A 71,805-nucleotide genomic window follows, 5' to 3' on the forward strand; every position below is an offset into this window, starting at 1 on the left:
AAATATTCTGTCAGCACTGGCGGGGGGAGGGGGGGGGGGGGGGTGTCAATCAGTTCAATCAAATCCTGGTTTTCCCATCCAACCTCAGTCTAGAAAGATGATGATATCACTACGGTGCCGGTACCACAGCTAAGGATGCATAATGTGAAATCATGCATCCATATTTTATTCATTTGGAAAATGTTACATCACGCATGGATAAAATTCAACAGCTGGTGGCAAATAGTGGGAAAAACGCGTTTAGAGTCGGATTAAATACGTCTGCGGGAGGGGGGGGGGGCTCTGTTGGATTTTTAGTAACCAATTGATTTACGAAAGGAAAATGACAGTCACAAAATAGAAAAGGAAGGGAGGGGGGAGACAGTCTGCGGAGACAAAAATGTGCTAAAAAAAATAAATATATGGTCCCGAGATGATCTTCCTCGATCACCGATCAGCCGCGGAGATGTGGGCTGGTGTCGAGCAGCCCGGGGGCGCGCAGCCCGGGGGCGCGCAGACGTGGTTTCTCTGTGATTCTGAGGCGGCCTTATCAGCGGCAGACAGTGATAACCATGTGAGCGCAGTGGAGCGGGCAGCGTGATGGAGCTGCATCCTCACGCCAGCGGCCATCGAGGGGGGGTAAAAAAAAAAAAAGAATCTGTCGCCACACCCATCAGAGAAAGCCTGACTCGATGGGAAAAACATCGCTTAATGTCGGTGAGGATGACATGAGCGGCAGATGAGTCACCACCCCCCAATAACGCATCCAGCTGGATGGCGGCGGCATTGATATGACGAAAAGCAACAAAAAAAAGACAGTGCGCGTGAATAACCACGGGCGATGATGGCGCGCACGTGGAGGCCAGTCCCGGAGAGGCGTTGAACGACGTGGACGCGTCTCCCCGTCAGTGCGCATGATACTGCGGCTCCACTACTATGTGCACGCTCCAACTCACCTTGAATCAGCGCACGGCGGCTCCTCCTGTCATTCGGATGCGGGGCCGTGCGGAGGGGAGCCAATACACGCCCCAAAGCCTCGGCCCAGCAGCCAATCAGCGGACAGAAGGGGCGGGCCCGTGGCTGGATTCCTCGCACTCCGTTTCACTATGCGCTCGTAAAACGGCTCCGTCTACTACGAGGACGCGGCGCTGCAGGTGCTCTGTGTCTGCGGGAGAGGGATGCGGATGGGAGGACGGGGGAGGGAAGGGATGAAGGGAAACGCCGCGGGGAAGGAAAACAGGATATGAAAAACAAGGGGGGGCTGTTTTTAAGAGCGCGTCAGGTGCAAGGTCGAATATGAGCGATTGGTCGATCGGGGCACTTTGCGTGGGGACAGCTGGTCGGCTCTAGTACTATGATTTGGTATGTGGCCGCTCTGATAGCAAGTGTGTTCAGCACCAGAGGAACGGCCGCCCAAGGTGAGTTGAAGTGCAACATATTCGGTTTCTGCTGTCCCCGTCCTGCATGATTTTTTTTATTTTATTTTTTTTATTTTATTTTGGGGGGGGGGGGGGGGTGTTAGGTCATTAACTGCAGGGTGATTTCATTCTAACAAATGGCTGCATATATATAATGTGTCACGTGGAAGGTCAGCCCTATGGCATATTGGGGAGACAGCGATGGTGTTAAAATGGGCTGAAACGTGAGACTTGGTGGTTCACCTGTCTGTGTCTCCGTCCATCGCGCCCGATCCCGATCCCGGCTCCACTGATACACCTCCGGGAGGTAAGGAGGCCTGTGCGAGGCTCATGTGTGTGCTTGATCAGCCAAACGAGCCCCGCTTCTGCTGAGTGGTGGTGGTGTGTGTGTGTGTGTGGGGGGGGGGGGGGGGGGGGGTGCATTGTATCACATGCACGAAGCTGTCTCATCCGAGTTCTCCAGAGAGGGGTGTGACCGTCTCAGCCCTCGAGATGGAACAGTAACTAAATAATGCATCGCCTCTGTTAGATCAAATACACTCTTGCTTTGATAGAGCCCGTCGCTCCATGCGTGGGATTCATATTTATGGTGAATTCCACAGTGGACGTGGTCACAGTGCTGTGTTCGATGCATCGAGTCATTACAGGCTGCAGGGCTCACCTGGTGCTGATCCAAGTGGATCACAAACGGCATTCCAGGTGCAACAAACAGCACAACATCCCCTCTCTTCCTATCTTTCCTCAGCACTCCGTATTTACTTAACCTTGCGTTCCCCCTCGCGTCCAGATGAGGGAGACATGTGCCAAGCTGTCGCCTGGTAAACGGTCTCAATGACCCCGCACTGTACCCAGCCAGAACCGGTCTCCTCAAAGGTCTGGCTCCTCCTGTGATGATGATGATGATGGTCAAAGTCCAAGCCAGGCACAATGGGACGACTTCCTTCAATAATGTAGCAAATACACGTTAGAGTTAGGGATAGAGACTCATCATCAAAGCTCTTATTATTATTTTTGAACATTTATGTGGCAAAATATATGCTGTTCAGCACTGAAGACATTATAATTAAAGATCACATATTATACTCTTTCCACAAGGTATCGCAGTTCCCAGACACTTATATGAAATATCTGTATAGCAAACAGATGCTGCAGGACAGCGTCCCTCTTTTCTGTCTCAGCTCTGTCAGAAAAGCCTACAACTAAGTTCATTGTGTGCATGCGCACAGCATCTTGTGCACGTTCGCCCTCTGTGACATCACAGGGGGCGAGATTTCTGCCAGACGCGTTCCAGTAGGTGATTACAGAACTATGCAAACGACGCAGGATTCACTTGATGGTTTATTTAACTGTTTTAGGGTTGGTAGTGACCCAAACGCACCAAAATAGTCGTGTTGAAACAGGGGAAAAATGAGTTTTTCATAATATGTCTCCTTTAAGAAATGAAGTCACAGTATGTTCAAAAATATTGTTGCTAAAGTATTGACAGTCCATGTTTTTCTAAAGAGAAGCTTGACATTTTGTGAAATTGAGCTTGTTTGATTTCTTGCCGAGAGTTAACTTGGGGAGATTAATACGAGTCTCGTATCTGTGTGTTCCACATGAAACTTCGACAAGCACATTAGCATAGCTTAGCATTAAAACTCAATATGCAATTCATCTTCATAAATCCACAGGGAAGAACTTCAACAGCCCACCAACACATTTGTTTAATCCATTCAAAACGGGCGTGTACAATAACCAGAACGTTTCTTTCAAAGAAAATGTGTGGATCAAAAAAAAAGCAAAATATGTTCTATATACATGTATATCATGCAATGCTAAATAATTGCCAGCTTCTTTTGAGCCGCATGTGCTAAGGTAACCTATCTAACAGATGAGAATCAATGCAGTTTCCCTCCTAAGCTTCAGCCGTCAGAAGCCAGTGATAAGCTTTGTCAGCTTGTGTAGTGCTTACCCTCTCCAGTGTCAGCTAATGTGATCCCATCCTGTTGGATTAGATATCACACTAACAAATGTTGGAAAGTATCTCAGCCTAATCTAACAATTATATAATGACAGAAAGGGGTTTCCAGTTTCAGATCGAGAGGTGATTGCAATTTGGCCTCATGCAGGAGAGACACTTCTGAGATCAGTAAATATGAATGGACACAAATCCCCCCAAAAAAGTCTCTAGTACATCCAGTTATTGTTAGTACAAGAGCTCTTGTGTTTGATTTAAAAGACGTTCTATGATTTAAGAAATGTAAGTGTAGACACACCTTATATATTGTGCATCTGAGGAATGACAAAATCAAACTGAAAATAAGTTGTACCGGCTGTATCAAGCACTGACAGCGTTGCCTGATAAAGGAAATGGATGCAGTAGGTCATTGAAATGACCTTCTCAATTTATAGCGCATTATTGGATAAAGAATAACGTAGTCTCTGGACACGATGGATAATGTGAGCAGCGTATTATCACTTTAGCAGGCCTCAGTTGCCATGACATTTCACCCCACGGTTATCGCATAAGATGATTAAAACCACACTGTTAAGAAAACGGAATATTTGAACAAAGCCAAAATGGCAGAGAAGATCTCTGCAAAAAAAGGTTTTAGAAGGTGTATTTGAGTATTTCATTTGATTCAGCTCATATGCAGAAGAGTTTTAATGACCTAAACCTAAACGTCAGCCATTAGAAAAATTGAGCTGTTTTAACTTGCTTTAAGAGGAGTCATCATAAAAACCTATTTCAGGTCATGTTTATATCAACTAAAACACGTCAGGCTCAGGCTTTGGGTCTTTTTTTGTTGAATTGTAACCGATTTAAAGGTATTTTCTAGGAGTCCTATATGAACTCATCTCTACAGCCCTCAAACTCATCCATCTGTTATTCAAATCAAAGCGAATTAGAAAATCCGATCGGCTGTTTGTAATGTGAACAACTGGGAACAATCGTTTGTGCTAACCAGACAGTCAGAGACGCTTTTCTTGTGCCAAGGCACCCATTGGGAAGCAACATATGGTTGGCGAGACTTTGGGTTCGTGCAACAAAGCCAAGGGTGGCTTGGCAACCAATCAGGGTGAAGCAGAGGCTCGCTGCTCGCAATAAGTCATTACCTGCCTTTAGCAAGCGTAAGGGAGAGGTGAGTTTGAAGGAGCGATGGCAGGCTGACTTCTGCGCTTGGTCGTTGTGTGTGGGTTTTTTTTTTTACCATTTGCTGAGCTGACTTTTGACCAGATGGCATCCATCTGTACTCCCCTTCTCGTGAGCCTGGAGAGCTCCCGTGCGAACCGTAGCACAGTTGTCATTAGACTTCCTCTGAAGGTGGTGCGTCTTCAGGCACGGAAACAGAGAAGCAGGTGTCAGAGCCTCCCAGCAGTGCTGAGGCATCGTCTCGCAACCGCTCCAACCGAGTCTGGAGTCCAGCTTCAGATTTTGCTTCTCTTTAGGCTTCTTTTTTTTGGGGGGGGGGGGCTGTTGGAGAGCCTGGGACAAATACCCTCGGTTTTATTTTCCGTGGGCCTGGGGAGGCCTGGTAGATTCATATTGCTGCAGCGTTAACATGTGAGCATTGCGTTACTGTTATAGTCAGTCAGGGTGGAGCTTCTTCAAAGTTTTACTTTAATATTTCATTATTACATCTACAGAACGCGTTGTGTTACATAATGTGCTGGAATTCTGAGCTCAACAGCCATTTTAGCAGCATTCTATGTCATTTCTCACCTTCTCACCGTTCTAACTATAAGTATGCATGCTTATCATATTTGCCTGACTGCTGCTACAATGTTCCTGCCAAGTTCTCCTGAAATAATTCTGTCTGATCACCTCATCTTTTTCCAGCAAACGGCACAACTTCTTCCCTCTTATGCCTTCTTTTTCACTCTCTCGATCACAATCATAAGAGGAAGTGGGCCTGCGCTCAATCTGTGGATGGCAGACTCTCGTTACTGGGCTTGTGCCAGCGCTGTCTGGTGATGCCCCGTCCCACTCCCTCGCCTCTCCCTCCCCTCACCTCTCCTCCCTCGGCTAGTTCGGTCCCAGCGGATCCTCCTTGCAAACAAAGCCTGCAGCATTCTGGGAAAGCCAGTTTTATTTTTTTTTAGATCATGTGGTTCTATTTGGACGGACTCCTCTCCCAGCCACTTTATCATCGTCTCTCTCTAAACGCTTGAACTGTTGCCCGTCATAATATGAGTAGGAAATAATATTGTGTTACTGTTACACTATAGGCAGTCCCAGTCATATGATCACATTTCACATATTCCCCTTTTATCCAGTTTTCAATTTGATCTTTTTATTCGTTGACATATCGGTACTATAAAAAAGCATGTACATTTAATCGCTCCAGTTTTCAAACGCTACAAGCAATTTTAAATCAAACATTGAATTCCAAAGTACATCTTCACCTCACGTAGCTGCTGCACGGTGTTTTCCTACCTAGCAAGAGAGGATAAAGTCTGATTTCTCCTGTTATCTGGCTTGCTGTGATTGAAAAGAGGAGGAAATAGAAATTCCCTCTCGGAGGAACTCACCTGGATTGTGAACCGTTCACCAGAACTTCAGAGTGGATGAGAGAAAATGTTCCCCTCAGAAGATCCGAGTGTGTTTTAGGATTCTGTGTTTTAGCACGGTCTCTAAGCAGATTGTCTTTATTGTAAATGTGTGACTAACAGGTCAAACCCATGAGCCCAAGGTGCCGTGGATACAGCATCGAGGAGCCAGTTTCAGTGTTGCTGTGAAATTCACTCGATTTTCATTTGCTTGGTCTCTTTTTTGCCTTCTTCACATACACACACACACGACTCCTGAATGGCCACAGTTATCCTTTGTTCTTACTTCTTGTCTGGTTTTGCCTTCTTTAATTTATATCAGCTCATACAGTACGATGTGTATTAATTGTAAACCCCTTTCCTCTGTCTTCTCTGTGTTTCTTGTATTTACCTTTGTGTCTTTGTTCTCTCCTTATTGACGAAGCTGCTTTAAAAACTTTAAGCTCTGCAAACTGGCAATTACTTCACACTGAAATAAGCAGAATTACAGCAAAGCTACCCTGGGGAGAAGAGTAGTTTGGTTGAAAGAACTTTGTAATAGAATTAATTAAACTGACAATTAACATGAGATATGAGCTGAGTTTACAGCAAAAAAGCAGAGTTCCTAAGTCAGTTTGTCTATGAGTATACCTACCAATCTATCTATCAATCTATCCGTCTGTCCGTCCTTCCCGCTCAATGCAATTCCAAGTAATGCATAAAAACATACAAAATAATATACCAAGAGATGAGGGATTGTTAAAAGCCAGAAATTAGAATACAGTAATCAATCAATCAATCAATCAAATCTTTATTTGCAGACACAATGGTCCAATTAAAAAGCACACATAACATTTACAACATATACAACGTTTACATAGTAAACACAGTAATCCTATAATAACATCAGGTACCAATGACACCAAATACCTGAGTTAAACTTCACAGCACTTATAAAACTATCATAAAACGCATGCATGAGTAAATTAATAATTAAGGCTAAATTAAGTGATACAAATAAAAGTAAGTATAAGAATCCTTCTAATTTATTGGAACTCTGAAATAAATAGCTCATTAAACCAGCTCTTAAAGCATGACTGACTGTTTGTTTCACAATTAAGGAGTATAGAAACTAAAAGTTGTTTCAGCCTCCACAGTTCTGATTCTGGGAACAGTAAGTAAACCCGTCCCAGAGGACCTGTGGGGTCTGGATACCATGTAACATAAAAGTAAACTAGAATGAACAATCAGAGATCGCAGACCCTCGCCTCCTGTGAGACAGTAAACAGGGCTTCCGGATCAGAGGGGCCAAACCTGCTCTAGCTTGCTTCTCCGGAACGGGACGAGATACAACTACAACTGTAACATATATGAAACTTGAATTAACTATGAGTGTGCTCACCAAATTTGAAGTCGCTAGCTCCAAAATTGAGGTCAGGATGGACTCCTGAAAAATGTCGATTTTAGAATGAAAATTAACTCTCAGATCTGGATTGTGATCCGGATCCGGCCGAAATTAGTCATGGTCACAGACCTTTAAGGAGTACTTATGTGTGATATTTTTCAGATCCATACCGCCATGCGTTTTGAAGAAATTAAGAAAACTGTCAGTATAATGTAATCTCTGCCGTCTTAGTGTTGGGGAGGAAACTGGTCGCAGTGTTCTGGATGAGTTGCAGCACCCTAATCGATTTTTCTGACCGCCTATAAAGGTATCCTAAAAATAACCTTGCTGACAATAGATTTTAGAGTGAATGTAGATAGTCAAGTAGAAATACTGGAATACATGGTTACGTGTCATCTGTATAACTATTGTAATATATTTCATAATAATCTGTGCAAGCAGTAGTTAATGTATTTTGAAAAGAAGTCAGCCAAATATGGACCCTTGGGGAATGCCACTTCTTTTATAATCATCAATAAACAAAGTAGTTTTCATTTCAATATAATTTGGTCCAATTCAACACCATGTCAGAACGTAACATCTACTTGTCCAGTTTGTCAAAGAATTTGACAACAAATGTGCAGATATTTTAAATCACATTGTGTCTGGAGGTTCAGCAAATTCATCAATAATATTCATGACTCTGGAACTGAAAGTGTACAAATGGTCATAAAGAAGGAACTTCAAGTAGCGCTTGTGTAGGTTTAAAACCATGGTTGAATAAAGTGTTTTGTCTGATGTGGCATTTTCTGATTTTCTCTATTTTAATTCTGCATTTGTCAGCAGACATGAAAACACTGTAATGACCTGAAAGAACAACACCATTTACTTCTACTTAACAAACATTGAGACCTTTCGAAATACACGTATACAGTATATAAAAAACTGCATTGAGCAATGAAAATCATCACTCATTTGCAAAATCATATCCATTCTACACATGAGGAAATTAATTTAGTTTAACTGTATGAAATATTGTGCTAGTGTTGCTCTGCACTACAAAATCCAAGTCCTGCTGCTTGCTCTTGAAGTGTGTCTTATTGAAGGTCTTGGTTCTATTTTTTCACAACATTGTAACGACTGTCATAACATTTTGTCAGGTCTACTTTACCACATTATTGCCCCCAAAATATCCTTGAGAGTCTATTTACTACACGAATCTATGATAATTCTGGAAAGAACAGTGTTGCGTGCATTTCGTGCGGGAGCCATTTTCAGCCAAAGCTACTTGAAAAATTCTCTGAGTTGAAATCTCTTGTGGAATTAACCCAGCGTGCCCCCACTGTTCTGCTGAGATGATTCAATTGCTGCTCTGCACAGCTGTTTATTGACCTCCAGCAGATGCTCCTTATTGGTTTATGGTTTGGCTACATCACGCTGTGTGTATCAGTAAACATTTTCTTTGGCTGCTTTGTTCGGTTACCATAGACCTCTACTATTTAAATACATTGCCAAAAATATATTAACATTTCTTATGAGTTATAAAATCCATTTTGTTTACAACATAAATTGATGCATGGTGGCCGGCATGTTTTTTTGCATGCGCAATGCATTCTGGGTTGATAACATCAAATGGTTGCAGCCCTAGCGACACACAGCGAACATAACAAATGGACTGTACTTATATTAATTGATTATTTCACTCGATTAGTCAAGTAATTGGATACAAATACATTCACATGTTTCAGAATATTATTAAGAGGTATAAAACAAACAAACAAACAAATGTTAATGCTTGCAATCATATTTATTTTTGACTGCACACCCATTAGCATTAAGATTACACATTAATTTCACAAGAAGGAAACAAGCTTTGCTTAAGTTCCAGGATGGTACACCGCAGTAGTTTATGGGTCATTTTAATATGCAACACTAATTACAATACGAATCCTCGAGGCAACAGAATTCGAAGCTTTTTCCTTATCGAATCATTCAATTTAATCGATGAATCGTTGCAGCACGAATATATTAATTCACTCACCAAAAATCCCAGTCATATAGCGGTCCGACATGCACTATCATGCAAAATGTCTTCTGGATCTAATCCGAAATGAGGAAAAAAGATTTAATTTTAACATTGAAAACCTCATTAATGGTTTCAAAAATCAGTTAAAAATAAAATAAAAAATAAAGCAGGAATTCAGAACCCCCCGGAACCTGGAACTCTCTTGCTGTGAGACAACAGCGCTACCTATTGTGTCACCGTGCTGCCCACATGCCAGACAGCCAACTGACTGCTAAACTTATATAAAGTTGTAATTTATAGACCACTGGCACCAGTGAATATGGCTGACAAATAGACAATGGGAGTTTAAGAAAGGAATGTTTTACAGTGCAATTAATCTTGAAAATAATCAGCAAGTGAATCAGTAATGAAAAATGGACTAACTCCTTGTCGCATTGCTTGTTTAACCTTTTCTAAACAATGAGGAATTATTCCTCCTCTAGTTTGCTATTGTACATGAAGAGGCACGTCGTGCGGACGATTTATTTGACAAGCGACTGAACTGTTACGCTTCAGGAATTCACGATCATAGCAGTAAATCCACTTTATGCCAAGGATAGATGCATAAAACATATTGGTCAGCTGGATTTATAAACTGCCAGATTGATGCACCGTGGCTCTTACTGAATACATTTCTACCTCGGGGGTATCGTCGAGTTTCATCCATGACTCTGCAACTTCAGCTCAGTTTGACTGACGTTTACACCGCAAAGCAATCTTGAATTGTATTGGTCTCTCAAGTGTATTGATCCCTTTCTATCTGCAGTATTGTTTCTTTGGAAGATCTTAAGCAATGCCTCTTGTAAAACATTTATGTCCTCTCCAGAGGATAAATATTTTCCTGTTTGCTCACTGAATCTCCATTAAGGGAATGAAAACGGCACAAGCAGAGACCATGCAAGCTTGTTCTGATTGCTCAGTCTTAAGGATCTTGTAAAGTCATTGGGAAATGACCAGCCCTTTGATGTATTATCTCAGGGCTTTAAACTTGACTCGTCATCAAATATGTGCTCTTGGTACTTCTCAAAACAATACCAGACAGAATCCTGAGTGTCTGAACTGCTGCAACCAGAACCTGCAGACAAAACTATGGCTTTCAGCAGCACGCAGTGGTTCGAGCCTGTACTTCAGGTCATGTGAATCTACTTACTCAAATCAAACAATATGCCCACTGTGATTTTTTTTTTTTTTTTTTTTAAATGGCTGTGAGCCAGATCACTGGCTCTTTTCTTCTGAAGAACATTGAGCATGTGGGCTGAACCCAAAAGCCAAAACAAGGACACTTAAAGCTTTACCAGGTGTTTTCCAGTGAATACCATCTTAACTACGGTATAACATTTGCTTTTGAATGTTAGTTAATAATAGGCATATTCTAGTGTCGTGAAGCTGAATAGGTGGTGTAGTGGGTAGCACACTTGACTCCCGTCCAGAAGGTCCCGGGTTTGAAATCAAGGCGTGCAGCAAACAGATTTTTTTTTAACAAGAATTTGAGGTTTGTTGTTTGGTCCTCCTGTATTGGATCAGCTGATTGAGCCAGTCGGCTTAAGACGCACGATCTCCAGTCGTTCTTCGCCTCTGCTCTTTGTGATAATGCTTGAGAGAGACTGATATTGGCTGTGAGAGGTATTGCGTGTGCGACACTGGATTTTGGTTCACGTGGCTGCCCATTCTAGTTCACTCGATTCATGTCACTGTGTGTAGTTAATGGTAAGAAGTAGTGATGGGTTCATTTCTCAAAGCTTCACGAAACCACTTACTGCACAAGTGTATAATGACAGGCAGCTGTATCTGAACCACATTATGTGTGATGCATTGAATGTCTGTTGGGAATGAATATGAATTACAAAAAATGTATGTCAAAAACATTTCGGTACATAAATTATCACATATGTGTATAATACATTTATCCATGTATTCTGTGAGCTTGAATTTTTCCAAAATGGTAATATAATATAGCAGGTTGCGCAATGTCTGTCTGAAACTATATAAACGCTATCCAAACTCCAGTATCCGAACTCTCCAAGCTCTATCCAAACTCTCAACTGACCGCAACTCTCCTTCAACAACCCACATTTTGAATGGAGCCTGATAATATTTGCAAAGACCATTATTATCCATCAACATTATTATTTTTGGTTGCAAATCTTTTCTGTGTTTGCAAATCCATTTTTGTTTGATTGCATGAAAAGAAACAAGTTTCTCTCCATAAATTTCCCCATTTTTAAAAAGTTTAATTTGATTAAAAGTGATCTGTTTAAGTCCAGAATCTGTGCTGTTTGAAAGGAATGAAGTGGATTAAATGACAGAATGATGCAGATTAAACTGGTAAACACAACCACAAAGTCATGCATATGGCCTTTAGAAAATATTTCAGTTTTAATTCCAGTGCATTCAGTTGTAGGAGAAGCAGAAAAGCATCCCGAATAACAATGAATGCTACGTCAGCCCATAATACCTGGATGTCCCAATCTTTTTGACCCTTTTGTAACAGCCCTGCTAATGAAAGTGTTAAGTTATTCAGATGGTGCTTCTCTGGAGTGATACATCAGCACGTCCCCTGATCCCTGAAGTGATTCCCCCCCCCGGGGCGAGGGTGCGTGGTCATGCTTGATCTGACAGTGGAGACGCAACCGGTTCAATAAAAGCGGGGGGTGGCAGGTGGAGGAAATCCATTCCCAAAGTGAGCATTTTGTAGAAGCAGGTCTGCCGACCTTCCAGTTATCTGACAGGCGAACACTCGCCAGCATGCCTGGACCCTTTGTGGCTGAACGCCAGGCCCTGGTAGCGCTCCTAGCAAAGCCTATCTGAGCAGCAGGCAGCTTTACAGGACAGTATGGCACCGCCGGCCAACGCTCGCCAACAGATGCAGGCGGCGGATGATGAAAGGCTGTTCTATGGAGGGATGAGGAAAGATCTCTGTGTTGTTTCTGCGGTGTAGTCCATGTAGCAATATGTAGTTTTAATTTGTCTATCCATCTATTTTTCCACTTTGCTGGTCAAGGGAGTGGCTGCAGCCTATCCCATTTTGCAATGGACGAGAGGCGGGGGGTGCACACCCCGAATGCGTCGCCAGCGCATCACAGAGTTTTAAATCATTTTGCCATTATTTACTTTTAATGTTTACACAGTAGTCTTGGTTGACTTTGCAGTTCTTCCGCTTGTCCTGCTGGAGTCGTGCATGGATTTGGACTTGTGTGTGTGTGTGTGTGTGTGTGTGTTGTTCTCTTGCACGTCATCCTGAGACAAGCCCTGCACGTTTACTAATGGGCCGCTTCTCTTGCCTGTCAGGTGCCCACGGAGTGAGAGAGGAGCCCCGGTTTGTGACGGCGCGTGCAGGTGAGAGCGTGATCCTGGGGTGTGACGCGTCCCCTCCCCTGGATGGCCAGCAGCCTTCCTATGTGGTGGAGTGGTTCAAGTTCGGAGTGCCTATTCCCTTCTTCATCAACTTCCGCTTCTACCCTCCACATGTGGATCCAGAATACACTGGTAAGATGTCTGCTTGTGGCCAAAATATGGCAAATTAATCCAGCAAATAAAATAATGCAGTTTGATTGATAGTTTTTATGGGACTGCTGCACTTCACCTTTCTGCATAAGAGCTACAAAGGTAGTGGCGATCACTGGTCTTCTTTAAGCTAACAGTATAGTCAAGCTGACACTTTATGAGTGCAGCACAAATGTGGGACCTTTAAAAAGCCAGCTTGTGCTAGTAGACAGCTAAATCAGGAAAGAAAATGTGGATTTAGCTGCATGGCCCAGGAGCTCCCGTGCCTCCCAGCAGTGGGTGGCTTAAACCGTGTTGCAGGGAAGGTAAGTGATTGTTATTACCATGTTTCGTTGCAAAGTGCTGGTCGGTACCATATCTAAAATGTCACGCCATACACCAATGCTTTTGTGTTATACTTTAGACGTCTGTGCAGAACACCGACTTGCTAATAAGACCACACCCTGGAACGGTGTTAGTGCAGACAGTGCAAAAAAAAAGTGGACAGTAAAGAGAGAGGCCGTTAATTCTGCACTCCCACATGATCTCTGTGCAACAAGGGCTAATCAGTTAGAAGCATCTTGGCATGAAACAGGACCTGGGTGGATGGATGGGTGGATGGATTAGCTTGGCACTGGAACCAGGGAGAACCAGCTGCATGCATGCACCTCTGAACCGCACTAATCTAACATCAGTACCTGTTCAGTCTGTGCTAATTAGTGAGCTTTAGTTATGCTGTAGCTTTTGTAATGTTTCCTCACAGCCAGGCTTGATTCGTCCTGGTTTTAGATTCATATTCATTATTCCGACATTGATTTTCTAATCAATACTGTAAAAGATAAAAGCTCCCATAAGCCCTATTCCTCTGAAAAACTACAGGAAAGGAAATAACCTTGTTGTAATGGAACAATCACATTCATAAACACTCGTCATTTTCTGCTGCTGTGTGTAATCTGTCTTATTTCCCTATAACAGAGAGTAGCGTGTCTCTGTGGTTAATACACTGCGTCTTTGTCAGCCCTTCATCTCAGTGGAAATAGCAGCCTCACATAAACCGGGCACATGCATATCCGCAATCATTCTGTAAACCATTAAATCATCATGTAATGTTACAGCGCTGAGAGACTGAAAGCATCACGGCATCATGAAACCAAAGGGAGGAGGTGGAGTCGTACTACAGGCTGCTGGGGCAGTTCACTGTTTACTGTCACCTCTCGACTAGCAGCAGGGGCCAAAGGAATGGTGCTTCCGACAGCACCACACTCCACTCTGCTCACTGGGGCTTTAGTGGGCCTCTGCGGTGTAGTGTCAAATCCACGGTGGGGGGGGTCGTGAGCAGATGCGGTGGGAATATGGCCAGTCTCATTGCACAGATTAAAGTTTGTTCTGGGGACTGCGTGTGCATGGTGAGAACATTACCACGATGCTGGACTGGACTTTATTTGGGATGAATCCATGAATTGTTTTCTCTCACTATGAATGAAATTCATAAAAAAGTCTCTAAATGTAAGATTATTCCATCGCACAGCTGCTGCTAAATCAGAGCAGATAATCCACGGATGCTGTACTCACTGTGAAGAGAATAGTTTGGTTGTGTGTGCAGTAACACAGATTGCAGCTTTTAACTCGAGTGAAGCCATCATTTTGTCCAGGCTTGTAATTCAGACGTGCAGCTCAGGATTTTTTTTTTAGTTCAGATCATTGTACTTGGTAAAAAGCTATTAGAGAACATCCTGTGTAGAAATACTATACAGCAGATATGTATGTGATGCATTACTGGCCTATGTCCTACACGATTCTATGGTGCTCTTCTTATCAGAGTAAGGTGTAAGCCATGATGTGGACCTGCAGAATAATGGAGGAACCAGGGCTTTTTATGGCTTTGCTATTTGCTTTATTCCTCTAGACTGTAGTAGCAGTAGCAGCTACAATATCTCCAACTTAGAAAAGGGAGGCCCAGGAGACCCAGGTTCAGATCTAAGATCAGACCTTCCTGCTGGCTCTCATGCACATTTTCCTTTTGGAATCAAGTGCTTTCTTTTTAGTTCTCAGTTAAACCATCCCTGATTTTGACCTACTTCCTGTCCATTTTTTCCCCCCTCTCACTTACTGTAGTTCTTCTCTCACTCTTTCTGTCCTCTTCCTCTTCACTCCCCCCTTTGCCGTTAGAAAATGACATCTGACTATCTGAAACAAAGCAAACAGGAGGTTGGATAGGTTGCATTTGATAGCAGTTTGTCAGTATCCTGCCTCGTAATGGGAATCACCGTGGTCAAAGCATGATCTGACTTGATGTCCAAACTGTGTTGCCATTAAATTCATAGTATTTATCACAGAATTGTTTCTAACTTTTAATGTATTATTATTTGCACCACTGAGAGATGAATAAGTTGATAAAATTGCCCACTTAATTTCCTTCCTTATTTCTTTGATTGCCAGATAACTGATTTTAATAACAATTTGTGCAGTGGAGGACCTTCATCCATCCATTAACAGCCACTTATCCACCTTGCTGGATCCTATCCCAGCTGACTATGGGTGAGAGGAGCGGTACACCCTGGATGAGATGCCAGCTTAGCAGGCAAAGCCTTAGTTTTAAAATAAAATAGTTTTACTTTTTAGTCACTTTGTTCGGAGTTAATTATATTAATGGTAATGTAATCAAAGCGTAGATATCCAGCTTTATGTTTACCTTCTTTAAGCACAGCTCTTTCAGGCTTGGAGTTGTCGCCATGTCTGCCAACTTTGTCCCTTTTAGTGTTTCTTCTTCAAAGCTGTCACATCTGACGTAGCGCGCGATGTGATCTGAGCAAGGCGTCGGCTCCGTTCACAGTCGACAGACGTCTGCGCTGTGTAAGTGGCGTGCTGCCCTGGAGGCCGGTGCTGATGTAGCTACGCTGCTGTTAACTCTGTTTACAGCAGCAGCCTCTCACTCTCTGACAAATGGAGACAGAGGTTGATCCCTTCACGCCAACGCCCACCCCCTCAGTCAGCACTTCAATGTCCAGGCAAAAATAGACCTGACTTTTCAAAGACAACTTACCTTTTTTTTTTAAACTGCAAGCCTGCAATCCCTGCTCTTCTCTCTTCCACTTTGCTGCATTGATTTTCTGCTCACACAAAAAAAAGTCCGTTTTCCCACCCCAACGACGGCAGCAAGCGAACGATTAGGGAATCTGTCTGTTGCATTTATACACGTTGCTGCTAGAGCAATTCATCCCACAATCAGCATCAGTGCAGCGACTGTCAATCTACAGTTAAAGGAACCAGAGCTACAGAACAGCTGCAGATAAAAGTCTGTAAAAAGGCCCCGTCTGAGGGACCGTTTCAGTCTGTCAGAGGCAGCCATGTGAGCAGCGGGCTGGTGGCTCCAAGACAGACGGCTTAGCAGCTGAAGATTTCGCCAGGCCTGGTTTTCTGAACTTCTCTCATCCCTTGTGATTTCCTCCTTTTAGAATTCCAATTTATCCACAGCCTTCGAGTGAAAAAAAAAAGCAGTGGAGATGTTTTATAAGTAATAGATTAATTCTATGAAGTAGAAGGCTGACCTTTTTTTTTTTATTCCACAGTCACACTAAATACTTAATTTTAATCCATCTGAAAACATGGCTGCCAGGTAGTTTTATGGATACAACTAATAAAGCTCGGTAGATGGTGGGTTCAGGACTATGTTTACCTGCTGGCTCGCAGAGACGAGATGAGGAGATGGATATACAGTTTTTTATAGAGTAATACCTTGACATACGGGTACAATTTGTTCCTAGACTGAGTTCATAACTCAAATCATTTGTATGTTAAATCAATTCTTCCCTTATAAAATAACTGAAAACAATTTAATCTGTTCTGGCCCTCTATAAACACCCAAATCAACACTAATAACAATGGAAAACAACGTTTTTAATTGACACACACACATATGAGAGAGACTAATTGAGTGTTGTTCTTTTTTTGTCCCCTCTGTCCCCAGGAAGAGCCACTCTTCATGGGAAGGCCTCCCTGCAGATTAACCCGGCGCGCTCTGAGGACCAGGGCTGGTATGAGTGCAGGGTCCTGATGCTGGAGCAACAGTACGACACCTTCCACAATGGCAGCTGGGTGCACCTCACAGTAAATGGTGAGCTGCCTGATCTGGAGCATAGATGCTAGAGCCTATGGAGATGAGAAAGCGCAATATGAAATCAACCATGCATCCAGAGGGCATTTTAGGTACTATGTCTCAGTCATCTCACGGTTAAAAGCACAAGCAGGCACAAGCTTCTTCTCTACATGGAGTTTGATCACATCATTTATTTCTCAAATGTTTTTTTAATTTCCGTTCAGCTATCTTTGCATGCATTCGGTTTATAATGACAGGTGCCTTTATGTACTCTGTCTTTAGCATCTTTTTTTTCCTTTTTCTCATCCATAATTTAGTTTTAAGGAATTTAGTGAATCATCAAGCCTTGATTCAAGATGATTGATTCATCATTTCTATTTTGTGGTTTCAGCCTCTGCTTTGTTCCCAATGATCTCTTACTTTCTAGGTCTTTGTAAATATATGTGGGCTAGTTGGACACGAGGAGACAATGCTGCTGCAAAATTATGTCATTTTTACCCCTTCTTGTCATTACAATTTTATATAAACAGTATATTTGAAAATATTACAATATTCTGACTGATTTTAATGTGACAACATTTCTTGCTTGGAGCACTTTAATATATAGACTCAAATTGATGATGTGATCTTGTCTTGTGCGGTTCATGTATTATTTGGTGCTAAAGAAAAATAAAGACACTAATTGTAAGTTTCCAGCCTAAAAACATCTCATCAGTTACTGATCCTGCGTAACAAAATGCAGAGTCCCTCCCTGATCTAGTTGTCTACCATTGATGGCTTCCTGCACAAATGAATAAGTGAAGGTTAGGCGCTCTTTTACTTTCAGATCATTCCTGCAACTCCTTGAAAAGGCCTTGAGTATAAAGGGATGAGTGGCCGGCTAGGGGCGGGGAATTGATTCTGTCCTGTTTAAGGTGGTTCCATCAGGGATTGACTGTGATAGTCTGAGACCTATAAAACTGATGACCGGGCAGAAAACAAATCTGCACCTTTGCATTTCCCAGGAATGTCCCGGTTGCTTAGAGAAACCTATGTGAGGTGCATCGTTGCAGAGAGAAAATCATGCCTATGTGTATTTAGCCCCTCTATCTGTTTTCAGAAAAGTGTTTTAAAAATATTATTTTTTAAAGAGAAATCAAGTATATTCTTTCTGCAACACAACTTTAATTTAATTCTCTGCAACTGGTTAATATCAGCAGGTGTTTTGTTCCTGGTTAATATCAGCAGGTGTTTAAGGAGAACAGTTCTCTTCTTCTTCTTCCTCATCCACCACACTTACATCAACTCTGCGTTTGCACATGAATGAGTGAGATCTCCGTCTGCTGGCTGAAGCCTCCGCTGCAGTGTGAATAGGTCAACCTCACCTGCACGCCTCTCGTGCTGCTTGTTAGAGCATCTGAGGGAATCGTGTGCGTTTTGTTGCGTATGCATGCCGCCCCTCTGTAGTCTTCTTAAAGTCAACTTCTTCATTCCTCCCTCCCTCCCTCACTGTTCTGCAGCCCTCCCCTCCTATCAGTCCTTGGAACCGAAGCTGAGCTCCTAGGGCTGCAGCAGAACTAATAATATCCCTGAATGTCATGTGTATTTTGCATATTAAGTGATGGCATTCTATGCAACCTCATGCCAGTCGACATTCAGAGATACAGAGAGCCTGGGAGGTGTAGTGGTACAGCCAGTCGTTTTCCTTGGGTGGCTATTTGAATATATAGACAGACGTTCATGGAAAACAAAAGCAGCAGTTGTTCCAGGGTCTAGATATCTAAAAAGGGAATTCCTATGAAGACTTTATACTACTGCTGTCCTCTAAATGGGTGTCTGTGAGGGAAGCAGGTGCCATTTTTGTCTGGCCTCCGCACAGACACCACAGGCACCCATTTCCTTTGGCTGTTGGTATTTGCATACATTACTCCTTTGAGTTCCTGTTTATTGGCCTTCATTTCCTGCCAAGCGGACAGGGGAATTTGTGCCCACTCAGTGGCAGGTGTCAGATGGCAAGGCCTCCTGCCCCAAAAAAAGACACTAAGGACACTCTCTCTCTGTGTGCCGCCGTCCCATCCTCTCCTCTCGCTCATCTGTTCTCTCCTGTCGTTCCCCTCTCTTCGCCCTTCATCTTTGGTGAGGTTCTATAGAGATCAAAAAAACACCAGTGGACATGCACTTTCACTCGTCTCTTTGTTAAACGTCTACACGAAGCACAATGGAACTCATCCTGCCATATGTGAAAAAGCTTATTTTGAAATGACAGCATAAAAAGAGACATACATTCAGCATGCATGTAATCAGTGTAATGTTCAGGTCATGACTTTTCTTTACCAAACTGTACATTTAAATTCAATGATGATAATTAGTTTTTCCTTTTTATATGTTTTGATTTTTTGTTGTGTTTTTCCATTTGTAAACTGATCTTCCCCATAGCATATATCCAAAATAACATGAACTGCCCATTTAACCAGTGGATGATCATGTACTGATGGTTTTGTACTGGTTGAGGAGGTCTTATGTCAGTCTCTGATGTGTTATGGTTCATTGAACCATAGGAAGGATGTGAGAAAACACTAAACATGTTTTTTTCCCTTCTTTTTTATATAAAGGCTTTATGGGTTATTCTAATCTGACCATAATAGAATTGTGGCTCAGTGAGGAAATGGTTAATGAACTGCACGTATATAGCGCTTTACAAAGCCTCGCATTCACCCATTCAAACACTGCGACTGCTTCCGTCAAAGGCACTGCCAGGCCCACTGGGAGCGATTAACCCACCGACACTTCGACATGTGGACAATCGGAGGCGAGATCCGAACCGCTGACCTATTGGTCATTGGACGTCGCGCTCTACCAACTGAGCCACAGCCGCACAGGAAGTCAGTGTCCTTTTATTAATTGCAATAAACATCAGTCTCCTGTTTTTCATCTCTCCTGAACAGTTTCTACTCAAACATGAGTTACACATTCGAGACTAATGAAGAACGCGTACTTTATGTAGTTTTATTCTCCCAGGAGCAGAGACAAGAAAAGACTAAATTGAGGGAATACAATGATGCAGATGCTCACAGTTGGAGAACAAATTACAGCGAATGCATCCAGGCCGTCTGTTGATCAGCTGTACGGTCTACAAAGGAAAGCGGCAGCAGAACAGGATCTTCAAATGTTTTTTATGATGCAAAGTTAGAGTAAGTATAGGGCGACACAGCGATGCTTCTTGGTGGAGTAACTCCCTGTCTTCCGAGCTGCAGTGACGCTTCCACCATGATGAGCTGTACCCGATGGTGTGAAACAGCTCCTAACATAGCAGCCGTTCTCGCCGCCATGTGTTCCACCTACTTCCTGTCAATCTATGATTGGTCCCCTGAGAAGGAGTTTGTGTTGTCAAAATGAAGGCGCCGGCACCACAATGTAAAGTCCCTAATTACAAGTGAACTTCAATGCTGAGAATTCCTAAATCAGCTAAATGCATATAGAGGATTAAAGGAAATTATATACTGATTGATATTTATTTATTGGCTTCCTTTATTTCCTTTATTAGGCCAGACAAGCCAACGTGGATTTGATGAGATGGTTTCGTCTATTCAAAGTTGCAATTAGCTTGTAACTAAAGTTGTCAGACAGATGTTTGCTGTTCTTAATGTGGCAGAACACAGAAATACTCCAGTAGAGTAGAAGCAAAATTAGAATTACACACATTGTTTGCTCAAGCAGACACAATTACCTGTGTAAAATAGCTACCGATAGCTATCTCGTGGATACTGTCTTTTTTGTGCAAAAGGTGAGCATCATGAAGTGTTTGTATAACAGTAAAGTTGGAATACCTAATTAAACGATTACTGCCATTCAATGATGTATTCAGTTGGAATGTCAATGTAGAACTTAAGCAGAGAAAAACAAAGTGGATCGTCATCATTTAGGTAGATAATCTTCAGGAAAGCATTTAATGGTGCAAAATAAAAAGGATCGACTCAATTGACAAGACCTTCGAAAATGCAAATATAAAGACATTTCTGTTAAAAATGTAGTGCGCAAGCAGAAAAATTAACTCTCAAGTTAAGGTACCTGTAAACTCCCCTTAAATACAGTAAGGTACAGTACCAAACCAGTCAGATCGCTGAGAACCAGACATCTCATTCTGCCGCTCAAGCCCACACTGAACTGCAGACGGTTTCCCCTTCATAAATAAAATCATGTCCAGCGATCCATTTAGTGTCGTAAACACACGATACGAGCGTGACATAAGCAAACCAGTCGTGCATGATGTCGGGGCCTCGATTAATCCACTGCAGGATACAATGCAGTGAGCGTCGGAGACGGAGAGGCCGGCGTGGACAGGCAGACGCCTAAATGTGCTAATGAGGTGATTTGTTTACTCCATGCCAGGTGCTTGTGTGCAGTCGGAAGCATGGCAGCACTCCCAGCGGCGAGCGGTGACCCACTTGTGTGGCGGGCCTTTAAACACACTGCCTCTATTTATAATCAAAATATCATGTTGAAACGCTGGAAGCAGCTGTCTGAGGAAGCTGCAGCAGATTGGCCTGCAGTAGATGGTGAAGAGCTCCCTCGTGGCTCCTGGCGAGGCTCAGAAGCATCAGGTGGAGGCGCAGTGATGTTGCTAAGTGGTTTCTTAAGCTTTTCTAGAGTCTGGCAGCTTCAGGAAAATGTGGCAACACCACTTTCTTTCTTTTTTTTTTCTCCAAGACTGTTCTTTTCCCAAGAGACCATCCTGCCTCATTTGTCAAACGCACAATTGTTCCATGCATTGTAGGAATGGGCCAGAACCATGGATTTGAAGAGTTGAAAAGTGCCAGTCAGCTGTTTTTTTTTGTCCCTTTGATCAAGGATGGTGCTGCAACAAAAGAACCCTCTGGGACTTTAAAAGCACTTTCCTCCTGCCCATCAGTTTGCAAATTTGTATTTTCAAAGTGTGGAGATTTATGAAAAACTTTACCAAATTCTGCCGAGGTGCCCTTGACCCCCCCCCCCCCCCCAACTGCTCCGGGTGCGCCGATCATGGCGGAGCCTTCACCCTATTCCCTCTCCTCTGACGTTGCTCATCACAGAGCTGCTATCATGGCTGCAAATACAAATGTGAACCCAGCCGTTCAAACTGAAGTGGACATTTCTGAGGACAGTGGAAATGACATGTGTCCAAATGTTTCGTTTTGCTCTCCTTCACAGCCCCGCCTTCCTTCACAGCGACGCCACCACAATATGTGGAAGCAAAGGAAGGGGGAAGCACTCTGCTTAGCTGCTCTGCCCAGGGAAATCCAAAACCAACCATCAGCTGGCTGCGGGAAGGGGAGGAGCTTGCAACCAACGCAAAATACTCGGTAAGAACGGCAGTGCTGGTTTTACAACCCTCAATATGTAAGATGCACTCTGCAAACCACTATGGAAACAGAATCTGATTTCAAATGAAAACAGTACAAGGACAATATATCTCGTGTTGTGCCTCATCACCGCTTCACTTTTTACTGATTCCTTCTTCCGTATCCGTGATCTTCAAAACACTTTTCCAAGACACTTCCATATCCAGTTGTCTGTGTCCGCATTTGAAGTGGAGAAAGGAAAAAGCCAAGGGGGCCAGGTTAGAGACCAAGCTTAAACTCAGTGCTTTGAACAGTGTGACCCATCAGGTCCTGGAACAATCTACAAAATCCACTCAATCAACCAGCCCTGTAACCAGTCACAGCCGAGCGTGAGGCATTAAACGCACCGACGACACCCGTGTAGTCCCTTGATGAAAAGACTGTTCATCTTGAATCACTTAGACAATGCTAAAAACAGCCGCTGGCATCACAGCTCACGTCTCTGAGCAGTTATTCTCTGACGATGCATCATTTGTGTTCCTGTGGATAAACTCCCAAAGTAGACGGACGACACGATTATTTCTGGCACCACCTCAGCGTGATGTAATGGCAGCGAAATGTCTCACTTACACTCACATACACAATCAGCTGTAAAGGTTCGCGGCGTTAGCTGCACAGAATACGAGACATTTAACACGCCGCTGCGTTACGGATGACTCACAGACACTGAGAGCATCGACGGATGATAATGCACAGAGACCTTTGCTACCACAAAGCGTCATCGCCACCTGCTCATCTAGTGAAACTGGAGCGAGCGCTTCAAATGCAACATCTTCACTGTCGTCATCGTCAGGAATCGTTCTCCCAAAAGAAGGAATCTGAAGTAGGGCAGGTCAAGGTAAGCAGCAAATGGAATCACAGCAGCTTATTATAAACAGTTCTGAAGGAACTCTTGGGCCAAGCAAGTGCAGGAACACTTCAGGAGCACTTTTAAACTGCTTAGAATAGTTTTTGGAATTCTTTGAAACATGGATGTTTTTTTTCTATGCATTGCCTTCATGTGCTGACTGAAGTGAAAGGAACAAGCAGAAGAGTAAACTGAAGGCTGCTTCCTCGTCCTCGTATCCCTTTTGCTCCACCATCTCTTCTTCCACTCTCCTCTTTGATCGCTCAGCCCTTCTTACATGATTAGATAGCATTGAGATGCATTGCTAATCTCCCTCTTCTCTCTATATGTCACACAAAAAATGAAAATCACCAGCCAGGATCAAAAGCCGTGTCTCGCCAGCTTTGCTGATTGACACCGATTTTAGAGCATTGCGTTTTCCTCATCCAGCTTCCTGCTTCCAGTCTATGTTCAAGTAAGGAGAAGTTCAAACTGGGGGGGGGGGGGGGGGGGGCTCCTTGTAGCAGTGGGAAGACAGCGGGGGGCTATATTTGTCCACCCACAAGCTCCGATCCATGGAGACGTCATGGAAAAAGGCAGGAATGTCACAGAGATGTTTTCAGAGGAGGAATCCTCCGCCTCCTCTCTTTACTGTTCTTTATTGCTTTGTTTATTTGCACGGGGGGGGGGGGGGGGGGGGGGAAGAACCATAAAACAAAGACACGGAACAAAACAGTTGTGAACAACATGCCTGAAGGCTGCGTGGGAGGACAAGGGTCTTCCCCAAAGTGCACTCAAATCAGAAGCGCAATAAAGCAAACAAGAATAGAGCAGCAGTGTCCTGCTGTCTCAGAGCCCGCCGTCAGTCTCTCTGGAGGTGTCTGTGAAGTGACGCTGAGATTCCGTCTTCATCTCGTCTCTCGCATTCTCGACGGCTTCTTCTTCTTCTTCTTCGGCTCATTTACTGCGGATGTGCAGCTCTGGCACAGAACGTATTGGATCGGACAGATGACCGTGACATATCAGAGCCTTTTGTGTTTCATGTCTTACGAGGCCACCGAGCTCATCGCTGCATGTCCCTGTAAGACTTGCATTCATTTGATCCGTTGCACATTCTATTGTGATTGATTTAGGTTGAGGTCCACTTTAAAGATGTCATTGTAGTAAAAAACTTAGCAAGCAAAGTTGAATCAATGGGAGTTGAGACCTTGCAAACCTACATAGATGAGAGGAGAAGAGAGCCTGAAAAAACGCAAACAAATTCAGTGTGACCAGCTCCGAGTGATGCAGCGATGGACTTGATAAGTGTTTGATCAACCCGTCCTCGTTTGACCGCCCCGGACAGACAAGCGTCTCGGTAGCTTGTGAGGGCTGGTCCATCGACATTTGATCTGTTCATGTCTAGTGGGCGTTTAGCAGCGAGCAAAAGACGACTTGCAGCGCTCCGCATCTCTGAAGGCTTTCCAAGTTCACAGTACTGACATGACGTCATAACTCACGCCTCGTATGGGCGGCAGAGGAAAACCAAAACCAAAACCCAATCTGAGTGCTGATTATTTGCCTTAAATGTGAAATGTCGCTCCGGGTTGGTCGACTAGTCTCATCTGTTGGCCTGTAAACCGTTTGAAAGACAGATGAATAGGAATAATTCTGCAGCCCCCCCCCCCCTCAGATGCATGAATGGTCAGACTACAGCTGTGTGTGACTTGAATGGACAGAGGCTCTCACAACATGTTGCATAATTTATGAGCGTGTTTCTTCACCTCTTATTAGTTCTCATCATTGGCTGCACACTGGGACACGCAGCAACTTCCACCTCGCCAAGGTCGCCAAGAGAGTCGGCCCTGCACATTATTAAAGCCACTCATGATGCATCTGATGCCGTTTATGAAGCAGACGTGTTTCTTACAACACAGAGGATGCTACATATCTATGCATCCCATCATGCAACGGTGGAATGTTATGAAGTATATTCATAAAAATACTGCGTTTGTGTACAAATTCGAGCCACTATTGTATGTCACTCTATATCTGCTCCTGATATAGATGTGTGACTGAAGTCAGCGCATGCTATCATGCCGTGCACGATCCTGCGGCATCCCCCTTCAGTCTGAAACCGTGTAATGTAATAGGTGCCGTGATAATTTCAGTCCGTGTGTCTTCCGTGTGATGAATGGGCATCCTGCCCCCCCCCCCCCCTCCTTACTTACATCACCTGCATTAGGCTCCAGCTCTAAGGACAAAACTTCATACATTTCGTCTGTTGGTTGAATCAGTATTGCTAATAAGTATTAAATGCAGGTGTGCAGAATTTAAAGAGCTACAACCCCAGAATAAAACTCACACACGCCAAAATAAAAAAAACTGTTTTACATTTAGGGGCGTAACCTCCCAGTTCAACCTTTCAATTAATTCACAAATTGATTATTTGAATGTAGCTGTTATAAAGAGTACTGAAAAATATCCGATACAGATTACCTGAGTTCCTCGGGGGGGGGGGGGGGGGGGTGTCTTCATGCCCTCTTTTTATCTGACCATCAGAACTGAATATTTTCTTTCAGCATGTATTTAAGACTCTGAAAGCAGTGAGGTTTGGATGCTTTTACAGTGCCACAGGGTTGACGTTCATCTGTTTGTCCTGCCTGCGACCACAGGTACATGACGGCAGCCTAACCATCCTCGGCATCACTAGAGATGACAGAGGCGCGTACACGTGTCGAGCCTACAGTGACCAGGGCGAGGTGCTCCACACGACCCGTCTGCTGGTTCAAGGTACTGTCTGCACCAATCCAACAGGACCTCTCCAGAGCATTTTCCTGTGTTGCTGACAAATATATCTGCCCCAGATCTTCGAATGGAAACTTGTTGCTTTTTTGGTCAAATGGCTGCGTTTACAACGCTAAAATGGCAAAACGTTCCTTCTGCTTGAAGGAAGTGACTGCGATGAAAAGCAGAGCCATGCACGCCTCTGCTGGGCTGATGTGTGTATGTAACACACCTTGTGAGTCAGTCAACAGCGCCGTCTGGGGCCCTCTCTGTGTGCGTTTGTGTGTGCGCTCTTCTGCAGAGGCATGCGTGCAAGACAGGCTCTGTCTAGGAGAACGTCACTGTCTGTCTCCGCTCCATTAACTCGGCTCTCTGCGAGACACAGATCAGATCGACGGATGTGATGCCAGCCTCCACTTTCTCTCAGTCTGCTGATGCTGCTGGCTGGAGGGAGGGAAGCGGGCTCCGTGTTTAACAAGAAAGCAAAGGCCTCTTGCTTTTGTGCTGGAGTTGGGTCTATTTTAATGGCTGACTTATGTTGGGGGCAAACGGAGCAGGGGAATTGCTCCTCTCTTTGTAGTCTAGTGAATATGCATGCACTCTCAATCCTAATACACATTAAAAAATCATTGCGTTGTAACCTAGTGAATAGTGTAGCCAGTCGTGCATGTGATGCCACTGCATTAAGGCTGCAGCCTCCAGTGGACCTGCTCATGCTACAGCACGCTGTCGTAGTGACAGGTCAGCTGTGGACATTCAGCTTCGGCTGACGGGGGCGCCTAAAATTGTGAAGCAGCTGAGAGATCGCTGCACTTAAAATTATGTGGGTTTGGGTTTGTGATCAAAGCCCAAGCCAAACCTCGTGTTAAATCATTTGATAGATTTCTAAATCACCTCAGAGATGCAGCCATAGCACATTAGCTGGCATTAAATATGCAGCAGGCTGATGAGACACAGTGTCTTTTATGTTAATTATAATAAATTGCAAGAATACATTTCAACATTATTCTTGAACATTTGTTTTCTGATTGTCGTAATAATATTTAAGTAAAGTCTCAGGAATTGGAATCACCCCATTCGATCTTCCCAGAGGTCGGAGTTCTATGTTTAAATTCCTTGTCTTGTCTGGTCAACAAACCCAAAGATCATCACTGAGGAACAGAAACACAGAAACGTCCGTGCTATTTTCAAGATGATAAAAGTGCTGCTTTTGACGTTTTGTCTTACAGGATGAATAAAATCAGCAAACAGTTGAAGTATAATTTTTTTTTTGGCACAATCAATTTCAAGTTATTTCTTAAATTTCATTATTGCTGATTTGTTAGGGATTTAATTTGCAGATTTATTGCATCATGTTTGACTGATTGAGCTATTTATCCCAACATAACATTTGTTGTGTGTGAAATGATTATAGGCTTGTGCTATAATAAAGTGTTATACTCACTGTAGATCAATGTGATGAGAGCATGTTGCTATTTTTATCCTCCGCTGTTTGCATAGTCAGGCTGCTGTTTGCGTCTCCGTTGCTGCGGCACAAACTTTATTATCTTCTATCATATTAACACCATAATGATGCTTTGCAATGCAAGAAACACCAAAGTAAAGGTTGAAGAGTGACTAAAATCTGGTGACCAAAGCAGAGGGCATGAGTAGAAGTAGCACGCAGATATCCTAGGAGTCCTAATTCTCACTGCGGTGATCGGTTTTTAATTGTTTTGTGAGACACCTACACACAAGGCCGTCAGCGGTCCCACCTGATGCTTGGAGCGGTGCACGCCGACGGGAGAAGAACCAGGGGGGGGCTTGTATCTGGATCCTCTCATAAAAGACAGCTTACCTTTCATGGCCTCTGCTGCTTTGGGAGCAAATAGAGTACTACAGGGGATGAGAAGTTTACAGTGTGAAGCACGCATAAGCTCCGCCTCTCCCCGCTGTTAAGGGCGTGATGCAGGAGCTGCCTGCTTTCCCTCATCGTACATCAGACGGCGGCGATTTATTGTAAACTAATGGGAATGCTCTTCCTCAAACCCGTGTCTTTAAGGATGTATGAGTTCGTACCTTTAATTTCCTGCTCGTCAAGTGATACCTCATGTTTAAAGTGTACTTTTTGTGTATTTCACCCAACTGGTTAAATTATGCATAAATTATAATTTATTTTTATATTATTATTATAATTAATGTTTTTTTTATTGTTTGTCAGATTTTCATTTTACATTATATAAATGTTTGTAACATTGTAAATATTTTAAACGAGAGCTAGATGAGGTCAGTCCAGTGATACAAAGTGAGGTGATGTGATGTGATATTGATAATACACACTATTGATAGTAAATGTGAGTCCAGGTTGAGGTGAATTCACAGATCGATCTTTCAAAAGTCTTATGTAAATATTTTATTCACTAGTTTGAAGCATCCCGTCTAAAAACAGGTGGTTTTCATAAAGTGTTCTATATTTTGCTCTAATAAAGATAAATAGAGATAAAAATGTAATTGAAGTTCAAATTTAATTAGTGGATAACTGGCGGTCAGCCTAAAGGATGTAAAAATAATTGATCAAATGACTCTAAAGAAGTCGCTCATTAAAGTTTTTATTTCACTATCTTTGTCGCAAAAAACATTTAATGCCTCTTCTTTCTTCCAAACAGAGACCAAAACTAGAGCTCAGTAAAGAGTGGCTGTTGGACGCTGTGTTTCTTTGTGCTGCTGTGTGTGACATTCATCCTGATGAAAGCATACTGTTGTTTCAGCCCTGAAATAGCAGACTGCTCTGTCACCAACACAAACCATGTGTTTGTGCTTCTCGCAGGGCCTCCCTACATCGTCTCTCCACCGGAAAACATCACTGTCAACATATCCCAGAATGCACTCTTCACCTGCCAAGCAGAGGCGTATCCTGGAAATCTGACCTACACCTGGTTCTGGGAGGAGGACAACGTCTACTTCAAGAAGTAAAGTTATGATCAGGTTCACCTCTGTGCTGTCGCTGCAACGGCTCCACCCAGTGTCAGCCGAGCAGGGGGGGGGGGGGGGGGCAGACTTTAAGGCCTTGTTTAGAGGCGCAGTCATTTCAAGCAGCCTCACGCAGGCCGCACAATGCTTATGTGATATGTATGACTCTCAGAGTGTGTGTGTGCTGGTGCCCTATCCCACTGAGGCCCCAGAGGCAGTAAACATGACCCTGGTGGGGGTCCGTCTGGACAGTGCCAGGCGAGTTAGTTCACTCCGATGACTCGACTCAGGCCTCGTGTCATCACATGCCTCTCATGCAGTGATGATCCCAAACATACCCAGGCCCTTTGTGGCTTTACAGCAGGCAAAGGGTGGGTGGATGGATGGATGGATGGATGGATGGGTGGATGGATGGGTGGGTGGATGGATGGGTGGATGGATGGATGGATGGATGGGTGGGTGGATGGATAGATGGATGGGTGGATGGGTGGGTGGGTGGATGGATGGATGGATAGATGGATGGATGGGTGGATGGATGGATGGATGGGTGGGTGGGTGGATGGATGGATGGATGGATGGATGGATGGATGGACGGATGGATGGATGGATGGGTGGGTGGGTGGACGGATGGGTGGATGGGTGGAATGATGGATGAATGATACACAATAAGGCAGAGGTCTGCTCATGAAATGATCTCATTTGATTTAATCAATTTTCCACCAATCCTTAATGATTTAGAGGAGAGTTAAAAGCCATTGATATGAACAACAGGTTGAAGCTATTCTGCGACGCTCTCTTTGATAATCCTTCAGCTGTAAATGTTACTCGTCCATCTATAAAGACCTATGCAGGGTTCATTGGGTTTTTATGTTCCAGTCAGATGAATCTTTATGGCCTGTATTAGATCTATCTCTGAATAAAATCTACTATTACTTTAATATATTGATAAAACTGGTCATTAATTTCTTCAAGCCCTACTTTATAAAGTGCAAGTATTTATTTTAGACATCCCTCGCCAGTGATAAAGCGCTGTTTGACTCTCTGCTGCTCTCTTATGGCACCTTGATGCACTTCATTTAAATCTCTCTCTCTCTTGCTCTCTCTCTTTCTCTCTCTCTCGCTCTCTCTCTCTCTCTCTGTTCTGTGTACTGTGTGTATATATATATGTGCTTGATCATTTGACATCTGTGATTTCCTGCAGTGATCTGAAGCTCCGAGTTCGCATTCTCATTGATGGCAGCCTGATCATCTTCCGGGTCAAGCCGGAGGACGACGGGAAATACACCTGCAGTCCGAGCAACAGCCTCGGCATCTCGCCTTCAGCCTCAGCCTACCTGACTGTTCAGTGTGAGTGTTTCTATGGCAACAAAGTGGAGGGGGAGATGGCACAGCGGCGTGGAGGCTGCTCGTCTGTGAGGCTGCTGCGTTCTTAAGCTGAAACGCAAACCTTGATGTCAAGGTCAGATGTGATGGTCAGGATGCAGAGAGTCTCTTTTCACATTCTGCGTGCTTTTAAGTGATATGATTATCTATTCATGTTTGCCTGCCGTGTGTAATTATCATCCGTTTCACGCTGTTTACGCAAGCCTACCTCTGCGCGCACACAAGAGCTCATGAATCTGCCTCTGCCTACATGAAACAACAAACTTCTCGCTCATCAGTTCGGACCGATGAGAGAGAAAAGAGCCGCTCCTGGCCATCTGACGTTTCCTCCTCGGCCCTTGAGCTAATTTGCTCCCAAGTTGCTGCTGGTCATTTGTTACTGCGCTGCGCTTTGTGTGGGAGCTGAAGGAGTCAGCTCTGCAAGCACAGCTTTCATCTCTGGCCTCAAATACAGCCGACCACGATTAATCCAGTGGCCAGGATGCTGCATGCAGAACGCACTGCAGGCCTTTATTTATTTATCAAGAACCTCATCCACATTCCCAGGTTATGAATACTTAAATTATATTTAAAGTTTTTTCTCCGGTCACTCATCATGAAAGTATGAATCAATAAATGTTATGGTGTAAATCTGCTAATTTAAATTAAAAACAGCAAGTCTCACATTGTGATGACGCTGGTTTCTGTGGTGTGTTGGCCTCTGCAAGCTGCAAAACAACAGTCTCAAAAATGTTTCTGTCAATGTTTTTTTTTCTTCTTCAAATTGATCTCTTAATATTCTCAAAAGAAAAACATCCTTTGCTTCGAGCCCTAAAAATGAGCAAACACATCCTGTTTGTGACAGTGATCGTTCCTGAGAAGTGCATTTGTTAATACATTCAGAGCAAACATTTGATTATATGATGCATTTGATCGATTTTATATCCTCCTTCACTATGACTGAGCTTTCCTCTGCTTCCAGACCCTGCTCGAGTGATCAGCATGCCACCGGTCATTTATGTTCCACGGAAACTGCCAGGCATCATCCGCTGCCCCGTGGACGCCAACCCACCTGCGACATCAGTGAAGTGGGAGAAAGACGGCTATCCTCTCAGGGTGGAGAAGGTTAGCCAGTTTGTGTTTGTGTTAGTTTCTTGCACGCTTTCACGTTTTCTGGTCACAAACAGGTAAAGTCAATGTTTCTAATATTTCATCAAAAAGATAAAGATGATAGAATAAAAGAAACATGTCCTTCTTTCTACTCCATTATGATCTGATTTGTCTTGTGACCGTTGGATGGGCCTGGCCCACAGGTCGGGAACCAGCTACAATGCTGCTTACATTAGCCTAACTGCATCACTAATATTGGAGTTAGCTGTAACATATCACTCACATGCGTCTATAGAATGAGTGCTTCTACTTTTGTTACTTCAAGTCCTGGCTTCAGTATTAAGTGGATCTTTTTATTATCTTAACATTACAGCATTGTTTATTTTACCTATGTTAAATGTTCTGTTTCCACTGCTGCACCTATGGCTGATTCAGAAACGTTTCGATTAGTGCTTTCATTTGCTTCTCGTTAATCTGAGAGGTATTTTTGTTTTCTCGTGTTTTTCCCCAAGTCAAGCATTTCCATTGCCCCCTTCTCCTGTAGTACCCTGGTTGGAGCCTGATGGCAGATGGAAGTATCCGTGTGGCGGAGGCTACAGAAGACTCCCTGGGCACATACACCTGCGTGCCTTACAACGCCCTGGGTACCATGGGCATGTCCCCCCCTGCCACTTTGGTGCTAAAGGTGCACCGCTGCTCGTGCTGAGTTCGTGATCTGCACATTATAACAGTAAATGATGTGATGATTGTCTGGCGTCCCTGCAGGATCCCCCTTACTTTAATGTGAGGCCTGGGGGGGAGTACCGCCAGGAGGCTGGGAGAGAGCTAGTTATCCCCTGTGCTGCTTCTGGAGACCCTGATATCCCAAGCATCACCTGGAGAAAGGTGCAGTAGTCAAACTCCTAGTCCTGTTTCCCTGGTCACCTGTGCTGAAACGTCTTAACCAAGCTGCTGTAACTTCTCCATTGAAGGTGGGCAAGCCAAGCAAGAGTAAGCACAACATCCTACCCAGTGGCAGCTTACAGTTCCTGTCCCTCGGCAAAGAGGACCACGGAGAATGGGAGTGCGTAGCCACCAATGTGGTCACAAGCATCACTGCCAGCACGCGCATCCTCGTCATCGGTACCAAAAACCGGGCCCCGTGCTCGCTGCGCCTCGACTCATTTTATTTCATCCAAATTTACCTTTCAGGATCATTTCGTTCCGCCAGACCTCAAGCCTCTCACTTCTGCCTAACTTCTCTTTCATCACTGTTCAAATGTAATTAGACTTAATCTACAAAAAAAAAAAAAAAAATCATTTATGATGGAATCTGTAGCTTCAGTGTGGATTCTTCTGATGTCTTGAATTAAGGAACCAGGGAGCTATTGTTGTTAGGTTTTACATAATATAATTATTATTAAATCAGCCCCAGTCACCCGTTACCCCGGCGTCTATGGAGCCCTCATACCCTCACACAGCTGGCTGAGTGCCGCCATGTGACCGGCCCTCAGCTGACAGGTGTCACAGGGTGGTGGAGACAGCTGTGCTTCTCAGACCGTGCTCATAGGTCTTACTTTAATGCCAGCGAGGCGTCACTGGCCTCGGGCCACACAGCACAGCTGTTATGTGGGTGGGCTGAGCGGAGCTGCAGACAGCGGTGCTACTCCTGAACTCGACCTGAGTCTGGTCACCACCTCATCCTGCATCACTTTATCCACCAAGAGCAGGTAGACACAAGATGCTGCACGCTCAGAATAAAGCTGGGATTAAAAGGACCAGTTATGTGAATAAAATCTATGCATTATTTTATCTTTTTTAAATCATGTTATGACTGTATGTTATATTAAACAACAATTGTAAGTAGTTTAATATCCGTTAAGTAAATTGGTGCTCATGCTCTTAAATGCTGTTCCCGTTCTCTGTCTCCTTAAACCACTTAGGCACCAGCCCACACGCTCCCGGCAATATCCATGTACTGCCCTCAACGACCTCTGCTAATGTGTCCTGGGAGCCAGGCTATGACGGAGGCTTCGAACAGACGTTCTCTGTGTGGTTCGGCCCAGTGTGAGTGCTCTCACTTAACTCTGAATCAATGGCATCAATCTGCAGATGTTCACCTCGGTTTATGTCTGTCAGTGTTGCCGAATTTACCAGCGCGAAAGCACAAATAAATAAGCAAATGACAGGAAGGCTTGAAATTAAGGGTTAGAAAATTATTGACCGGAAAGGTGGAAGCTGAAAGAATTAACCGGCAGCTGCACGAAAACAAAAAGCAGCATGCATGCACTCACGCAAGGGTTTTAAAAAATGTGCAGCAGTGATTTTTCTTTTTCTTTTTTTGTTTTATGTCACCTGAAACTAGTGACGGCATTTTGTTCCTTTTAATGATTACATTGATTTAATCAGCGACCAAAACGAACAGAAACAACAGCAACATCCCAAGCACCATAAATGCATCACAATCACTAATTACTAACCCCATCAGCGGTGATTACAGCACTAATTCGCTTCATGGACTGCAGCAGCAGGCGGATATATCGATTCTGGTTCTGGTTCTTTATGTGATCTGTTGTTTTCCCTCCTGCTTGCATAAGGCTGCTGTAGCTGAACTGTTGGACTTGTGAGTGTTCACCCCTCGGCTGGTGGACTGTCCTGCCTCCAACATGCCAATGACCAGCTGCCGGTGGCGTGATGACCGGTCATGTTGCCCTAACAGGCCTTACTGCACTTTTTAAGCAGGCTATCAACCATTTAAAACTAGAAAACAACAACATTGTCACTAAAATGAACAAAGACCGGACTCACATAAATCAGTCAAGCAGGGCCAAAGTTTTTATGTTGTTATTTATCACAATATAAATCTGACAAATTTCAAGATAAAGGTTTCTCAAACTGAGCCAAAATATTTTTTAAATTGTTTGCCTCCTTGTTCTGAGTTTGCTTTTCCATTGGTCATTTCCTTGTAGCATAAATAAAGATCATATGGATGCATTTCTAAAGTTGGATTTTAATTTGAAGCCATAACAAAATAATTTTAGTAACCTGACCTTTAACCTCCTAAGACGCGAAGTCTTGTATTTTTAATTTATCTTGGCTATTTGGGCTGAGTGGGACCTGAGGAGTGTAAAAACAAAGAATCATCTTTTATCGTGACGTAGTTTCGGAGAAAAGTTATGTCCACATATGAGGTTTAAAGAATCCAGGTACGGCGCAATACTGATTTATGTCCAAGCAACAGGACACTATTCAGTATTATTTAGGCTTACCCTTAATTCCTACCTATTTCTCTGTTTTTCTGCCTCATTCCTGTTATTAGGTCAAAGAGAACAGACTTTGGTCCTCATGACTGGCATTCCATGCCTGTTTCTGGTGCTCAGACCTGGCTGGTGGTGCCAGGCCTGGAGCCTGGGACAGAGTACCAGTTCAGTGTGTTGGCACAAAACAAACTGGGCACAGGTCCGTTCAGCGAAGTTGTGACAGTCCACACTGCGGGTGAGTTGCTGCTTCTTGACTTCGCTTACAGAGCCGCAGTGAATCTTTAGACTAAGATGAGAAGCGGTAAAGAAAGATGCTGCCCTCTGGTGATGTTTAAATTAATGTATAGGAAGGGCCCTTTTCATATGGAAGGAGGGACGTCAGCACGAGATGTTTCTTAATACAATCTCTCTAAATAGTGTTCTCTGAATGAACAAGTAAACGTATTTCCTGTGAGAGAGATACGCAGCATTAGTAAATGAAGAGTTCTTTCAGATTCTTCTGCGCTTTCATTGCTCAAGGACGCGTCGCCGTTTCAGGCATTGTGTGCTACTATGTGTGAATCGAAAGTGAATGAGGTGCCTGGTGTTTAAAATCGATGTTTCAGCAAAAGATGGCGCGAATAGAGAACGGTTTATTAGATTTTCCAACATATGATGAAACAGGAAGGCATGCACCGATCACAACCTCAGTCCGCCATCTTGTTCAGCGCCATCTAAAACAGCATCTGTCCGTGGGGTCTGACTCTGGCACCTGGTGAAACGCAGTAGGTCCTTGAACATGGACGCATCCCAAGTTGTGGAGAGCTCAAATCTGTAAACGCTTTTGAAAGCAGATTTACCAGGAGACTTGACGGCAGTTATTTCCGCACAATGATGACTATGTTACATTTTTCAGTGTTGGTCCAGATTCTGCTATGCATCACCGACAAACAATGCTTAACAAAGGATAAATGAGGCCTGCAAAGTTCTGACCTAATTCTCACACCCAGAGAGCAGCAATAGAGGAATGGTTGGGCTGGAAGTTAAACTGCATGTACACATTACGTGTATCATATAATGTTATTTCACAGTATATTTAAGTACATGTACAATAGCAGGTGCTACAAACCTGAACCTAAATCCTACTCAAAATGTTATTAACTATTCATTGACCAAATGACTCATTGAGCTGTTGAATTTTTTTCATTTTATTTCCAGTCATTGTCAGTGGAAGTATGTAAAATGCCTGATAGTCATTTATCAAAGGTTATCATATTAACTAAGGTATTAATTATCTGTTATTAAGCGTTTATAGAGCTGATACTTGATTTTTCAATACAGTAACAAGTAGCTGTTACGTAACGTTTTGAAGTGCTTACATGCTTATTATGCTTCCGTCATGTCTGAATGCATTTCCTCTTTGTTCGTTGTGTGGGCGCCATCTCTGGCCCGCAGGCTCTCCTCTTGGTACCCCAGAACCACTGGTGCTTCTTACTCCACCACGGTGCCTCACAGCCAATCGCACGCAGCACGGTGTCCTCCTCACGTGGCTCCCTCCAGCAAACCACTCCTCGCCCATCGACCGATACATCATGGAGTTTCGCCTGGGGGAGAGGTGGGAGGTTCTGGATGACTTGATCCCATCTACTGAAACCGAGCTCGTAGCTCGAGACCTTGTTCAGGTTAGATAAGTACACATTTTTATATTTTTCTGCTGTAATGAAATAATTTCCCAGATCTGAGATGAATAAAATATTTCTATTCTATTCTAAATAATATGATCAAAATAAAGCGATTCTTGTTTTCCAAAACAAATGTATCATATGTGATGTGATTTTAAATGACTGAAAGACTGCAATTGCAAAAGATTTATTATTTTAGCCTTTTAGATTTTTGATTTAATTGTAATAATCTTTGGGCTGCAGACTATAATTCTTCATATGAAATTGTAATAAGACCACAATTTCCAAACCCAATCACACAATAACGTACGACGCAGTGGAGTGGATGCAGAGAAGAGTGTTTGCTTCTCCTCTCTGGCAGGAGTCCTGGTATGAGTTTAGAGTGATGGCTGTCATGGATGACCTGATCAGTGAGAGCAGCAACGTAGTGGGAGTGTCCAGCACTGGTCAGTTTCCTGAAAAAGACGTTTTATATTTATAGAAGAACACACAGAAATGCTTTGCCTTCCTAAGGGATAGATTTGTCACTAAATTCTGTTTTCTACCTGTGCCCCAGCAGATCCCTTCCCCCCAGCAGAGTTGCCCGATGAAGGGCTGGCGCGGCCTGTGGTGGCGGGTGTTGTGGCGACTATATGTTTTCTGGCTGCAGCAGTACTTTTTAGCACTCTAGCAGCTTGCTTTGTCAATAAGCAACACCGACGCAAACTCAAGCGAAAGCCAGGTCAGTCTCTCACGCCCGAACATGGATGCATTATTGAATGGCTTTGAATGTGTGGGAAAAAACTATACGGAGATTAATAATGAATAAAGCAACTCACAACTACCATAAAGAGAATCAAAAATGACCAGAAAGAGAATTAGAGATTTTTGAATCTGGGGTTTTCAATGTTACTATTTAAAAAAAAATCCTGACCTCATTCTGGATCAAATAAATAAATGGTTTTAGTGAGTCAATTGAATGCATATTTTACAAGATATGATTTTTTTTATTTTTCATTTAAAGCATCCATTATAAGTAAATGGAAAAATCCAGATTGTTTTCTATCCAGGCAGGCTTCTAGATTGTTCTCAAAATGTAATGGGATTTAAGTTAGATGTTCAGCTTGTTTTCAAGATCCATCCAGCATTTTTTTCCTTGTAATCCTGCTAAAAAACAGACAAACCCTGCAAAAACATAACCTCCTTGGTAGAGATAATTGCAACAAATAGAAAAAAAAAAAATGCAGACAGGGGGGGAAGAGTGGAGACACACACCAAGAAACACAAATTTTTTTTACAATAACATACAAAAACAACCACAAAGGGAGACAAACGAAATGTGGAATCACTTGTCTTGGTGTAATTTCATTCTGGGCGTCTTCCTTGAGGGCAGGATGTTTCGTGCCCGTGCTTTCATAACTTATCCATGTGTGTAACTTCTTGTAGCGTTCAGTGGGGAAATGCTGAATCAAAGTGTTTTTGTCCTCACAGATCCTCCCTTGTCTGTGACACACTTCAGGAAAAGCATTGAGTCACCGTAAGTAAAGCCCAAACCAGAGCCGCTGCACTCTGCCTCTGGGCGGCCAGTGTGCGCGTTAATGCACTTCTCACTTCATCTCTACCCATGCACAGTCTGATGAGGCATGCTTTGTAACAACACGAGACAGTAAGGCCATCAAGCAGTTAAGTTGGTTTTAAAGCAGCTGGTAGCTGGTTGATAGAGAGATTGAATATTTATAAAAGTTTGCAAAATGAATAGGCATGTAGGGGACGCCCAAACAGATGATTCAACAAACTGCTTCTATGATGAGGCTAAACTATAGGTGTAGCAGAATACATAACTCAGCAGCCTCTAGTGGTTCATGGGCAGAAAGCACAGTTCCAAACGGCTAAATCAGCATTTTATATTTCTTTTTTTTACATATGTACCTTAAATTTGTGTATTCATTTTTGATCCATCGGTATTTTAAAACTTCAAACACTTTTGGCCTTCTGCATGATTCTCAGTGAAATAGTGGCGTCTGTGTTCAGCTTGTCAATAAAGTTGAAATCCCCTCAGTCAACATCAATAAAGTTGAAATGTCCACATTTAAAAGAAAACTAAGAAGAAGGATATAGAAAGAATAATTAACAAGGAAGGTTCATGAAATGCCACAACACAAGTAACATATGAAATCAAGACGCCAATGAAATGATTAAGCAGCACTATTAGGCTTATAAGAATAATCAAGTGGTAAAGTTTTCAATAATGTTAAAGTAGATGTTTTATATACTGCGTGTTTTAAATAAGATTGAGAAAAATTGAAGAGGGAAAGGCGTCCTAAAACACAAAGAAGAATAGTTGCGTGAAAAAGGAAGTTAAAAGACTGAGCCCTTTACCAAAAAAGGTAAAATGAGCTAAGACCATTGGAGGAGATGACAGCCAATGGAAGGAGACCCGAGCCAGAACGAGGAAAGAGTGTAAAAATAGAGGAAAGGGGGGGAAATAGTTATCAGTTCCATTATAGCACAAACAAGAATAACGGCAGTTTGATGTAAACAGTAAAGGGCCAAGGCTTTCTTGATTACGATGACCTTCGTAATCTCAAGGAAAATGATAACAATAAAGGTGACATGCTATTACAAGTCTTGCTCGTAGTCCCTGGACAATTGGCTGCATCCCCATTCCCCTGGCAGGTAATCTTTACTGGAACTGGAGATGTCAGCCACAGACAACCAAGGCTACTGGGAAAAGAGTGTGCTGCATCCAGCTGGAAGAAAACAATGAAACCTGCAAAGCATTGCTGTCCACTGAGATATTGTGGAATAATATGGAATTTATGTGACCCAATATCAGTGCAAGCTGTGGTGATACACCGTGATGACACATTTAATGTACAATACTCACGACATACGTGCATTTGTCTGTGTCTGTCTATAACTTTTTGTGTATTTGTGCCTTCATTTCTGTCTTCAACCAAGATCATTTGTGACACTAATCTGTGTCAATCCCATTCCAGAATAAATGTTTTTTCCCTGCAACTGGAGGCAAATTGTCAGATATGCTTCTTTAAAATGTCCGGGCAGGCAGAACAGGTAGTTCACACATAGTCCTTCCTGCAAGTGGCATAGTCAAAGATAAACCAGGCCCGTGTCGTTTTTCTCCCATCGCAGGCCTCCTCTCACCCCCTTGCCAGGGGTAGAGCCCTGCTGGGATGAGCCTGCCAGGAGCAGTTTCTTGCCCCCGCCTGCCAGCCCCCTGTGAGTGCCTGCACTGCACTGGCTTGGCTGCATGGTTAACACACTGCATACAAATCAACTGACAGCTAATTATTGTAGCGAAAGCCCACTGCTATTTGCATGTGCAGATCTTCATGCATCCTACAGGGTTTAAATTTCATTATCTCAGCTGCATGTACAGTTCCGGACTGTGTATATGCACTCTTTATAATGAATAGCCACTTGATGCATTAAGTGACTGAGGAAGTGTTGACTATGCTGCTCCTGGTGTGGCCAAATGAGGCCTGGTTAGAAGTAAACTGCTTCTCATATTGCCATTTGGTGCAGTACATGGACATTCGTCTCACTTCCCATCCAGAAGATGTCGAGTCAATAGATCTGTGACATGGTTGTCGTGATTGCGTCATCAGTTCTCCTCTCATTCTGTCATTCTGGCTTGGGTCATTAGCTACTGTCCTATCGGGGTGCTTCTGCTGCTGCTGCCTCCATAAACTAGTCATTGTCACAATGCAGTTATTTATGGCTGCCGCGATAGAGTGCATTCACTTTTTGTGTCATCTGTTTCGAGGAATGAAAATGCGTATATGTGCTTATCAAAGCATCCAGATATCTTTATTTTACTTGGAAAAACACTCAACAGACTTTACTGTATCACTTCTTGTGGCGTGTGTTTTATTAAGTCAGGACCGTTGTCTGGATTTCCCACCAGGTTATCATCGGGGAAGATTAGTCCAGAGAGCTCCCCTCCATCTCGACCCCGCTCTCTCTCTTCAGAGGGTTCCCACGGTCCCGGCCTCTACGTCAGAAAACTGCCCAGCCCTCAGAGAGAACGAGAGAAAGAGCTTTCCTTCTACAAGAAAACCAAGCGTGCCATAGCTAGCAAGAAATACAGTGTGTCCAAGTATGAGGCAGAGGTCACCACGCCTATTGAACTGATATGCCGTGGCCCTGATGGCCGTTTCGTCATGGAGACCAGTCCACCGCCCCGCCGTATCCATGGCTTCCCCTTCGCAGAGGAGTCCGACATGTACCCTGAGTTTCGGCAGTCGGATGAGGAGAATGATTTTGACCCTGGGCCTCTGCCGCCCATCATGCCCACCCTGCGGCCCCAGCTCTCTCCAACGTCCTCCAGCCTGGAGTCTACGCAGCCCCCAACCTACAGCCCTCGCCTACACAGGCCCATGGAAGGTATGAGCTTTGCAGAGGGCAGTGCACTTCACGCCTCAGGGCAGGCACCGTCCTCCCGCTACAGGGGCTTTCCCCAGGGCCCGTTCTATGGGTATCTAGGCAGTCGCGGTGAATCAGGGATTCCACCACCATTCTACATGCCTGACATCAGCCCGCGTAGCTCTGCTCTGTCCTCTCCCCCTGGCACCGGCGATGGGCCCTTCGGTTACCCCTCCATCCCAGAGGAGAGTGGAGAGACGGAGCTCCATCAGTACTCTACCTCTGGCCATTCTCTGTCTCACACACAGAGCCCTCCTCCTCGCTCACCTGAAAGCTGGCAGCCTCATGAGTTACCGTTCCTGGGTTTAGGGGGTCCAAGGTTTATATATCCACCTCACCAATCCTTACACCATCCCCAGGACCTCCCTGACCCCCCACCATACCCGCCACACTCTCTCCCCCCAAGTCGCCTGCAATTCCCTCCCCTAAAGGATCCATCAAGCCCTGGACTCCTGCAGCTGGAAGTCCCTGTGGCTCCCCCAGGCAGAGACAGGCTCCTGGGGCCTCCGGTTAGGCGTTTAGCTATGCAACAGGCCCAGAGTCTCGGCCAGCTCAGACACACGGCCCACGGTGTGGGTGTACCAGTGTTGCCTTACTCTGACCCGGCAGCCCGCGCAGGGAGCCCAAGCACAGCCCCCAGTAGTAGCCCTCAGTCCTGGCTCAGCCCGAGGGCAGGGCGCCGGGCAGACCCCAACCTACCCCCGCTAGTACTCCAGCCCTCCCGACTTTCTCCACTCTCCCAAAGCCCTCTCAGCACCCAGCCAGGTTCTCCAGATATTCTAGTGCGCCCCCCTCCCCGTCCCAGCATTCTCCGCACCTCTCGGTCTTTGGAGATGTCTGAGATCACTCTGCAGCCCTCAGCCACTGTCAGTTTCTCTCGGAGGTCCTCCCTGACAGCCTCTCCCACTCAGGGCGCCAGGCTACCCAGCCCCAGTTACCATGCCCACATGTCCTATGCCTCCACTGCAGCCAGTTATCCCTCCCAGTCCCCCTCTCCCCCTCAGGAGGGCAGGGACGTTTTCGGGCAGAGGCCATCCCAGAGAAGGACAGAGGAGGAGATGCTTCCCTCAGAGCCCTCTCAGCGCCAGATATCAGCCTCAGGGTAGGTGATACATTCCAGTAGAGAATAGTCACATATTTATTCAAAGTGGAGACTTCTCTCCTCGACTGCTCTCTATTCCAAAGTTCCTCAGTACTTATGCAGTTTTACTTGATGTCTTCATTTCGGCATAAATAAGATGCATATTGTTAATTAATATGCAGAAGGCATGTAATTGCATTTAGCACACATTGTATCACATGGTGAAAAAAACAAATCCCTAAACCTGATGGCATGCGAAACCTCAGTATTGCTTTTAATATCATGTATTGTTCTTTTTATTTGACAATGTATATCTTATCTTATCAAACATATATTTTTGTATAAAACTATTAACTTTGAAATTAACATATAACAATAAAAAAAAGCATTCTGATTATTTATATCATTTTCAAAGCTTGCTCTAAATTAAATTGGATTGGATCAATAATCAAAAGACTACCAATTTCTTTTTACATTTTTATACAACTTTAAAAACAACCTGAATATTTGATAAACTATTATTACCAATTTTTTTAATTACAAACAACTAATACAAATAATACAGCAGGGGCCAATTCCAGAAGTTTCACCTATTATAAAGCATTTAGGAGCACTAAATAATGGCATTATTAATGGTTAATACATTGTTTAATAATTTGTTGTGGAAAATTAGAACCTGCTCATAATAACAGCACTAATAGGTGTATACTTTAATATTAGAATATCCTTTGGGTTGCTGTTTTGAAAATCCTCCATAGCTGTTAATTAACAAAATAAAGTCATTAATAATTAAGATTAAAAACTACTTTGCAATTTTTAGCCTCAGCAAATCATCATACAATAATTTGAGCCTGCAGATGTGTATAATAGCAAGTTTGGTAACTATAAATATAGTTATGTCCAAAAGCACTTCTGCCCTTTTCAAGAAGGTCAGAGGTCAAATTATAAGAAGTATTTAAGTTCTAAATAGAAAATCACTTGTCCTGCTAGAGGAGTATTAAAACAGCCGCAACATGGCAACCAAAACATATTTATTAAGCCTTATATGACTGTTATACAAGAGACTATATAGCATTGTATCCCGAATATTTCTGTAGACCTTCCTGCCCCCCCCCTCTCACACCCACCTCAGTAGCCACACCCTAGAAGCTACACTCATACAATGGCTTACTGCCCTGCATCACAGGGCAGTAAGGGAAGGTATCTTATAGGGCTGCTGCTTCATAGAGGGTAAGGGTCTTACATTATTTGTTTTTGATTGATCTCAGCTATCTGGGCAGCGTTGTGACCCGGTCCCCCACGCAGCAATAGGTAAGGGTCGGACCCATGTCTGAGAGGGGAGGGGGTCAGCAGGGGGAGGGCTCTAATCACTCTCTCCTTTAAAGGGGAATCGCTTTGGGTTGTGCCTCTGTGCTGGATTCAAGTGAAGTACAACTAATGCAATTGTTGACTGCAGGACACATTTGTCAATACACTGTCAAGGCGCAGTCAGCCTGCTGCGGCGCAGGCTGCAGCAATTAGGCTTGCGAGCAAGCAGGAGGAGCCGTTTCGGACTGGGGAGAAGCATTTTGATCTTTTTTGGACTGTTTGAATACTGACCTGTTTCCCTGCACCAAAAAAAAAGCCTTGAATCTATAGAGGACGCACATGAACGATAGACTGGAGTATTCCCCTTTAAAGTTTTGTTCCATGTGCAAAATGCCATGCATGCATTCTCTAAACTTCTCTCTACAACCAAACAAATAACAACAATTCTCAAACTAAATTCTATCACATTTGTTGTCCTGAGTGCTTTCGTTTTTCCGCCATTTGACTGTTCTTAATGGCCATTTCCTCTTCCTGTCATGTGACTTGTTCTTTAACGGCCATTTCCTCTTCCTGCCATTTCCTCCCGTCAGCATGGTGAAGCCTCTGTACGCAGTGTTCATGTTGATGAAATTGTGCCGTACAGTGTTCATGTCTATGGAAATGCGCTCTCTTTAACACACAGTTTAGGTGATAATGGAAATGTTCTCTGTCTGTCCAGGACTGATGCAATTCTCCCATTTGTCTCCCCCCTCTCTGCTAATGCTCTCAATCTCTCTCTCCACAGTGACAAGTGATGGACAGCATCGCTAAAGCTTTGCGTTCCTATGCCTTTTCAAACAGTACATGACTGGCACAACAACTTGACTTAGAAAACATGAAACATGTGTTCAGCTCCTTGAGATTGAGCCGCCGTTGAGCCTCAAGAAGCTGAACTGAAAGCGTTTGTGAGGTTATTTGGATTTGATTGAATTTTATTGCCTCTTTCTTTGAGAGATGGACAACAAAGCCAAAGTATTTGGTGTGAGGTAAAGCTACGTTCAAGACAGACTGCATACTATGACAAAGTAGATACTTTGATTTGATTATTTTTCATCAGATATAGCATGTATCACTCATGAAATGAAAATAGTTTGGGCTTCAAAAACATTTTTTTTCCTGGTTGTGCTTGCGATCATCTTTGAGATAATCAGTCTTTTTCTTTTGATAATGAGTTAATATCTATCCTACCACCGAATTCCATCCGGATCGGACCCAGAATGACGTCAGGAAAAAATATAACATTTTAACATTGAAAACCCCATTCACGGATTCAAATAATAGTTACAAATAAACATCAACTCTGATTCACTTTAACTGTCCATGGTTGGTGTATAAAGATACCAAGAACAATTTAGAACCTTTTGGTGATGATCCAGATCGCCATGTGGACGGTGTAAATCTAATTAGGAGTGGAATAAGCTGCTCAGCGGAGGTCTGTGCACTCTGAGTGCTTTTCTAGTTTCTTCTGCTTTCTTGTTGTCTCTCTACAAACTAGGTTGCATCTCAAGGAGTCACACAAGACGATGCATTCACTGCCTCCTCTGGCAGGAGATTCTAAAAGAAATCCTGTCATGTACGACGCCCCATTATTGTGCAGTCTAATAGTGTGTGCATGCTTTAGATTCTAGATTCCAGATTTAGCAACTCCTGCAGCCCACCTTTAGACCTGGGTCAGACCAGCATCCATTAATGACAGGAACACGAAGTTGTGAAGATGCTATTTATGTGCTACTGTGGCAGTACTGATGTAAAATAAGCATTAGGATTAATAAGAGTAGAGTTTTATGATATTGAAACATCAGCACTAAAATTGAACAAATAACTGCAAGCATAACCAATCATAGCCGAGCAGTTTTCAACCGCATCAGTGCACACGTCGCTTTCATGAGTGCACACGTCGCGGTGCATTTAGTGCAAACTGAAATTAGAAACAGGAGAATCTCATAGAGAATTGTAATAATAGTTTAATGTTACATAAATGGCAATTTTGCAATTCCAGACATTATTTTCATTTTATGAGTTTAATAAGGGTCTGCTCTTCTCACACAGTCACTATTTAAAGACCCTCAGTGAGCACAGTAATCTCATATTGTCTTACCTTGATTGTGAGCGTTGTCACAACCTTTAATGTTCGCAGCTTTACAATTATAACACCTGAAATGAGTGAACTTGGTGCTTTTGCATCATTAACACTTCAAGGATAAATACGTGCAATCATAATTCCTCAATTGCAGACCGGGTCTTTGATGTAAAGATTGTTTGAGAAGAAATGTAATAGCCAATCAATTCACCAAACCCAATTATTTTATTTTCCCTCTTTCTTTTTTTTTTGCATTCAACTTGAATCATCCATCAATGCAAATAGAAAGTGTAAATGTATCATCTCAGTGGAGACGGATCTGAGTAGAATTCAATTCAAAAGCATCTACCGAGAATAGCTATGCAGGGGTCTGTCTTTTCACATCCGAGGTGGGAGCGAACAACGGCTGGAAAACCTGTGCTGTGCTGTCTTTCCTCTCCTCAGGGAACCTCTAGGTGTGTCTAGTGATCCTGCAAGGTCTGAGAGCTTGCCAGCGCTGCTGCACCACTGTATTACAAAAGTAAAGGGAGCGGCCGCCAACAACAACAACAACACAACCTCTGGAAGGGGAAGTGCTCTCTCTGACGGTGCGTGAAAAGATGAAAGAGATTTATCTTCAAATGTGTGTGGGGGCGGTGTGTTATTCCTGGCCTTTCTCTCTGCCTCCCTTGTCAGGTGTGTGTTCCTCTCAGACCCAGCAGCAATCGCAGACACCCCAAGAGGGGCGGGATCTAAACCTCCAGAGAAAGAGGAAAAAGCAGAACAAGAAGAACTCCTATATCTCTTTGACCTCCTTCCTGCACCACAGGCAGACTGAGGAGGACCAGACAGGCATTCTGGCAGGAGCAGACTCTGAGGGCGCAAATTATGGGACTCTACGCTGAGCTGTAAGCCCACCAAGCCATCGGATAGACCCGCCCCCAGGAAGAAAACAACAACAACAACTTAAGCCGTCCCTACTCCCCGCATCAAGCTAATGCATTTCTTATCATCTCTAAAAGTGTGGGGAGCGAAAGACAAACGTCCGGCTGGATACTCTGAATTTGAAGAATCTTACTTGAAGACAAGAACAATGGCTTTTCTGAGTTTGACACCTTGTCTCTGAGAAATTCCACTTGAAAAATGCTCTGAAATATATAATGTATATAACTAGTAAAACAAGGGAATTAAGCTCCCTCCTACAGTAATAATGATGTGTCGATTGCGTACGTCACAACACGTTACAGATTTTTTCACTCACTGGTCATTGAGGGGTCCATGTCTTTCGGTTTTTCAGTGAAACGGTGCAATGTGAAGCCCGGTGCGTCCTCTGACAGGAAGAGTCTACCTTTCCTACAATACAAATAGTGTCAGTATTTAAACACAGGGTTTCCGATCACAAAATATACCTCAGAGTAAACTGCTGTAATTCTTGTGGTATACTGTCTGTGCTCAACCTTTTTAACGTATGAAATAAATGGTTCAAAGGTTTATATCACACACACACACCACACTCATTTGAACGGACAAAAAAAGGCCTAACGTGATCTGATTTCAAAGCGTTTTATTTATCAGTAATTGCCGGCGAAGCCTCTTTTGTTTATTTCAATCCACGATCCAACGGCAACCGTTAGAGGACTGTCTCAATTCTAGTGCTCGGCGTTTTTACACTCGTCGCCAGAGCGCTGTGTTCACAATAGCGATCCCAGCCTTCTAAGTAAATCATCTGCTGGGGGTTTAAACACTTAAGAGAGCTCGGACTTGTTGTAAAGAACAGGGTGACGAACTGTGACGTGTGTATTTCATTATCGAGGGATCATTTGTGAGATGCGGCACTTAAGGTGCCTTTTTTCTGTTCTCTTGTTTATTCTAACATAAACTGCCTTTTCCTTCGCCTTCTCTCATCCGTCCCTTCTCTGGGAGCGAGGGACTGCGATATTGTGTGTGGTTTTTTTCTACGTTTTTTTTTTTACTTTCTCTGCCAAGGACACAACAAGACAAGATGCTCAAAGACGCGCAACTTTTGTTTCACATGCATATTTCGGAGGAGATAGGGCAGCACAAGAACACCCGTACAAATAAGAAAAGAAAAGTACAGAGCGGAGCATGAGTTCTCACACAGAGCCGACCAACCAGTGGAGCGAGGACGCTAATGTTTAACGGCGACTGTTGAAGGAAGTGTGATTGATTCATAAAGCTGTTAACAGACAACAGGAAAAGAAACAATAGCCAGCCTGACATGCTTATCTTTAAGGACTGCATATTACTTTCTAGCTTACTTCTCTGTGTGTTTGTTCATTTTTTCGCGACACTAACCGATAATGAATGTATGTTTTTGCTGTACAGGAGATGAATGTCACAGTGCATTGAATGACGCGTCAGTGTTTCTGGTGCAGCTGCGACCGGTGCAATGAGCAGGTGGAACAGGAAGCTTCGCTTCGCCGTCTTTCCTTCTGTTGGTGACTGATGGGCTCTGCACAGGTTTCCGAATCAAGCTCCTTTTGTTCTCCCATTGCTGGTAATAGTTCAGTCATTCGGAGACAGATGCTTTTCAGCCTGCTACCAAGTCAAGAGGTTTTCAGACACACGTCCTGCGTGAATGACTCAACTCGATGAAATTGCCACTCTTCTGACTGAGTGAGGAAGTGATGGTTGCCTGAAAGCCAGAGTCATGGTGCATACTTTAACAAATTGGTTTTGTGTAAGATAATGAGGGGGGGGGGGGGGGGGAAATTATATATTTGTTATGTACAGTACATGGTATGTATTGTATTTGTAAAGATGAATCAACTCGTGTTTTACAGGAAGACATTCTTGTACGAGCGTGTAGGAAAAGACGGGAGGGATCCCGAGGAAAAAGAAATTAGATTATATATAAAAGTATTTGCTTACAGTACGGCTTTAAGTGGATAATGTTTCTAAAACATTTTAAGGTGCCTCATTTCTCATACTTTTAGCAGACCTTATTTTACCTGAGAAGAAAAGAAACCTTTTGTGTTAGTACCGTACAATGTATTATTGCCATAGCCCGCTGGCTGCACAAGTATTTTATCTCATGCATAACATGTGAATGCCAATTGGAAAAAGCTTTAGAGGCAGAAGTGTGTGTCCCACTAGAACAATATTCCTGGATCAGAGTAATACTGTCGTTTTGCCCGTTCATGAGCACACGTGTAGTTTCCCGTTTCCCCTCCAGATCCTCCGCCGTCAGGTGTCCAAAGCGTGTAAACTAAAGGCAACCTTTTTCTAAGATTCACAGACATGCTTTAGTCATGTACAATATGTGCTGTGGAGGAAAGTGTGTTTACATTACTTTGATAAAGAAAAGCGTGTTAGAGCATAGTCGCTTTGAACATAACGACTTGGTGCTATGTTAAACTTTGTGGTGCTGTAGAATAGAGGTCTAAAGATTTTTTTTTTTTCTGTTTCCACGAGAAAATCTATCTGCCTTGTGTGTCCGAGCAACTAAACTAGCTCCGGTAGACACTGTAGGTCCTTATCATAACGGTATCATGGTGTGATGACAGTGATAGACAATACTGGAAAATAGTCGTGTAACCTCAAATAATAGAGACGTGTGACCTTCAAATGAACTCTAAGGTGATCTGTTTTTCTATAGTGTGTTTGCAACGTCTGTCCGTGCTTCCAAGGTACCCTCTCTAAAGTATATTTGTGATGACATAGAGAATATTAACCCAAAACGAGAAACATCACCTGATTTATAGTGAAGTATGCGCCACTGGGCACTTGGGAGGGAAATCTGAGAGCATCTTAAGGTCACGATGGGGGGGCTTGTTTCTGCACACTTCCTGTAGGTCTGCCATCTTTTGTTAACAGCACTGTTTTTCAAGCACACTACTGCAGGGGCGTAACCGTGTTGCATCATCTCACCACCGTTCTGACGGTAGAACTACAACTAGTACTGTACAGAATAGCCATGAGTAGTCATCAGGCCGCATTTGTATTTATTGCTGATTCTCCTGGTAGAAAGGTCTTGGGAAAGCTTGTACATCCCCTTCTTGGGTTTTACTAATGGATGTCGTCTTCCGGGCTCTTTTTTTATTTTTACTTTTTATTTTTAAAATACTCAACAGAAACATGTACAGCGTTTAAGAGGGCTGCTTTGGACGTACTGTTAGCTACTTATTTTTTTGTGTTTTCCAATTTTTCAGCTTACAGCTTTTAGCGCATCACTAGGTGCTGGTATAGGATGATACTTAGAAACCAATTTGATTTTTTTTTTATTATATTAATCTTGCATGTAGAATCAGTACAAAAAAAAATACGCCTATTTAGCAATCATTCATGGACAGCTGAGCTGGTTGTTATTGGACAGAAAATAGAAATATGTAGTATTTTCTATATTCTCTGTTTTTTCATGTGTACCAGCACTGAGAAACTAGAATGTATTATTATTGTAGGCTACAATAAGCGCTACATCGTTGACTGTTTTAGCTATTGCTCATATTCAAGCAAACCAAGTAGTGCTTAAAAAGGAAGAAAAAAAAGATTACAACATTTCATTTTCATCCACGTAACTCTGTGCTGTACATCACATGTTTACATTCTGTATTACGTTCTTTATTGTTTTTTTTAAAGTTGTGTTCAGCAATGTCCATATGTAAATATTTCAAAGCAGAAGCATTTTTCTTGTTTTAATTGATAATCTGTTTTTTTTTATTCAACATTCTGTTCTGTCGTTACATCAGGAATTAAGCTTCTCTTAACTTTTTGTGAGCAATTAACTCATACTGTATGGTGCTGTACCAAAGCCTTATGTATAATATTTGTGTTACTTTTCTCCAGTTTGCCACTGCTGTCCAGCGAATTCAGTCACGTCTGAGATCATATTTTTCTCACCCTTCATGTTCAACTGCCACGCATCTCGTTTCTTTATTGAGTATACAGAAGCCTAATGAACTATGATTGTGCAAACTCTCTGGCCTGTTACCAACATGGCCTGGATGCAGATCCATCAAAAGCCTTCACAGAGAAAATGCACAGGCTCACTCCCGGTGGCTTACCGTGATGTAGACATGGGCCTAGGACATGATCTGTGCTCTGTCTGTGAGAAAACGAAAGCAGTGTTGTACTCATGTCACCATATCATTTCCAATGCTCAGTCCCATACAAAACTTTCCTCTCAAATTTTTGTATTTTGATATAATAAAAAAAAAAACTGAAAAGAGGATAATCTTTCCTGTATTCTTTTCCTCATAATTTCTGAGACAGGAAGTGTAGTTCATGTGTTGGACACAGGGTGTAAGTATTAGATAAGGACAGTGGACTATACTAATAGCAGCTTTATCAGGTCAGTGTTTTCTGTTTTTTTTGTAAGACATACTTAAAGCACCAGGTTTATTTTTTTCTTCCGCAAAAACTGAATCAAAAATATCCCTGGATTTTTGTCTTAATTTATATCAACAAAACAGAAATTAGGACCTAAAGCTGTATTTAGATGCATGCGTGTGTTTAAAGGATTCATATTTAAAAAATTTAAATAATGAATTGTGTGTAGGCTGAGCCGGAATGAGGATAATAAATGACTTGAGAGAGGATGAGGTCTGTCAGAATGGCCTTTGAGTTGTGCTTTTTAAAAATTCCTCCTGGTGAATTGGGAAACAAACAAATGAGAAGCCATCAGTTAATCGCTGAGGAGCATGACGTGGAACCAAAGAGATCATCAGACACTCCTTAAAGGCTGAGCCCCTTCAAAATGTTGAATTTGATATTGTTATAATTGAATTTCATGGCACATGACCAGCATGGCAATTCACCATTATTCTCTTGCTTAAATAGTTTGCTAGCCATTTAATACTTGTTGTTTAAGATGTCATAAAGCAGTTAAGAAAATTAAAACATGACAAAAAATTCTGCAAAATAGATAGCTGCAAATTATAAAGTAAATAGATTGATATGTAGAGTATCTGCTTCACGGGCTTCCATCCCACAGGATGACGTCATCTGGAGGTCGCGTTACTGCATGCAGGAGGATTCCTGCTGGGGTCAAAGCTGACAGGGCGATCCACTATTAGTTATTATTGTGTACAATGTCGCATTCTCCACTTGTATCGACTGAGAAATACAAGAGGGAGTTTCAGGCTTGTTTTTATTATTTGTAAAGTTTATAAAATTATTACAATTATTTTACCTTTGAGTGCAGATTGTGATACTATTTTTTTTTGTTTTTTGATGGATTGGCCCCCACATTCAGTTGTAGAATATATTTTCTGTCAATTGACTGATTGATGCATTTATTATTGGAGTGACCGACATTAAATTTCACGACCAAAATAATTTCTGAATATATATTCAGTGCTCTATGAGGATGAAGTGATTTGCTGCACTCCTCTCAGTGTCCCCCCCCCCCCCCCCCTACACTAGATGGTTATGTAATTCTGTACCAGGCATTATCTAACACGGGACAATTTGCCAGATGGGGGCTCCTCGGGCTGGTGCGTTTTTCCCCTCGCAGGGGCTCCACGCATAATAATCCCACGTCTACCTCCCACTTTAACTTTGAAGTGTTCTTGGATCTGAAACATTATAGCCAGGCGAAAGCGCAGGCACGACACCGCTGGAGCGCGCTCCAGGTGGCGATCGCAGGATTGACGGCGGACGCGGCGTGGACGCACGGCCGCGGCCCCACGGGAGGAGTCCTAACCTTCCACTGAGATGTCTCACCCCGCCACGGCGCGCACGCTCAACTCAAATAGCTCATATCGACAGCTGCAGCCGGCGTGGACGTCGGAGATGAACGTTTTGCAGCGCGATGCTGACGTCATGCTTCGTGGTCGAGAAGCTGAGCGGTGCGCATCCTAAAGCAGGCAACGGACCGAGCGGGTACAGGTAGGCGCGTCACAGGCGGACGTGCACGACGTTTAACCGGCTGCCATTGAGCGGAGCGTCTTAACTCCTGGTTGTTGTTGTTTTTCTCCAGACGATAAACCAAGCAGACATTATATGTGCATGTGCGCTATTGCGCTGTGCACGTGTGCGCGTGTGTGAAGCCGGCTGCTGGTGGTAGACTCCCCCCCCCCCCCCCCACTGGTTCCCAGTTGGGTTTCCGCTTCTGTTCAGAGGGCTGGTAATCTGTTCCTGATGACGTCACAGTTCAAGAAAATAAATGTCAGCTTGTCTGTCCAGAGAACATATAATTTCCAATACAATGCAGCATTGCTGATGCCACACCCAACTGCCTTGTCCATCTCGTCCTCCATGTCCCCGTCCCTCATGAGCAAGATTCCGCTTGAGGCAGCAACTTCCCCCCCAACCCAGGGAGAAAGCCACCATGTTTGTGGCAGAGATCCAGGCCTCAGATATGGAAGTTCTGATTCTTATTCCGGCTGCTTTACTCGTTACATCAAATGCTCCGACGTGCACTGAGATCAGCGCCTGATGACACCAACAGAACCACATCATCTGCATAGAGAAGCAATATCGTGTTGGTTAAACAAGAGCACGGCTGCATTCCTGGCATCTTAGTCCTATGTTTTATTATCACCTGTCCTTTTCCTCTAAATCTGATTGGTGCTGAACACAAAGGCCTGCACTCCACTGTAAGGCCTAGGAGTCAGATTGGCGGTTGTAATTGAAATAGATCGCTTGTTGGGAAACACAAGAGTCTCTCCCTCCACATTATGGCATTTTGCAGCTGTGTTATAAAAGATGAATTCTAATATAATAACAAAGCAGCTATTCATTCATTCATCTTCAGTGGTTTATCCAGAATTCAGATCATGTGTGTGCGCCTTGATTTTGTAGCATACAGCCCAGAGTCTTGATCTTTAGAGATCCTAATCGCACCCCTGCATATCCGTATATGACATATGAGCTACAGACGCATCCGTAACCAGATGCAGATGCAGTTTTTAATAATCCTGTGCCTCCCCAGCAGCCTCCCTCCCATCCTTCTCACATGCCAAACAGTAGCTGTGAGTCACAGATGCACATCTGCTGTGCACCTCACAGCCGCAGATGTGTAGGCAGCCATTCGTCAGCACTCAGATTCCAATTTCATAAACGGTGAGCACGATTCTGTAGGCTGCCCTATAGGCTGCCCTGTAAGCATAGCCCCTCTGCGCCGCTCCCTTCGAGGGCGACCCACGCCGTCCACAGCGTTGCATCTGGAGTTGTCTGCTTGACCGACACATCCTATTTGCCTTGTTTATAGAGACCATTGGTGTTGGTGTCGTTTCCAATGTTTCCCATATTAAACCAGTGTCTTTTTATAGCTCAAGCTCTTTTAGCCGTTTCCGAAATAGTCACCTTTGATGTATTGTGCTCGCTGTAACACTTGTTTTTTGCTCTCAGTTGTCTTTGCCCACATCTTGCAGCATAGATCAGAGTTGAAGTGAGCCATTAGCCAGACTCTGATGCTTTGTGAAGTGCAACATGTTCCTACAACTGAATAGAATCCCAGTCTGATGTTGCACAACCAGCAAGGTCAGGCGTTGCCCTGCGTGCATGCAGCATTTCATGGAATGCATGCAGCTGCAAAGAATCCCTGCCTTCCTTCAGCTTCATAGCCAAAACATAAGATGTTCACCGTATTATGGCTACAGCAGCAGAGATTGGTTTTCGCGTTGTTCTACATAAACTAACTCATCCATATGACTTCCCACACACTTCCCATGCGGCCCGTATGAAACTTAATGCAGCTCTCAACAATGAATGAACTTGTTGTCCGTATAATGCATTTTGCTCTCCTCTGGCAAGGTTACGGTACCTAGTGGGGAGAGACGGGGTAGAGCGGAGCTCGATCTGGTCTGTATTCCTGTCCGCCGGCTCACATTCTGCTGAGTCATGAGGTTTTGTGGAAGTCAGTCAACAGCAGCTCAGTGGGCTGGTGGGAGGCTGGTGGGAAACTGCTACAACAGCGGGTACCAGGGCTGATGAGCAGGCCCGCTTGAGGAAGAAGTAAAACCACCTCAGGTTCATAACAGCAATTTATTTTAAATGCCGGAGCTGGAAAAATGGGAGTGTTGTTGTGGAAAAAATCTGTACGGGTCAAGTTTCAGTTTATCAGGACATTTCTACGTTCCTTCTGTTTGTTTATACTACATAAAGTGAGGAGGAGTATTGGAGTGTGGAATCAGGATGGATTGAAACTCGTCAGGGCACATGATGAAACATATTCCTAAAAAAGAAGAAGGGCTGCTATTAGAAGTAATTTTAATACTGTGGAATTTTTTTGTAGCATTATAAATAATACATATGGACATTTAAATAAATTAACAATAAATTGTTTTGTTTTTTTCTATCTTATCCGCATTGCTTGTATTTCAGATTATGGAGTGTTTCATGATCCCTTATTTTCAAACTACAGGTCAAATCTATTTGTTTCAATTTGCTCTTACATTCATTTTTTTATTACCGTGGGAATCACGTGTAATCTGATTTTCTGAGTTTGGTGTCTTTCATGTACTGTGTGGTTATAAAACCAGTGCATATCTGACTCTTGTCATATATATATATATATATATATATATATATTACTGGTGTATATATATAACATGACATTTTCTTTGAAATGCAGGGTTGTGTGAAGCTATTTTTTTTGCATTGATATATTAAAAGTACAAAAATAGAATGGTGAATGTGAAAACTCAAGACAAAAAGACTAGATTAAAATATAATCTGTGGGTGGTGTCAGTCGGTGAAGTCATGAGCTGCGTTGACTCGCAGGCTCGACTGTGTTGAACCGAGACGCTGTCGTTTCCGTCCTCTTACTCCGCTTGCACAAGATTCCTCTGTGTACAAAGTCTAAAGACATGACTGGTTGATGAATCTGTGTGTGTGCGTGCGTGTTACCGTAGTGACAAACCGACAACTGGTCCAATGTGCAACCAGGTCAAAGTCTTCACCGTGCAGGGTTCACCGTTGTTGATGTTGCTGTGCTGTCGTTGCAAAAGCAAAACGACACAGAGCTTGTATTTATTTAGTTTTTACACATTTTTAGGTTATTTGTGTTCAAAAACATGAAGATGTTTGAATATAAGAGCAAATATGGAAGAAAGGTTGAATTGTCCACGGGGCAGTGTGTCACTAATAGTCACCAGGTCACATGGTGAAAATATGACCTCAGGTTTCTCATTTCTGAGTGGAATCTCCTTAAAATCCTTCATTGATATATAAATGGAAAAAATTGCAAGTTTTAATTGTTCAAATTATGAAGAAAAAAGAAGATGAAATGAATTTGTTAGTATTAACAGCACTAAACTGGGACCCTAACCCCCCGGCCTGGTCTCCAATGACTTGCTCTGAACCTGCTCTGATAGACATCACATTTCTCGAGGGGGTGTTTTTGTGTCCCGTCGGCGCTACGCTGAAAGGAAGCTGATGTTTTAGTGATAAACATACCATGAATTCTCAGCCTCACATGTATTATCAGTGAAGCAGCTGTCGACTCGGGGCATGATGTCATCGCAGATAACAGTCTGGGCTCTGTGGATTGCAGCTTTGAGAGTCGTGCGAGCTGCTTTGCCTCGACGTCCGGCCGCAGCGCTACTTCAGCGAGCTCTTCCTGCCATCTTCTCCTCGACTGCCCGTCCACCCACCCACCCTCACTCGCTCCCTTTCCCTCCCACTCGTGCTTCTCTACAGCGGAGTGCTGCAGTCGGGAGGAATCATGGAGGCTGGCTGTGTCGTTGCCGCGTTGATTGAGCATGCTGCCTCAGGACCCCAGGATGAACCAGGAAGTTGTGACGTCCTTCAGCGGTGAGCTACTCTCCTTTGTCAGCTGATGACGATCGCGCGGAGCTACGTAGATGCTCACCGGGAGACATGATGACATGACGCATGAATAAATGTCGTGGAGGGCGGAGCTTAAATGTACTGCTGAGTCCAGAGGGGGGGAAACGAATCCCGCTTAAAGGTCCATCAGCTCCAGAGCTCATGATATTTCCAGTAATTTTACACTGTGTGCATGTAATTAGCGCTGTCGCTGTGGAGCACATGAATTACACTGTGTCATTGTTCTTCACCTCATGACCTGATCTCATCAGGCTGAATCACTGTGACAGATCCAAGGCCCGTCTGCCTCTCTTTGTTGCTCATAATGCTTGAGCTGAATTAACCTCGCCCTCCTTTCCCAAATGCATTGAGTCACTTTTCAAGCCGAGTTTTTTTGTGTGTTTTTCTTGAAGCACTCCCCTTCTGGGAGGATTGCCTTTGTGGTCCTCTGAATAGATGAGCTTTGCTTTCCTTAACTCGCACAAAAGACGCCGTGGCTTTTTGTTGACACTGCTATTGTGTGAGATGCTATTCTCAGAAGTTATTCATCTGCTTCAAGTATTTGTTCACATTAAAATCAGTTCAAATGAGATTTTCTCTGGTTTTATTCCCCTCTGAATCTCTTTTTGGGCCACACTGAGAGCCAAGGCCCACTATTGTAAATTTACGTCTCACTTGCTCCCTCTGGTGTATTTTTGAAAAAGCTGCAAATCTTATTTGGGCACCGATACTGCACGGATGTCAACATTATGAAATCACCTTTCAGGTGTTTTAACTTTTGCATGTGATTTTCCTGTCTGTTTCTGCAGCCATTTTCCACCATTTACTGACCTGGGTGAAGATGAAGGCAGAACCAACAACCTTCCAGAAGAGAAACAGCAACAGCAGACGTCCACTGCCATGGTTCACTCCCACACTCAAAACTCTGACTCATCGATGTGGAAAAAAAAAGAAAAGAAAAACACATACTGGGCCATTTTTTCAGCAAACTAGGAATTTGTTGTTTTCTGATTGATGCACACAGATTAGAAGACATGACATGCATGAACAGCGGTCGGCAGGGTTACAACAGCATTACAGAATGGGATTACAATAGCGGTGCGGTAAAGAGTTCAAAAACGGAATAGAGTTTTCAGTCCATCTGGATTTTTCTCTTGTTTTTTCCTATAATTAAACATTTTGGGGTGCAATTTGTTGTTTAAATAGCCTCTAACAGATTTTTAAGCCTTGCTTAAGCCTTACTGAATTGCTTTGAGTAGTGGGCAGCACAGTATCATCGCTTTTTGGTGTAACAGCGGTCACATAAAGTCATGTGGGGGGGGGGGGGTGCCTAACCCTAACCCTTTATAACATCCTTTTATTACCAAATAAATGGCTTTCGCAGTCTTCCTGTGCATCACTGGCGATCTTTTCATGTCTACTCCATCCTTTTTGCAGGTCAGGAGTGATGACATCACAGCCGAGCCCCTGCTGCGCTCCTGCGTTAGCACGGCCAGCATGAAGGTCAAGAACATGAAGAAGTAGGTGCTGTCAGTGACTGTGCTGTAGCTGAAACAGGGCTGTTATCCAGGCTAGTGAAACAAGGAGCTATGAAATGGCACAGACAGAAGGAGCAGCCTCCATCTCGTCTCCTACTCCTACACATACAGGCCTAATGTATTTGTCTTTCTTTTTTCTCTGTGCTTTTACCTCCATCCATTTTGCTTTGTTTTTTTGAATGCTGCTCCGTTTTTTTAGGCTTACATTCCCTAAAGGTCATTTCCCCAGGCTGGCAGAGTGCGCCCATTTCCACTATGAGAATGTCGACTTTGGCAACGTTCAGGTGAGTCCTGGAAATACTTGCCTTCGGCAGCAGTCATGCACTACGTTTCACGTTTGCCTTTTTTTAAATGTGCGAGAAATGCATCCGTCATGAAATGCAGCATGGGAGAGAAATCAATACTTTGTTCTTCTGGAACTTCTTGCTCTTCTTCTTCTTCTCACATTTAATCTATAAGGGTATCATTTTACCAGGAGGAGCCACATAATATGTGTTTGTCCACCATCATGTTGAAATGGTGGTGTTCATGGTAAAATGCCCAAATATATATTTGATGATCACCATGAAGTTTGGTGCAGGTGTTTGTGTTCCTATTAGGGTGAGCATTGACAAACATGCTAACATGATATTAAGTAGGTGAAAGTAGATTTTTTTTTTCCTGCCTGCATTGTCATCGTGAGCATGCTAGCATTGAGCCCAGAGCATAGCCCTATTATACCAGAAGCATGACTGCAGACTGTCTTTAAATATCCTGTCATCATGGGTTTGATGCAATTATTTTGCACAGATTGACTCTCATCAGTTAAAAAAACAAACATTTGAATGTATTTAATTATTCATATGTTTAAGAGTGAGCATGTTTGAAGAGGTATTAATGGAGGACGACGCTCAGTCACTTTAAATGACTTTTAACATCTGGTGAATCTCAGTGCAGTTCAGGCTGCTGGCCAACAGAGGGCAGTACAGACTTCTATCTACAACAAGAAGCTGCCAATGCAGTGCATGACTCGTGCATGCATGAAGCCAGCCTACCTTACATCTGTTTCCAGGATGGCTTCATCAGTAAAGTGAAAGAGCACCATCGTGACCTTGGTCACCTTGAAAAGCTTCACATGGTCAACAAAAGAGAGAATTTCTGCACACACACACCCGTGCACATTCAGTGCCACTCTGAAATCAGTTGAGATTTGCTCTTAGTTCTGCATGTCATCATCTAAAAGACCAGCTTTTCTCCTTGTTTATCCACAATTTGTCTGCTCCTATATTCAGACGGTGGCAGCAGGAAGGGAAGCTACTGATCAGGTGTCATGTATCCTAATGGCAGAGCAGCAGAAGGACAGCAGACTGCCTCTGTCTGCAGTCAGTCTCCCTGATCCCTCTGCCGATTAGCATCAGTCGCCGCCTAGAGGGTGACACGAAGGAGACTTCTTTTTGAGGGCTCGCCCTTATACCTTGCACAGCTTCATCTCTGTATGATGGATGATTATGTGAATCTGTGTTGAGCCACTCAAACACCGCCCTTTGTTACCAAAGTAAGGAGAGCAATCGAGAGAGCAACGGAAAGGGAGATGGGGGGGGGAGGGCGATGGATGCAAAGTACAGGAGCGGGGGGAGGGGGAAAGGATGGAAAGCGGCTAGCAGGAAAGGGGTGAGCAACACAGGGGGGGGGAGCATCCTTTTTTAATATATTTTCTGCTCTGAATACAGCAGTGATAGCGAGGCAGTCCCGAACCTCCTGATTGAGTATTTTATGTCAGGCCGCAGTCGAGTCCAGAGCAGCTTTTAAAACAGGGATTGGCTTGTTGGAGGATCTTACTCAGGTCCAGGACCGCGTCACACAAAGAGAGTCCCTCTTCCTGCAGCTGCAGATGGATGTCTGAGATGCCTTAGAGGCAGGTAAACTGAATATGTGTTGTGATTGTGCACCGACGCAGAGTGGGCATCAAAGATGTGAGCATCATACAGGAAGTGATGCTTAAGCATGACTGGAAATCTAGATTTAATTTGTCTGTTTCCTTGCTCCGTTTATGTAATGCAAGACTTTGTTTTTTTTTTTATATATATTTTATTTATCTTGGTTGATCTTTAATTCTCTGTACGGATGTGTCTTCATCCTCCACCCTTACTGTACTTGATTCAGACAGTTAGTATCGGAGCGTATTTCAAGCAGATCCTCCTCCATGACTTATTGAAGAACAATCTTTCATTGCGCCTTCAGAAACTAGGTTGTTGTCTTGTGCAGCAGTATAATGTGGATGAGTTGCTTACAGTTATAAATAACCAGAACTTCCCTTCTGGGCCTTTGTCTGTCAAGGTACTCCTAAACTCCAGCTTTGATTTTCCTCTGTTGTGGGGAAAGAATGAAACCGGATATATGCTAAAACTACGAGCCCTAATATCGTACCAGTTTATGTATTATTCATCCATATTGTGGGAATTATAGTGAAGCTTTCCTAAAATGTACTTTTATTTCAGAGAAATCTTAATCTCAGATTTTTAGATCTTGTTTCTGCAGGTTTCTCCGGCGAATAAACGGATTCTGACGCAGATTTTTTAAAGAAGTGTTTTTTTTTTTGCATTGAAAATCCTTAGAAAACATTTTGACAGATTTCTTTTTCAGGGAATCCTTGTCTTTTTCTTTAATAGCTGACGTTTGCAGAGGGCCAGAACGAAGGACCCAAGACTGGTCTAGACTCCAAAGAGCTGGTCTTTCTGATCCAGATTGGTTGCCAGGTAACATCACTCATTCATCACATCCAGAAAATATGAAGTAGAATAATATCTTAAATTACTTTGTAACCCCCCCCCCCCCCCCCTCACTTCTCTGTGTCAGGGCCGAAGCTGGCTGGTCAAGAGATCGTACGAAGACTTCCGCGTTCTCGACAAACACCTGCACTTGTGCATTTATGACCGCCGTTACTCAGAGCTCGTCGAGCTGCCGAGAAACGACACGTTAAAGGACACTGCTGAGGTACCACCGAGCAGCATCGTGTTTAGACACGGGTCTATCTGATGATGTATTTAGTCCGTTTAGTCAGTGTTGAGTGGGAAATATCAGACTAGAGGAAATGTTCACAACAATTTGTTTCCATTCAGTCAGTAACAAAGATGCTGGCCAGCTACCTGTCCCGCTTCTCAGCCATCGCTGACAACAAGATCAACTGTGGTCCAGTGCTGACATGGATGGAGGTATCAATACAACAAACAGAGAAGATATTTAATCGATTTATTACCTCCGCCGAGGAGGTTATGTGTTCGTCTGCGTTGGTTTGTTAGTCTGTCTGTTTGTCCATTTGTTCTTTTAGCAAGTCTGGATGAAATTATCAGGAAATGTTGGGAACAGATAACAACATTTTGGTGATGATCCACAAGAGATAATGGATTCTTGGTTCACCAATTATTAAATTGGTATCAGCTAAACTACACCATAGGAAATATCAGGAAACTACTGATTGGTTATCTTAATTAAACCACCCTCATTAACATATTCATTGATTTAAGTGCCAGTCTTGGACGATGATGAGTTCATTATTTTCTTTCCAGATTGACAACAAGGGGAACCATCTGCTGGTGTCTGAGGAGGCCTCCATCAACGTCCCTGCTATCGCGGCTGCCCACGTCACCAAACGTTACACAGCCCAGGCCACCGACGAGCTGACCTTTGAGGTGACCTCTGACGGAGCCCAGCGTCGTTTCTTGTGCTCAGCCGTGTCGGACTTGGTCCTCACTGTCTCTTCCTCTGTGATCCAGGTGGGAGACATTGTGTCGGTCATAGACATGCCTCCAAAAGAAGACACAGGGTGGTGGCGAGGGAAACACGGTTTTCAGGTGACGCTCCTGAAACTACTTCATTAATGCTTCCATGGAGGTTGTTTTCATGCCTTTTTGTTTGTTTGTTTAGGTTTTCAACAGGATTCTGTGTAAACTACCAAATAGATTTCCATGAAATTTGGTGTGATGGGAAAGACCCAAATTAATTTTGATGCGGATGCATGGTTCTTCTGCTCGAACATTTGAGTCTGGTGGTTTTAGTGGATTGGCTTCTACGAGTGTGTGCAATTTGGTTCATGTTCAAATTAAAATCCAGATTGACTAGATTTAAAAGCTTGGCTGTTGCAAATCCACGAACCTTAAATGATATACGTGGATCAAATGCACCTGGACACAGTTTTTGGTGGCTGAAATGCAAACACCTGCTGACATCTCATCTAACTGAGAGCTAATTAAGTCGTGTGCGATTTGAGGTTTGCTATTGTATTACGACAAATCCCACCTGACTGGATATCAATGGGTGCAACAGGAAGTGTAACGACACTTTAAAATGGTAAATGGACTGCACTTAAACACCTTCACGGTGTCCAAAGCGCTTTACCATTAAGCCTCGCATTCACCCGCTCACCGTCCTTGCCCAAGGACACTTTGACACGTGGACAGACAGAGCTGGGATTCAAACCGCTTACCTACCGGCCGCTGGACGACCCGCTCTACAGACTGAACCATTTCCTTCTTAAGTCTCTCACTGTGCGTCAGTGACACCGTTAGATGTGTTATTAACGCTTCTGTCATCGTGCAGGTCGGTTTCTTTCCCTGCGACTGTGTCGAGCTGATAAATGACAAGATCCCTCCCAGCGTTCAGAGCTCCGTGCCGAAACCAGGTATTTCTCGCTGTTTGTGCTGCCGCCTCGTGATTTATTGAATCCTTGCCGCAGTGATGTGAGACGCATTGATTACATGTGTGCATTACGTGAGTCCCTGAGTGTGTGTGTGCATCATCTTAATCAGTGTGTAAGAAGCATGGAAAGCTGGTAACGTTCCTGAGGACTTTCATGAAGTCTCGACCGCCGCCCCAGAAGCTGCGGCAGCGAGGTATCCTCAGAGAACGCGTGTTTGGCTGCGACCTCGGGGAGCATCTTCACAACTCGGGACACGAGGGTAAATCATTGCTTTTATTTCCTCTTTTAGTTTCTGTTATGCAATTCTTACCTGCTGGCAAGTTACACTGGAACGTTTCAAACTCGAAATACCCCAAGAAGGGATAACACGGTGAAGCCAATGCCTGTGCGGCGGATTTGTGGTTCATTGTTTGATGTGAACGGAGTTGTTGGTGTGAATGGCTACTTCCTGTTTATCAGCCGGATGAGCAACAGCATAGATCTTCAGATTGTTGAAAGCTGGTTTTTTTTTTACCCTTCATTTTTTAAGGAGAGATCAGTCTGTGTCAGTTTCTCGTATAGCCACGTGGGGAGTGGCCCCGCGATGCGCTGGCGACGTGTCCGGGGTGTACCCCGCCTCATAGTCACCTGGGATAGGCTCCAACCACACCTGTGATAAGCCCATAAGGGATTTCCAACCTTTTTTATGCCATGGACTCCTAGAAAACTTTAAATAGGTTCTTGCAACCCCCCTACAAAAGTAATATCTCATATGAAGATGAAGGTATTAGCAAAAATGATAAATGCATTCTTAAATTATTATTATTATTATTTGTATTTATGTAATTATTTATTTTGCAAAATTGCAGAATCCAATTCACCCCCCTTCATCCGACTGAAGAGAAACTCCAGCCTCTCACTGTCGCCTGTGTCTTCTAGTCCCTCAGGTCGTGAAGAGCTGCGCAGACTTCATCGAGAAACACGGGGTTGTGGATGGAATTTACAGACTGTCTGGGATTTCCTCCAACATCCAGAAACTGAGGTTTGGACCCATATCAGTAATTAAACGGATTAAAGCTTTAACCTGAAATGGTTTGTTGTATGACGGGAACCTCACAGGTGCAGCGCTGTATGTTATTTATTGTTTTTAAAAATACAAATAGATAGAATCCATTCTTCTCTATTATTTTTCTTGTATATTTTATGGTTGCAGCGATGTTTGGATTTGTTTCAGTTCAGTTTCGTTCAGCAGAAGCCGCGTATGGCGTTACAGTGTCCTCCTAGTTTTTGTGTTTTCATCATGACAGATGGGCAGCAGGACGACTCCCACTCGCTTCTATATTTTCCTCTTCATTTCTGTCATCCAGACACGAGTTTGACTCTGAGCAAATCCCAGACCTGACCAGAGACATCTTCAGACAGGACATTCACTCCGTGGGTTCCCTGTGCAAGCTGTACTTCAGGGAGCTGCCCAACCCTCTGCTGACCTACCAGCTCTATGACAGATTCTCAGTAAGGGCCATGGTGGGGAATGGAAATCGGTGCGGCTGTTAGACCAGTAAAGTCTTTTAAGGGTAACATCCTTTTGCTTGGCGGTAATCAAAGAACTAGATACGGAATGTAAAATTTCAGCCCATGGCTAAGTACTAAAAAAAGGGGTCATTGCACAGCAGGGGGGACGAGCACACTAAAACAGAATAGCAGATTAAGTGAGACTGGCTGCTCTGAAAAACAAAGCCCAAAAAGAAAAGCAGATGAAGAGAGCAGGAAGGCTGAGGCTACTCTGCTGGGAGCATCAGCCCAGCGTTGATGCACTGCTTCATTCTCTGTGCTAACAGGAGGCTGTTTCTGCAGCCACAGATGAGGAGAGGCTGGTCAAGATCCACAATGTCATCCAGCAGCTGCCCCCTCCACATTACAGGTTAGAGCGCCGTGTTGCACCCTGGTGGCCAGAAGTGGTACTGTGTGCCCTCTGCTACATTTACATTGTTGTATTTCTATGTAAATAGGGGGTTATCTTTTTATTCACCTTTTGTATGTCTTTTTTTAAATTTTCAATTGAAATATATAATAAACATTGACCCTTCTTTATCCACAGGACGTTGGAGCACCTCATGAGACACCTCTCCCATCTGGCCACCTTCAGCTCCGTCACTAACATGCACACTAAGAACCTGGCTATTGTCTGGGCGCCTAACCTCCTCAGGTGACTCCTACATTATTCATCCTATTCTGTGCAGCTCCATGCAAACAGCCAAGCTGACGCTGTAAGGCCAAAGTCACTGATTGCTTCAGATGTCCCAGGGACAGTGAAGTGGGGCATGTCTCAACGGTCCAGAGCCCTGAAATAGGCTGCGCTGTCCCCTAACTGCGTTTCAGGTCCAGACAGATCGAGTCGGCCTGTTTTAGTGGAACGGCTGCCTTCATGGAAGTGCGCATCCAGTCGGTGGTGGTGGAGTTCATACTCAACAACACTGAGGCTCTCTTCAGCCCTAAACTCAGTGCCATCATACGGGAAAGCACAGGTAGCTGAAATGGGATACAGCGTGAAGTGTTGTGCCCAATCTGAGGTTCTATTATGTCTCTCACACATCTCCAAACACCTACTCGCAGGGAACAACAACTTATCCAGACCCAAGTCCCTGCTGGTCTGCTCCCCATCCACAAAGTTGCTGTCTCTGGAAGAGGCCCAGGCTCGCACCCAGGCCCAGCTGGGCTCCCCGGCCACCCCCCCCTGCGTCAGCCACAGTGACTACATTGAGGTTGGGGAGGGACCCGGAGCTCTTCTTGGCAAGTTCCACACAGTCATCGAGCTTCCAGTGGAGAGGTAGATTTCTCAAACCCTAATTTGTTTGAGTACGTCACAATGCTTCGGAATGTGTTTGGTCATATTTTGTAGTGCTGTACAGTGTAGTTCACACATTACTGTAAAAAGCTGTTAACTACAGAGGAACCTCGGGTCTCTAACATAATTCCTTCTGCAAAAAAAAACGGCTCGGCTCCACTCGTCAGTTCAAACTCCGAAAATCTTTGACTTCCGAGGCATTTTAAACTGCATTTTTTGTTCGAGAACCGAGGTTCCACTGTAATTTCATTTCATTCATTTGTTCTGTGAATATTGACAAATAACAACAACTATTTTCTGGTTGCATCTGTTTCTGTGTGACAATTTGCAGCTTTTCTTGAATCAGAAATCTATTAGTTCGGTTTTTTTTAATGGTTTTTTGTACTAATTCACTGCATTTGAAGCTGTAACCTTGAAACCAGGATGTTTTTTTCCTGGCCATCCCCCCCCCCCCTCCCCATCTTTTTAATGCTTGTGTGAGGTCACTAGAAACTTTGGAAACGACATATGAAACAGGGATCCAGAGGTTGATCTGTTTCTATTGCAGCAAGCGGCCTCCTGCTAAAGCTAAGAAGTCGCCTGTGGGAAACTGGCTCTCCTTTTTCCATCTGGGCAAATCCCAGTCTGTGTCGAAACGTAAACTGAAGCGACACCCCAGCGAGCCTAATGAGATAAAGAGCATTGCACTGCCAGGTCAGCCCACTTCCACTGTTACACAAGCAACGTTGTTTTTTCCAACACGAGAACCTTTCCTTTTGCACGTTTTAAATTAACTACTCTAGATGTTAGATGCATTCAAATATTTTCCGTCTCTTAATCAGTGAGAATGCAATAAATTGTGAAACATTATTTGCAGGTGGAAGAGGGGATAGCGGCACGTTGCGCTCTACCAAAAGCGAGGAGTCCCTCACCTCTTTGCATAACGTAGAAGGTGCGTGGTCACTACATCAAACACGTTCTACACGGCAATGCCCTGCTTTGTTGGCGTTGATGTGCGTGTTTGTCTCCATCTCAGGGGACCCTCGGAATTACCGCCCTCGCAGACCTCGTTCGACTAGCCAGGCCATTTCTGTCGTCCGTAGAGATGACCAGTCTCACACCAGAAGTAAAGGCGACCACAGAACACACCCACTGACTGATAGGAACGCTGGTTCTGATCGGGGCCACAGCACAGCGTGCGTTTCACCTCCACAACAGGAGGACGATCTCGATCTTTGTCCACCTGCTGCAGGCATCTCCAGTTTGGACTTTGACCCCATGTCTTTTCAGTGCAGCCCACCCTCAGCTATTCCTGGACTGCAACACACCAAAGGTGGAAACAAAGGGAGCAAGAGTGTGGGATGCTCCAGCGAGTCGGAGCCGATCTCCTCTCCTAACAACAACATCAGCAGCTCTCAGTCGCCAGATATTAGCCCGATTCTCGGCAATGGAGGAAGGGAGGCTACCCCGAAGTCGCTCTCCCCTAAACTCAGGAAGAAATCTTTTAAGACACAAGCAGATGTTCAGCGAGCATCTGATTCTTCTCCACTCCTCCTGTCGGTGCCTCCCCCAGGGGAGAAGCGTGAAGGCCAGCTGGCTGAAGGAAAGGTGGGGAGACCGTCCTACCAACACCGCAGCCCAGCGTCAGCGCTGACGGACCTCAGTCAGTCTGCACAGAACCTGCCTGATCCAGGTCAGTACACCTCCTCTTTAACATTACACATGCTATACTCTTTATACTTAGCACACATAGCTCATTCTATAGTTTCTTATGAAAGCTTTTGTGTTTTGTCCCATCATGTCTTACCATAGCTCTGTTTGTCCTGTCATACTGTAGCGTTGTTTGTCTTATCCCTCCCCAGGAGCAGCTGGACTTATGAGTTCAGTGTCTGTTCTCCTTCCTCACCCTCCCTCGACGAGTGCCGCACGCAAGTTGGCTTTGGCTCTGGCTGAGTCGGCCCATATGGCCAGCAGCGGCGCCCAGAGAACAGGCGACATCCCATCCCACCGTTTTCGGAGAGCGGAAGCTCCTCACGTCCAGGAAAAACCACCCCGGCCCTCCGTCCTCAATCTGAGAGACCCCTCCCAAAATGACTCCCAGTGGCAAACGTCAGCGCGCAACCCCATGGGAAGCCACTGCTGCCGTCATCCCGTTCATTTCCTTCCTGCTCACCTCGACTCTGAGCCGCTGCAGGTCACCGACGGACAGGAAAGTATAAGTAATTTAACACCTAATGTCAGCCCGCTCGGCTGGGGGAGTTTGGAGGATTGCAGCGCGGAGAGGAGCGACTCCAGAGCGGAAAAAGAGCTCAGAGATGTCACACGAGGAGAACCCACCTGTCAGAGCGTCGGCGTTTCAACGCCCACTCAGCCCGCATGCTCCACTCACAGCCAGTCAACGTCGCCTGTGTACGTGAACACCGACTCGATCAATATATTTAATTTCCGTGCAGTTCTGGCAGAGACCTCCATGCCTGCCTCCATCGAGGAGGTCCTCCCGCGCTCGCTGCAGCCCCCCCCATCGCATCTCTACAACCCAGAGGAGCCACCTCTAGGCCCTTCTGAGGATGTCTACAGTATTCATCGCCATCAGCATCATCGGCCGATTCAAGCAGGACGACTGCCTGCACGTCGCTGCCTTCGGCCAGGAGCTCTACCGCGCTACCAGTTTGGGCAAAAGGGCGTGTACAGGCAGTCCTCTGAGGGTCACTGCAGCACTTTAGGGTTCAGACACCCATGGCCGCCTCATTACGGACATCAACGCTGCGATGAGCACCTTATCAGTGGCCACCTCAGCCCATGGCAGAGATCAGAAGATAGGATGCTTTGGCAGCCGGCCATCCGGAGGGCTCGCTCCTTCCATGCTCCTCAGCTTAGTCGCTATGAGCTGGCAGAGAGGGCAGACGTCCTGCCGCCTGATTCGCTGTTTTATACCGAGCACATGTCCAGCCAGGAGGTGCCCTATCAGAGGCTGATTCAGACTGGCATCAGCTCGGTTCAGCCACAGTTTGAGAACAGCCGCGCCGACTATCGTTACAGCCCCTATTTTGACATTAACCCAATCGATGGCGCCTGCTATTACGTGGAGGCTGGCCAGCAACGCGGCGTCCAACACGGCCAGCCCAACACAATGCGTTCCAAAAGGGAAAGCAGGCAATCCGATTACTATAACTACTCTCCTAAACGCCTCCCACCCATGAACAGGGAGTTTCACGTGGAAAGCAGGGATGCAGAAATGTTTGAAAGATTTGCTTATCGGCCAGTCAAGCACGAGGGTAAATCCAGACCTAAAAAAACATGTCTGCCCATATCACCTACTGAGAGTCCGAGCTCACCTGTTGACTCAAGGGGCACAGACGTAATGCACACGAGGAGCAGGTCAGATCCTGGAAATGCCTGCCTCCTTTCCATCAGCAGGGCGGAAAATCAAGATTCTGTATTAGCTACATCACCGACTTCCCCGAGGTCCCAACAAGCCGACCTGGAGGTCACCGATCAGCAATACGGCCAGCGGTCAAGCGCCGAACCAGGACCACACGGGGAGATGCAGATCAAGCGGCAGCCACCACTTCGAAAAGTTCCCTCACTTCCCGAAAGAGGCTGCCCGAGCCTCAAGAACGTCGAGCACAATAACAGAAGCCATACACGAGGTCACAACCAGGAGGGGTTAACGACGGCCAAGAGCGGCAGCAGCTACTCGGGTGCCGTGAAACCCGGCATCCTCAGGAGGCCGGGGAGGTCGCAGAGCACCAGAGAAAACCGCCACCACCATTATCAACACATCAAATCCTCTCTGGAGCCTGAGCAGCTGGGATATTTCTCCACTCAGCCCACCAGAAGGACACAGAGCACTAAAGTCAAGCCCACACTATACGATCACACGGAGGGGCATTATGCAACCCCCAAACCTAAATCCACAAGATCCAGCAAAGCCGGGGGTGGGTATTTGCCTAGCCAGGGCTGTATGTCTCCCCACGGGCACAGACTTCTGTCCAATGCTCTGGGCCAGGAGGTTTTTTATCACACTCCACTGAGATCTGAGGCTGGGGTCTACGAGTGATTCCAGCAACGGGTTTTTATCTGATTCCACACCGGGGCCAAAGGGAAACAGCACTTTATCCTCTGCCAGACCAACTGACTGTTGTGTTGAAAGATTATAGTTTACCCTTCAGAAGCTGCTAAAAAAAAGAGAGAGAGAAGTGAGGCTGCTGCTGGGCAACGCGCCCCCACCCATCGCTGCAAGTCTCACGTTCTCTAATGGCTTTTGATGGAGTTCAAAGGGAACAAATTTGAGTTGATTGCAGATGTTAAAATAAATATAAAACAAATAATAAAGGTAATGGTACGAGACATGCTTGATAAAAAATATTGCTTCTATATTTTATTTAATGCCTAAACAGCAAGAGATTAAAAGCTAACATAGGTTGATTTATGACTATGAATGAAGTTTAGGAATGTATATAACATAGCTTTGATGTTAATGTGTTCTGTCCGTCTAAACAACGCAGCTAACTCGCACTGTGCATTTGATGTCTATTCTGGTCTGTTCAGACGTCCACAAGCACTTTTGAGAATAACTGTGTCTGAAGCCCGTTTGTCTTAACATGGCGTACATGAAACCTCGTGATTGACGATACACAATTATTTTTTTTCCGTGACAAGCTGCTTGCTTTGAGTCATCGCTTACAGTAAATGCTATATCGGCACTTTCAAATGGGGGGGGGGGGGGGGGGGGTGAACGGTAACGTCATGCTTTCTAATTTTGCTTTTTGTCTTTGTCTTTATCCTTGATTTTCTTTATCGCACATTGTATAATTCAATCTTGACATAATAATTTCTAAGGTCAAAGCTACCATGGCAAACTATGCTGGCCGTGCAGTCAATGCAAACGAGCTCATTGAGTTAGGTGAAACAGTGTATTTTGTACGCCGTCGTGGTTTTGTCACAAAATTGAGATGCTTTTCCTCTTTTAGGGAACTTTTAACAATGTTGTGTTTTACATAAATTATGTTTTACGCATATTAAAGGTGTTTCAAATACAAATATGTAGGCCAGGCTGTTTGGTTAAGATATGTTAAATGAGTTATTTTAGTGAGCCTTTAAAAAAAATAAAGATATATCAATAATTGAAGTTTGTCGAATAATTTTGTGCTTGCTTTTTTTTTTTTTACGGAAGATAATTGGAGATTGCATGTCAAGAGGTATCGCTACTGACCCTGCTCTACTCATGCTTTTCCCTTAAATTGTTGCACATCTCTTCGCCCTGTAAGCACAGCTAAGCAGAACCGGTGTTTGCCATTTTTGTTATGTGTTACAAAAACCAAAAAACCCATTAGCCATTAGAGGAAAAGAGTCTGCCTTAGCTCATTTCATGTGAGCAGAATCCAACTCTACAAATCTTTTAACACTCCAAGCCCTGTAATCCGAATAAATGTCAAATATATGAAAAACAAATATCAGCGTTACAACGATCATTAGATTATTGATTTCCGGCAAAAGTCGATAAAATAACACAGTGAACCTTTACTTCTGGGACTCGGTGGTGGGTGTTGGTTGGAGGTCATTTGCATCCTTCTTTCACTGATCCTTGAACACTTCAATGCAGCATCTCGTGTCTGTGCAGCGAGGCATCTCCAACGCGCGGAGGCGAGTCCTGAGAACGCCAGAGCGCCGGTAGCTTGTGCTACAGCACCAGGAGGCACAAGAAGAGCAAACACGCCTTTGGAAGAGGAGAAGCGTCCTCTTCAAAGGACAGCATTCAAATGTCAGAACCACTGACACGTTTTCTTTTCAGAGTAACTGGTCCCCCCCCCCCCCCCCCCCCCCACACACACACACACACACACAGCCCAACAACAAGAGCTGACAATAGTTTCCAACTTGGTCATTCTGGCAGTTCTAGTGGATAGAAAAAACATTCGGGGAAATGGAAAAGAGCGCTATGACAAATAAAAATGAAACATGAAAAAAAGAATGAATAGCGAATAAAGTGTTTTTCCTCTCTCTATTTTCCAGCTGGACTTCTTCTGAGCTCTCCCCACTCGTTGGCAGCTGCCTGCAGCTCAATGGAGAACGCCATCCACCATCGGGTGGCGCTGTAGCACTGAAGAAATGTTAGGGCTCAGAGGGGTTGAGGGACCCCTGCTGTGCTTCTCATATACCAGCATCTGTTAATAGCAATGTAGAGCATCCTAAATATTGATTTGCATTCTGTTCTTAGTGGTGGTTACTATAGCAACTAACGTGAACGATGATTCAAATACTCCCAGTTGATCAGATCATTCTGCAGATAATGTTTGGTCATTATGGACGCAGGCCTGATTGTAGCTTAAAGTACGTTAGGGAGCTGGACGACAATCAGAAGGAAACCGAGATTGTCTTGGTGATTGTTGCTTTTTTGACATTATTAGTGTTGGAGCTCAGATAAAAACAACCTCCCATTCACAGCTGACTGAAAGGCTCGGTCTGTAGCAAAACCCATTAAGAGAGGCTGTGAACTCAAAGCGATGTCTCCTGGCAGCTCTGCATTGCTTCTGAGGCAGCGAGCTATTGTTTATTCATCGCCATATTGGCATTCAAAGCGCATCCTCACTGTTCTCTTTCATAACCAACAAGTTGCAATTTTATGCATTTGAAGGTTGAAGCCAAATTATTTATAGGAGACTGAAACCTGGGGAAAAACAACGGCCTCTGGCCAAATGGTTTACGTTGAGAGCAATCTTTTTCTATAGGCTATTGAATTTGCTGGATCAGAGCAAGACGTGCATGTATTATTCAGAATTTCAGAGAAAGAATTGTTGCCTTGCTCGACAGCCATCTGCTTTTTTTTTTTGGACATTGTGATACATTTTAGGCAAGCTGCCTTTCAAGATCGGGTTAAATTCTTATTATTCAATCGGGGGGGTGAAAATGACTGGGTAAATGTCTCACTCGCGT

General features: G+C 44.0%; 2 protein-coding genes across 2 annotated transcripts; both read left to right on the plus strand.

Moving 5' to 3' along the window:
- The first annotated feature begins 1,333 nt into the window (after window positions 1–1,333).
- On the plus strand, window positions 1,334–46,024 carry LOC137915173 (protein turtle homolog B-like). Its single transcript, XM_068758616.1, has 21 exons — window positions 1,334–1,397; window positions 12,647–12,844; window positions 16,809–16,955; window positions 22,104–22,255; window positions 25,775–25,892; window positions 28,693–28,834; window positions 30,037–30,182; window positions 31,180–31,322; window positions 31,852–31,992; window positions 32,073–32,192; window positions 32,279–32,429; window positions 33,230–33,353; window positions 34,606–34,781; window positions 35,981–36,207; window positions 36,569–36,653; window positions 36,767–36,928; window positions 37,678–37,723; window positions 39,340–39,426; window positions 40,115–41,734; window positions 45,585–45,727; window positions 45,816–46,024. The coding sequence occupies exons 1-21, from the start codon at window positions 1,334–1,336 to the stop codon at window positions 46,022–46,024; spliced, it is 4,401 nt and encodes a 1,466-aa protein (XP_068614717.1).
- Window positions 46,025–55,749: 9,725 nt separating this feature from the next.
- Window positions 55,750–69,097, plus strand: LOC137915171 (rho GTPase-activating protein 32-like). Its single transcript, XM_068758614.1, has 21 exons — window positions 55,750–55,838; window positions 56,663–56,756; window positions 57,291–57,373; window positions 57,591–57,675; window positions 60,040–60,126; window positions 60,227–60,364; window positions 60,490–60,582; window positions 60,937–61,059; window positions 61,144–61,221; window positions 61,967–62,048; window positions 62,176–62,325; window positions 62,985–63,087; window positions 63,413–63,557; window positions 63,884–63,966; window positions 64,144–64,251; window positions 64,425–64,570; window positions 64,659–64,872; window positions 65,438–65,583; window positions 65,747–65,821; window positions 65,906–66,562; window positions 66,732–69,097. Exons 1-21 carry the CDS (start codon window positions 55,750–55,752, stop codon window positions 68,927–68,929), a joined length of 4,977 nt encoding a protein of 1,658 aa, XP_068614715.1. The 3' UTR covers window positions 68,930–69,097.
- Window positions 69,098–71,805: the final 2,708 nt, after the last annotated feature.

Source organism: Brachionichthys hirsutus, unplaced genomic scaffold, assembly GCF_040956055.1.
Source record: "Brachionichthys hirsutus isolate HB-005 unplaced genomic scaffold, CSIRO-AGI_Bhir_v1 contig_989, whole genome shotgun sequence".
Classification (NCBI taxonomy): Eukaryota; Metazoa; Chordata; class Actinopteri; order Lophiiformes; family Brachionichthyidae; genus Brachionichthys; species Brachionichthys hirsutus.

Bases quoted from the DNA above. Each gene is read 5' to 3' on its own strand.
- LOC137915171 (XM_068758614.1), top strand. From the start codon at position 55,750: ATGGAGGCTGGCTGTGTCGTTGCCGCGTTGATTGAGCATGCTGCCTCA. The intron at 63,967-64,143 runs GTTAGAGCGCCG...CTTTATCCACAG, and splicing joins CTGCCCCCTCCACATTACAG to GACGTTGGAGCACCTCATGA. The intron at 66,563-66,731 runs GTCAGTACACCT...ATCCCTCCCCAG, and splicing joins ACAGAACCTGCCTGATCCAG to GAGCAGCTGGACTTATGAGT.
- LOC137915173 (XM_068758616.1), top strand. From the start codon at position 1,334: ATGATTTGGTATGTGGCCGCTCTGATAGCAAGTGTGTTCAGCACCAGA. The intron at 36,929-37,677 runs GTCAGTCTCTCA...TTGTCCTCACAG, and splicing joins CAAACTCAAGCGAAAGCCAG to ATCCTCCCTTGTCTGTGACA. The intron at 37,724-39,339 runs GTAAGTAAAGCC...CTCCCATCGCAG, and splicing joins AGGAAAAGCATTGAGTCACC to GCCTCCTCTCACCCCCTTGC.